The sequence below is a fragment of the Spea bombifrons genome, chromosome 1 (assembly GCF_027358695.1).
Source record: "Spea bombifrons isolate aSpeBom1 chromosome 1, aSpeBom1.2.pri, whole genome shotgun sequence".
NCBI lineage: Eukaryota > Metazoa > Chordata > Amphibia > Anura > Pelobatidae > Spea > Spea bombifrons.
This window is the reverse complement of record NC_071087.1, coordinates 131,569,834-131,641,922: the sequence shown is the minus strand read 5'-3', so window position 1 is coordinate 131,641,922 and position 72,089 is coordinate 131,569,834. Positions and strand designations below refer to the sequence as shown.

Genomic DNA, 72,089 nt, shown 5'->3' with positions numbered 1-72,089 from the left:
GTCTGTGGTTTATTCCTGCGCCTGTCTGTAACCCCAGACCATAATGCATCGTGGGGTACAGACAGAGCCCCTCGTATCCCCTGCACCTGGGCTCCTTATCAACCTGTGTTCTCAGCTCGTGACAGAATGTCAAGGCCAATACAAGGAGTTCGCGGGGATACCTGCAGTACTGGAATTGTTGGCAGAATGTGTACTCCACCTATGCAAGTCAGTAAGGACTGTGGTAGAAGCTGAGTGCGTGGACACAAAAACCAAGACCCAGACACCAAGAAAGAAGGCTGCTAAGAGCTTTAAGCGAGAGCCGCTCACCAAAAAAGAAAAACAGAGAAGACAAGAGGACGACTTATGTTTTTACTGCGGAGAGACTGGCCACAGGATAACGTATTGTCCGCACAAACCAGTCAAACCGTCCTCAACCCACCTGGAGAAACCCCATGCCCCGGAACCTGCATATGATGCCAGCAACGTCGCAAAGCAGGAGCATACCCTGTCGCATCCACAGACAGGTGATGCAGGGGTTAACCAGTCCTCGGCACCTGTGACTCCTACGCCCTCCATTGGGATGTCAGATGACCTCCAGACCTTGTCAGACGCCCCCGAGTGGTCTGATATGGACAGTGCGTCATCTGAGACAGATGTAACAGACACATCCATGGATATCAACCCCCCAGCTGTTTGCGCGGTAAGGAACACCACTCCTACCACTCACAGGAGTAGGAATAGGACACTCCAAACCGCACGACACTCCCTATGGGTTCCTAGCGACGTCCTTGCGTCAGATGGAAATATTGTACATGGTAAAGGGCTTCAACAGTATGAACGACTCATCCGTGACCAAAGGTCCAGTAAGCGTTCCTCCATCCCTCCTGCAACCCAGCCCTGTCTTGGCACTATTCAACACAGATCGGAAGAGATCCGTGCACAGGGCGAGTACCTAACCCCTGACGAATTCAGGAGTATATGCAGGACAACAGAACCACTGCCATCAGATCTCGTAGTGACTTCCAATGGAAACGTGATATGTCGTGCAGGTCTGGAAGGGTTTGAGAAAGCACTAGGTGCGAGAAAGAAGTCTCACCGCAGATGGTGAGACCACCGCGCCACAGGTCCGTAAGCATCCGGAGGCTGCTCCTTGCGGTGGGGGTATGTCACGTTTCACCATGCGCTAGCTGGACTTATCCAAAACCTTGCCATTCATTTTCATGTTTCCAGCCACTAGTGGCCGCCCTTGCCACTCAGGCCAATTACCAGGTCCAGCTGCAGTTGCTTACCTAATCAAGTCAGCCTTTATAGCCTGCCCAGCCCTGCAGTCTGGGCCTTGACATTGTATTGTTTGAGGACTACCTGTTTGGTTCCTGATTTGTTCCAGTACCTTGCCGTGTTCCAGTACCTTGCCGTGTTCCAGTACCTTGCCGTGTTCCAGTACCTTGCCGTGTTCCAGTACCTTGCCGTGTTCCAGTACCTTGCCGTGTTCCAGTACCTTGCCTTGCTCCAGTACCTTGCCTTGCTCCAGTACCTTGCCTTGCTCCAGTACCTTGCCTTGCTCCAGTACCTTGCCTTGCTCCAGTACCTTGCCTTGCTCCAGTACCTTGCCTTGCTCCAGTACCTTGCCTTGTTCCAGTACCTGCCTTGTTCCAGTACCTGCCTTGTTCCTGAGTTGCGGCCTGCGCCCCACTAAGTGGACTCCCAAGAAGAGTACCCTGCAAGTGGGCAACCTGCCGTGTGCCCTGCAAGTGGGCAATCTGCCGTGTTCCTGAGTTGCGGCCAGCGCCCCACTAAGAGGACTCCCAAGTCGAGTACCCTGCAAGTGGGCAACCTGCCGTGTGCCCTGCAAGTGGGCAACCTGCCGTGTGCCCTGGAAGAGGGCTTCTAGCCGTGCCGTGTGCCCTGGAAGAGGGCTTCTAGTCGTGTGCCCCGCAAGAGGGCTTCTAGCCGTGCCGTGTGCCCTGGAAGAGGGCTTCTAGTCGTGTGCCCCGCAAGAGGGCTTCTAGTCGTGCCGTGTGCCCCGCAAGTGGGCTTATCTGCCGTGTGCCCCGCAAGTGGGCTTATCTGCCGTGTGCCCCGCAAGAGGGCTTATCTGCCGTGTGCCCCGCAAGAGGGCTTATCTGCCGTGTGCCCCGCAAGAGGGCTTATCTGCCGTGTGCCCCGCAAGAGGGCTTATCTGCCGTGTGCCCCGCAAGAGGGCTTATCTGCCGTGTGCCCCGCAAGAGGGCTTATCTGCCGTGTGCCCCGCAAGAGGGCTTATCTGCCGTGTGCCCCGCAAGAGGGCTTATCTGCCGTGTGCCCCGCAAGAGGGCTTATCTGCCGTGTGCCCCGCAAGAGGGCTTATCTGCCGTGTGCCCCGCAAGAGGGCTTCCTGCCAAGTAACTTCCATTGCATATCTATTGTTGTACCATCGCATTCAATACAACTCTTAATCCAGATCTGTTGTCTGTGGTTTATTCCTGCGCCTGTCTGTAACCCCAGACCATAATGCATCGTGGGGTACAGACAGAGCCCCTCGTATCCCCTGCACCTGGGCTCCTTATCAACCTGTGTTCTCAGCTCGTGACAGAATAATTAAAATACCTCCAAAATGTCCCTTGTTTGGAGAATGTGAGGTCACCTTACTTCACCTAATGTCCCTCTTTTTATGAGCAAAAGAATGTTTGCGGAATGTGAGTGACTCACAGGGCCAAGTTAAAGCATGGGCTGATGAAGCTGAAGCTTCTTGGGCAGACTGGATGGGCCTACTGGTTCTTATCTGCCGTCACTTTCTATGTTTCTGTGTTTCATGCCTCTGTCACACACCAGCCAGACATTTCTTTTTCCAGAAACAAAATGCTGGCAAAACTTGGTATTTGTGTGCAGTTGTAAGACAGGTGGTCTGGACTCACAAGGTGCTATTGGAGGGGAGATGGTTTGGTAAACCCCTAATCCAGCACCCGTTTACCATCGTGTTCTACAGTCACAATAAGGTGGAAACAAGCAAACAAAGTTACACTGTAAATCAAATACACTATTTCATGTATACACATAACCCTACCCCTGCAACACATAAAACCACACCACCTAAAACCAGAGGGTCCCTTGTTGACCTAGGGAGGGACGACAAACGATAAAAGGTATTTTGCCCAAGCAGAGTGACATATCTCCACTTTTGGGCCACAAGGAAAGGGTCCATAGTCATAAGTACAGCTCTCTTGTATGTAGATTAGACTTGGGATAAAAAGGTTTCCTATTTTTTAAAAAAAGGATATAAGACTCAGGGCAAAAGTTAATTTTATTAAATAGACAACACTCTTTATACAGATCGGCTTTACATACACAGTGAACCAATAAACACCACACTACAAGACAAAATTTACCAATAATGACAGTTAATAAAATCATTTACAAAGTACAAGTTACAGGTTCAACTAATCAGCGGGTTGTAGAATTACACTTGAACATCTCCTAGACGTTGTATTGAGTCCAGACAATGTGAAAATCCCACTCCTTGGTGTTGTTGTTTGTGTAGAAGAGAGGAAGTTGTGGGGGTAGATGCTGTTTCATAGGCTTTAATTTCTAAATATTCCAGATGTTTGAAACATTCCCAACAACTGTAAATGGAATGTTTAATTCAGACTTGGCCTTTAAGAAAGCATCCCAGCCCTGAAGCATTTTACTCTAAGTCATGTTGCGGCTACGTGTTACACTTCGCACCAAGTCTAAAATACTGGAGCCTAATACAGCGGTGTCTTTATAAATAAATCCCCCCACTTGTCATTCCAGTCTACAAAGTGTTTGGAATGTAACATTTTATTCAGCAACAATTAACGCTGAACATGAAAGGGTTAACAGTCACCTAGTATCTATAGGCAATAGCAGAGTAACAATATTTCTTTTTAGAGGTTTGCTTTTCATGCATATATGTCTGGTGGGAAGAGACATGTTCTCCGACCAAATTCTTCTGCTGTTGTAGATCTTAAATCTAAAATCTTAAATCTGGCAAATTTGATTTCTGTCCAAATTTACCCCACAAAGAATTTTAACAATCGGTCTTTTTGTAGGGTCTGTCTCTGTTTGCTCAGGTCTTAACACACCGTTTAGCAAAATATTCTGGAATATACTTTTTTTTTCTTCTCTTACCACTGGTGCACCAACTTTGGTAACCTAAGGTTATCTCTGAGATGCACAATAAACAATTCAGCGGTGGGGTTGGGGAATTGTCAGATTTCAATGTTTTTACCCATGCGATAACCCTTTTCCAATGCACACTGTACTTCAACAATGCACCAAGTACCTGTGAACGTGGGGATAGATAGGGTAGACAAATGCTTCTGTTCATGGTAATTATCACTTAGTATAATGGATTTTATGTCCGCTGGTAAAAAGTTAGATCTGTACATGGCCACGCACACAGAGTTTAGTGGAGTCCGTTGAAATGGTGCAATATAATGAATGACTACCTCTAGACCTGATTCCGCCTCAGCTATTTTCTCTTTGTGTTATTCCCTTCACATTTTCTCTGAACCACACAGTCACATTTTTTAGGATTATAACATCCTGGGTGCAGTTTTTCAGCTCAGCTTGAAAATTAATTTCTGGTTTTCCTGATAACACTTTTTTTTTAAAAAAAATCCTGTTTTTCATTTGGATTGGGCCCAACATCATTTTGATTCTGTGTGGTTAAAAAGTGAGGAAAATAACTTTTACGTTCTGAAACCCCATGGCTGTAAAAACAGTAATTTACCACTCTGAGCTAGCAGCTTAAGTTTAATTTTCTCTTTAACCATATCAAGAACCACAGGGATTCAAACCTGCTACCTTGTGGGATCTAGGTGAATCACCGATCCACTACTCTACCAGGGGATTCTTGGATCACTGTCTCCTTCTGCCTCTCCTTGGACCATGCTGTTCCCTAATGCTCTTGAAACACTTGCCCGTCGTTTGGTCAATTAAGGCTCAATTTAACCAGGCATCAGCCAAGTCTCATTGCTAGAGCATTGTGTTCCTGGCCCTGTATACTGACCTACCGCATTTCTGCATCTGATCTGTTTTCCATGTATGACTCTTGGCTACTTTAATGTTCCCGATTTATGTACCAGACCCCGGCGTGTGCCCTGCCTGAAGGCTTCCTAGCCATGTGCCCATCCAGTGGGCTTCCTAGCCGTGTGCTCTGCCAATGGGCTTCCTAGCTGTCTGCCCTGCCATTGGGCTTCCTAGCCATCTGCCCTGCCAGTGGGCTTCTAGTTTCCTGCCTGTTTTTATCCTGCTCTCTCTGAACACCTAAAGATGGCACCCAAGAGAAAATCTAAAGCTGAAGTAGAGCACAGCCCTGAACAGGACACATCAGCCTGCCTACAGCCATGTTCTGAACCTGCCCCAGCATTGAGACTCCTACCTGATCCGGCACCGAGTGCCCTGACAAACCATCTGGTTCACCACAAAGTAGGCATTATATTGCCTAGCAGTATGGGCTATGAATGTGTTGCCGCTAAATGGCTTGTCTATGAAAGCTGTCACAAATAGACGTGTTTTCCTTTGATGCTCCCAGCATTTATCACCTTCTAGCTCTTTAGCGTAGATATAGTTTGGAATATTTACGGGAGTGTATTTTCTCATATAACAAACATGATCGTCAAAGAGTCAACCACCGCATAACAAGTCTGACATGCGATGCCATTGCCTTTCACCTCTACATATGACACATTTTTTGTGATGAAATGGTGTATGACAGTAATCACAAATGTTATGTTCCCCAATGAACAGTTTTTTATTTTTAATGCCATGATAATACTCATCATGATGATACATAAACAAACCTGTTTTTTACATTGCTTACCGGAGTGGAAGAGCATCCATGCACCACAGTTGTGGAAGAGAACCTAAATGGTGGCATCTAAATGCTTTTCAAATGCCGGAATGTTGCTAAAACTCACTCAACTGTCATCAGGGATACCCATAACATTATGAATTTCAACAAGAAGGTATTTTTACTGTTTAGAGACCAGCAGAGAAAACACAAGTTATTATCGACATTGATTCAGTAGAGTCTAAAAGAAAAAACAACCAATCCCTACCAACGTAATTTAAAAACATTCAGAGTTTAGCGTACATTTAGACCTTCTAAGAAAGTGTAAAGGTCTGCTGAGCCCACCTCATCCACTTCAACTTAACAAAATCATTAGACATTATTCTATTTAAAAGGGTCTGAACAGCATCATGTACAGCATGACTTTCCGCTTCAAATGAAGGAATTCTATCTAGATTTACAAATCTAAAACGCTCATCATATTCAAAAGGGAAAAAAACGTGTATTTCCCTGGAATGTTGTTGAATATGTTCCAAAAATACACGGTTGGCTAGCACATTATTGGGGCAGTTCATGTACTTTATTATGTTCAGGATGCACATCTTGTGATTGTTGTACCTGAGATGCAACCATTTCATCATTTGTGTGTGTGGTGTCATGGGTGATACAAAACTAACACAGGGGAAACTAAACCAAGGTGCTTACCATATAGCAGGTAGGAAAGAAACAGAAGAGCGGTGTGAGGCAGGTTTAGTACATGGAACAGAGAAACAAAGTAAGGTATAGGCATACAGGGAACTGGATGTATACTTCTGTGGCGGATCGCAAAACATGGGGCCTGACATAACCTGTCTCGAAGGCGCTGCCTCCAGACGCGACCAACAGGAGGCCCCCAAAAAAAAGACCAAATGTTGCAGAGGAAGAAAAACAAAATACGTGAAGAAGTAGCAGAGGATACTCGACAAAAGAAGAATAACCATGGTGAGTAACCTGGGGCAAGGACCAAGCAGCAAGTGGTACCAGATCCACCCTGCAGGCAAGCCTATTGACTGGAAACTTAATAGAGACAGACTGGCAAGCAAGCAGATGGGACAACCCAAGGCCACAATGGTCAATGTTACAGAAGGCAGTAGTCACACTTGACATATCTGGCTCCATCATAGCGGTCCAGATCCAATAGATTCAGCTAACAAGGCAAATAAGAAAACATCCCCAAAACAGGCTCAGGGTTGCTGAACAAAAAAAAACACTCAACAGATTCCCAAGCCTTATCTACAGCTGTAATGACCCACAGAGGGATCTTGTGTTGTAAGATGTAGTCAAATAAGCAGATGTACCTGGATGTACCTAGTAGTGGGCATCCAGTACAGACAGATATTTGTAATCCATACCTGCAGGATCTGTGTGCAGGCCTGGTCTGATGGCGAAGGTGCCTGGGCAACTCCAGATGGCAAGCAGGCATATGGCCATAAGATATAACTTTGCCACCACTTTATGAAACTTCACGAGGCAAATGCTAACACTAACTCTAACTAAAAAAGTAAAGTCAAAAACAAAACTAAAACAAAGGAAACCAAGCCACAGTGCTTACCATATAGTGAGTAGGAAAGAAACATATGCATGGGTTGGGTCAGGTTAAATACAAGGAACAGACAAATGTAAAATAAGGCACACCTGTACAGGAACTGTGACAGCATGCAATACATGGAGCCTGACACAATGATTTTATACAATTCTTTATGAATTCTTTGCCTTTTTCTGCTTGTACACAACTGGACTTGAATGATTACTTGGCATTGGTAAAAAAAAATGTAACTCAAACATTACTTTTTCTCAGGTCTTCCTTATACTTGAACCATAACAATCATTGGTTCTTAGGGAGTAGAAGGCGATGGGTGTCATAACCATACACTTTTTTGTTACGCAAACCTGAGTCCTGGAAAGATAACATTCAATATTTATCAAGACTTTCAGTTGTTGGGTACCATAAACATACACTGATTCTCAGGAGGGCCAGGTTCAAACATCCAGAGTTTAAATATGTCCAGTTACTAAGTCTGTATAAAGAGAAGATCCAATCTCCCCTCTCTGTCTAATAGCTTTGTAAAGGGTGTTACACCAAATCTGCTTCTACGATAGATGGACACTAAATGGCAGTAATTATTAAACTGTAGGTTTCCAATCGAAATAGGGAAAATGGACATAGCTGTGTTGGACCAATAGTTTATATTGGAAGTTGATACCTTGGACTAATATAGGAGAAGATGAAAAGGCACATAAGCTTTAAGGACCCCATGGGTCCTCTGATTTCGTATAATGAAAGCTTGTATATGGTTACATCTTTTTCTCTGTTGGCCTATTAAAATGTATTAACTTCAACTTATGAGTACAACAAACAGAAACTTGAAGCATGCTTCAGCTATATACATATAGGGTTGATGTCTAATAAATCGCATAAAATGTAACATTTGGGAAACGTGACAGATTGAACAGGAACAACTACCCCTTTTGGCTTCTGTATTTGCCCAGCCTTCTCAATTAATTACACTTTGGCCAAGGAGCTCTGAAATGTCAATATATATGTTGAAATTGTAATACATAAATTCATCGACTAGATTGTAAACTCCCAAGAGCAGGGCCCCCTTCTCCTTTTGTACCAGTTTGTTATTGTGTGTGATTTTAAATAGTTTTACTGACTCTGATGCACCAGCACTATGGAATCTGCTGGTGCTTATAAATAAATAAATGTAATTTAGCTGTACTACTACAATATTTTTCGGTTAATTTTATCAAACAATAAAATATCTTTCTTAGGATTAAAAATGAATATTAATGGAAAGTAGGCAACCTACATTACATTATAAGTATTTTAGAATGAATCATTAAGTATTTAAACTATGAGTTATAATGCCCTCTAGTGGACAACGTATGCAATGCAGCTCATTCCGAATCGTACTGCAGCTAACTGGGAGAGGACAACGAGACTTTATGTAAGAGACCCCGACTGCACTAGGATGTCTTAACGCCTTCTGACAAAATAATGATCTATTGCATTTTTCTCTCCATCACGTAGAATGTTTCTGCTCTCAAAGTATAGGTTAAAATATTAATATATATATATATATATATATATATATATATATATATATATATATGCTACCTACCTGTTGCCTGTTGTTAAGAACAGAGGTAGTGTACACACACTAAGGGTTTAGTTTCAGTTATATGTCTATAACCGATTCAGCGCAAAATAATAAAGTATTTACAGAGAAATTACTTAAAACTATATCAATCATCAAATTACATCACTGTGTATACTTCCATCACATCCAGGTATCTGAGTACCATTCCAGGTTCAGGTAGGTATATATAGGGGTGGAATAATATCTGTATTAATGAATTATTAACCCTGAAGACCATGACCTTAAAACAAGTCATCTGAAGATGCTTTGGGTCCAGAAAGGCTGCAGAATTCCTTATCGGTCTCCTGTCAAACTGCTGCAGTCCATTTGTCTTTGGTGGGCTGGAGAGAATTCATTAATATAAAATGCAAACTTTTTAATTGAGTGTCAAACGAAATCAGATGAAAATTAGACTCTGATGTGAAGCCTGGATTCTTCTCCTGCAGCTTTTCATCTCTCCCCGGAAAATGATAAATTTGGATACTTAATTTATTGATCCCAAATCCTCTTTCTTGCTAGTTTTATTTTATAGGTCATTAATCAATGGAAGAAAAACATCCCCAGGTCTCCCCTCTTTATTTTTTCTTTAACTCCAATACACTTCCACTCCTTGTTTCTGCAAAACTAAATTTCCGAGCTGTTTCCCTAATCGATTAGTTAGAGGATGAACATTTGTTAAAGAGTTTGATCTCCTGTTAAGTGGCCCATGTGTTGGATCTGGTTCAGTTTTCCTGATCTGAAAGGCTGCAGCAACAAGATATTACAGGGAGGGATCGAGGAGACAAAAAGTCAGCTGGCTACCACTCCTATCATCATTAGCAAGCCATGTTAAGGCTGAGCACAGTCGGAGTTGCTGCACCTGTCTAAAGAAGAGATCGTCAATTTGTTTAGCAAGCTGCTCAAAAATTCATAAAAGCAAACCACTTGATAAAATCTAATTAAAATCTCTCTGTAAAGGATGTCTGAGAGGGATTGCACCCCTTAGGAGATCCAGCCCCATGGATCTGGAGTGGGGGGCAACGGTGTTTATCTTTTTTAAGTAATCACAGCAACATTTTTTACTTTATCCATGGATTTATTAGTGAAAGAAACTGTAAAACACTAGCCAATGAGCGGATGAGCATAATGGGAGTTAGACTGTAGGTTGTTGATCTGTGTAAGAGAACTATATTTGATGCAATTTTTATAAGGAAAGAAGCAAAGAACCAAATGTCTCCCAGAATGCAAAGCACAATATATGGTGTACAAGACAGAAAACATATTTCAATTAGAAAGGCATGAACAATGTGCACACATACCGTCACTGTTACAATAACACAAGTGTAAGCATTGTTATTGTTCTCAGTGTTACTATTGGGAGGCAACCCCTGCCACATCCAAGCCCACCCCCTTGCAAACACAAGCCACATATTTACTGTATTACACAACCCACCCACCTGTCATACTACACAACTCACCCATTTGCTATATTACACACCCCATCCCCTTCCTATACTTCACACCCATCACACATAGCAGTCTCTTTCTGCTATATTATACCACTGGTACCCTTACTCATCTCTTTGCTGACTTACACCATTAATGCCACAGATGCCACAATCCACTAGTCCCATATTTTATTATATATTATTATACGATACTATATTATATTATTATATGATACTATATTATATTATATATTATTATACTATATTATACCATACTATATTATATATTATTATGTTATATTATATCCTCCAAGACAGCACCACCTGCTACATACACCCAGTGTACACTATGCTGCTATTACGTCATATCTTATCGTACCACATCCCATTAGGACACTACAGGTGTGTGTAAAAAGTGATTCTACATTGGAATTAGTGATCTTAACCCAACTGCACCAATACATTGTCTTTGTTAATGGGACAATTGCATGGGTTGCTATGACAACAACACAATCCTTTTCTACCACCAACTTTTTTATACTTTACCTCTCGGATTCATTTATACCAACAGATGGCTTATCCTTTAATAGAAAAAGCACATACTGCACCCAGTAAGTTAGAATTTACCAACACTCTACCCTCTGGGCTATACTTTACGACTGTGATATGGTTTAACTCCATGTGTCCCAAGACACTGCTCATCTGCTGTCTGTCCCCTTCTACCAAATCACCATACCATTCTTTTAAGTACAAATGTATTGGTTTGCTTTAATATACCAGTACAAATGTATTTTATTACCAGTACAAACAATGTAACCATGCAAAAAATCTGCAGTAAACTTACACATAGTATTAACACATTAAACGCTTTAAATGGATATCAAGCTTTTGTGGAAGAGTTAACTCATTACACTCAAAGGGTTAATCTAAATTGTCTTAAGGAGAAAATACATACAGTATTTAAACAATTTCTTGATAAAGCAAAGACTCATTTGTGCTCCATTCTATATGTAATTCATTTATTTTTTTTATATCCTGGCACATAATTACGTTTAAAATAAAAAAGGCAAAAATGTAATTTAATTATCAAATACATATAATTTATATTATTTGATTTCTTTGCACTGTTACCATTTAACTTTTATTAATTATATTTTTTAAATGTCAAAGTTTTTATTTTTGTTATTTAAAAATTCGATGGATTTATGTAAAAAGCGAATTTTAGGGAAAGCAGATTGATGGAGAAGAGATTTAAGAAGCTGTGAGGGCTGACATTATCAGGTTGATCTAAGTTATTAGTGGTCTTTTACTTGCAGAAAATCCGTCTTTTCCAGGCTCTGTTTTCCTTGGTCATCGGTGTTATCAATCCGTGCTGAGGATGACTGATGACCTTGTCAAAATAAAGCAGTCGAAACGTTTCTACAAGTCGCTTTGTTCGTATTCTTGTAAAACTTTCCGGCCGCATTCACCAACAGACCCCAAACACAGTCCCAGTTCCAAGTAATTTCTCAGGGACTGTTAAAAATGTATGCGGGGAGTGTAAGGGAAGCGATACTAACTGGGATCCCAAACTGGGAGGCTGTAGATTGCGTAAGGAGCGCTAAATGCGATCATTCGTTAACGCAGCGATACTGATCGACATGAATTTAACATTTTGTTAACGATAAATTATGACATTTTAGGCGTTTTTGTGTCTCTACACAAGGAAAGATTTAAGGACCATTCGTTAATATAACCTAATCACTTTAAAGGTGAATATTTAGAAGAACAATTAAATCTTAGTTATTAGACAGGGGATGACTAACAACCCAATTGTAACATATGTCACACGGATTCACAAGATGATTCTGCAGATGCCTCTAACATGTGTTATCGATCATGGTTAACTGATAGGGGATAGAGGCTATAATTCCGAATTTAAATTTCGCAAATATATATATATATAATTCTTATTATTATGTTTTATTTTTAATACCTTATTAACTGTACTATATACATTTGCAATGGTATAGATTTTTGTTAGATTACCTCCAGTAGAATAAATAACGGTTCTGTTTCCCTAAACCTGAAAGTAAAATAATGTTAAAAAAATGTCCTTTGTATAACAACACTGATATATATACATTGATTTTTTTTAATCTTTTCCAATCAACAAAGGAAATATACGGTAATTTAAAATTCGTGTTCCCTTATTGTCTTTAAAAATATTTGCTTCAGTATTGTTTTAAAATTATTAGCTATTATTCTGGGCACAGGGATAATCTCTGGCTGTGTTCACATACAGATGTAAGCATTTGTGATTACCCCAATATCTATCTATCTATCCATCTAGAAACATTAGTTCTGATATTATTGCTGGCTCTCAGCGCTGGCTGGGCTGCAGAGCTTGCAGTCTGCATACATTTCCTGGAGCAGACAGACTGGTCGTGTTTTAAAGGGTTAAGTTCCCCTCGCCCCCCGTGCCTCCCCTCACTGTGGGGCTGTAGACACAGACACTTGTGTTTGGTGCTGTACAGCCCACGTGTGCAGCAGGAGTGTGCCAGAGAGCAGCAGAGCACACAGCACTGCACAGTGTGATCAGAGCCTGCCCAGCGATCGCACAGCCCGCAGACTCCCACCACCCCTAGCTCGCTCTGGATACCCCCGGCACAGATCTGGACCTTTTCAGCCTCCTCGGAGATATTTCTTGGAAGGATCACCACCAGGTAAGTACATAGGGCGGAAATATAAGTTGTTTGGGTTGTGAAGGAGCACATGAGCTGCATCTCTACTGCTGACTTCTATATGCCTGCATTACAACAGATTGTCACATACACAGCTATACTAACAGCATGCACAGTATCTGGGGTTTTTTCTTCCTTAAACCCGTGTACTGCAATCACAAAGTACTAAACACTTTAATTATAACTAATTATAACCAACTTCACACACATCACGACGTGTTTTGGGTTACACATTGATGTTTCAGCCTGGCTGGACTGATGAGTTGATACACAGTAACGTAAACAATACATTGATGTAACTTGTGTATTTGGAGCAATACTTTGGGTCTTTGTCTCCTGGTTGTGTATACATACAATGTAATGCTATCACATTACCCTTCATGTATATGATGGCAGTTCCCAGATCTTGAACACATTCTATGGGGTCGAATGGGATGTCACATTTATTAACACTTTATACTCTGTGGAGATCATGGGCTGCATGTTGATGGTTTTCTGGACTCAGGCTTTGTTGTGTGTTTAGGTCCTGGCCATGCTGAAGCCTGGAGAAGCTGGAGGATCTGCCTTCCTCAAGGTGGACCCAGTATACCTACAGCACTGGCAGCAACTGTTCCCCCAGGGCCATGTGAAGAGTACAGTCCTCAGCCATGTACCCCATCCTGAGAGGCCTGATCTCGCCACAGACAGCCTCCGACTGCGGCCAGCCTCCCTCTCCTCCACCTCATCCTCCAGCTCCTCCACCCCGTCTTCTGCACCCCCTGCCCATGCCTCTCTGGCCGGGATCACCGCAATACCCCCTATTATTGGAGCCCTTCCTGTCACTGAGATCGCAGCACCCCAAAGAAAGGAGTTAGGGGGCCACAAGTTCACCGAGGGGTCACCCAGCCACTTCCAGTGCAGCCCTGAGGAGTTGGACTACTATCTGTATGGACAGCAAAGGATGGAGATCATCCCTCTCAGCAACCCCACCAGTGACCCCAATAACCGTATGTACGCCAGAAATACACACTAACACTCTAAGCCAGAGGGTTCAACACAAACACAAGCAATAATGCTCACATTACTGGGCACCTGTATGGTACAAGCCTACAGGTGGAGGAATGAGAGTGACATTTCTGAACCTTTATAATGGGGAAGGTAGAATGAGCTATTTAATGCCTTGTTAAACTTTTGTTTTTTTTAATATATATATATATATATATATACATACATATATATATGCGCTGCCATGGACAACATTCAACATTGATACTAGAAACGTAATATTTTATTACTTATTCTTACTATTTGTTATTTGTTGTTACTGTTTTATCTGTTATTACTTAGTTTTGAACCGATGCGAAACATTTTGGTTGAATGTCATATGTTGAATGTCATAGTGAAAGTGGTTTGCGAACAGTCTTTCAAGGATTATTATTTATTGATTTATATTGCGCCCTTACAGTTAGCAGCGCTGTACAATGACAGAATAGACCGTTATATAGAAGTCCTTGTATCAGATAGAAACATTGGATATGAAGATAACAGATATAGAAGTTTGAATTGTGTCTTCGGGGAAAATAAGAAGTGACACGTTTATGGCAGGTCCATCATAATATGAACTACCAGTCTCAGTATGCTCAGACAACACAATGGATGCTGACCTAGTTCTAATTAGCCGAGCTGTCACAAAATATACATTAGGCAGAATAAAACCAGCAAAGCATTAATATTTAGTATGCTTGTTTTTATATGCATTATTATGGCCTTTTTTATTGACCCAGATTTGCTTTTTACATGTTAATTATTCGGTCATTTTTTGCAAGAATTTGGCTAGTTGTCTTCAGAGGGTCTTTTCGTTTTTATTAATAATTTGAACTTAAGTATTTTAAAAAATATCCATATAATAATAATAACGTGGCAATATGCTCAAATAGTTAATAAAGGCATGTATGCATTTTATGATTACTATATATCTAGATTTATATAATTTTGCAGGATATTTTCAGTCCTTTTGAATCTTCGGAAAAAATCACTTATTTCGCTTACGAAGAAATAAAAAAATCTGCAAAGACTATACAACAGAATATATTTTTATAAAAGTTTATTTGTATTCATATTTTCAATCCAATCGGCAATTTATATTTTGAGGGGTATCTGATTATGATCAATATCAATTTTAACTAAAGTTAGTAAACAAACAATATCTATATGAGCGAACGTAACATACTTTGCTCTATAAAAGTTTGGAAAAAAGACTGAATTACTATTTTCTTAGATAAATCTTATTTTATTTAGAAACTTTTCATGTCATAGTGGAGTCGATGTAAAGATATCGGACAAATCGATTCTTAACGTTGTATTTTGTATAATGTTAACAGTAACCCAATAACACCAGCTAATCACCAATTAATCTCCTTTAATCAGATAAAACCAATGGATTAAGAATACATTTATTATGTTACTCTATAGCAATCTGGTATTACTGTATAGTATCTTGACTCAAAACAAAACAAAAAAGCATAGCTGCTAAATACGGTTAATATACTAATAAATAGCATTTCCAAAAAATGAAGACAAGAAATAAAAACTATAATATCTAGGATATATATTTTTTAAAAAATCCTTAAAAAAACTTAAAATGCCCGATTTACTGAAAACTTTCACTAAAAGTGGAACTTAACTGGAAATGCAGTCAGTATTAGTGAAGGCTGGATTTAAGTGTAAAGTATCATATTATCATCTAACTATATATATATATATATATATATAGATATATATATATCTATATATATATATATATATATATATACTCTAACTACTTGGAAATATACATGTAGTATTTAGGACAGCAAAATAACTACATTATAAAACATATATATACATCTGATGGGCTGTCAAAGATAGTAAACTGGTAGCAGATCATGTTGACATATCATGGGTCACATATCATTTTCATCACAGTAAATTGAGGCAAAAGAGATCATCTCATATATATATATATATATATATATATATATAATTATTATATATATTATACATTATATATTTATATAATTATATATATTATATTATACATTATATATATATATATAGATATGTCTATATCTATCTATATATATATATATATCTCTCTATATATAGATATATATATCTATATATAGAGATATATATTTATATATATACATTACATTCCGTTTATAAAGCGCCAGCAGATTCCGTAGCGCTGTTGCTATCATTCTATCGCTTGAACTCACTGGAAGTAATCTAGCAAGTTTTTGATGACAGCTCTTTTGAACAGGGCCCTTCTTACGTTTTGTTCGTTGAAGTCCAAATTGTTATCTGAAGCACTATTTGTTATGTCCCATTCACCCTTTGTACAGCGCTGCGGAATATGATAGCGCTGTATAAATCAAGCAATAATAATAATAATGACCGTCGATGGGTCAGCGAATCGGTATTAAATTGAATCAGTGATGTTAGCTAGTGCAAAGCTATATGGGCTCACATATTCAAAAATAACAATAATAATAATAATAATTTAATGCTTAATAATGTATTATTATTGTTATTATTATTATTATTATTATTTACGAATCATAAGGAAACAAGACTATATATTGCTCAGAAAAAGCGCCATGATAGAGTCGGGCAAGTCATATTTTGGGGTAGGAATATGGTTATAAGTGGGTGTTTTTCATGGTTTCTGCAGGGGCGAAAGGGTTAATTCTTACACAGGCATTAGATCTTTAACTATGGAGCCGCTGGATATAAGTGAGGCTTAGGGGCAGATCCGATACTTCTGATCAATCAGTGGCTGGTAACACTACGGTGCTGCAGGATGATCTCAGACTCCTTCTCTCCCCAGCGCTGTCCATACCTCAAATATACTGCTCTGTACATGCTATAATAGGGAGAGCACATCCATAAGATGTTGACTACAACTCCCATCAGCCCTGCATTCAAGCTCCTATCTCACTCATTAGGCTCAATGTGCAGGATAACATTTGTTCTGGGTCAGTATGAGTATTCTTCACCATAATGTTTTGGTGCTGCCAAAAATCGTGGAATACACAGAGGTATGATGATGGGGGCTACTTCGCACCCTCCCTCCAACCCTACACAGTATATTCAGTCATATATTAGATTGAGGTTAGAAAAGGTGGTGGCTGTTTATTTAAGGTGATAAAATGGTCCATCAGCAGTAATCTCCATCGATATGTGCCACTAGGAGATGAAGGATGAGGGGACAAGCCACAATTAATTGCCCTATAGTTTTGTTAGAGAGAGTGGAGCCAGCACAGAGGCAGCATCGATCCCAGCTCCCAGGTCCTATTCATCATCTGTACATTGTATATGGGGGTCTCTGAGGGGCAGGGAGCATGGATTATACACACAATATTCTCGTTTTAACCTTCTCACACTGACATCAAACATTTTATTCATTAATACAATCAATCCTAGCAAAAGTCCCATCCACACATGCATTTTATTTCATTTTCCTTAAAAATTCTTTTATTTTTGTGATAAAACATCAATAAATTCCTGTATAAAGAAATTATGTTATCGGGTTTACAGGAGATTTATAATGAGAAAGAACCGACATTAATACATTCAGTATACCATTGTGACCATTTAATAACTTCTTTATATATTTAATATTCATATTCTATATTATAGTATGATACTTTTCTATACACAGTAATAGAATGACTATATGATCATTATGATGTACCATTGTATGTGGATTTAAACAGTGACATCTTGTAACATAGAAAAAGGACTTAAAATTAAGAAAATGAATGTACATAGCAGGTAGGTACAGGATAATAAAGTATAAAACCATAATTTGGCATATAGTGAAATAATAGAATATTAAATGTCAATTATATAACATTATATAGATATACAATACAGGCAGTTAAAAATGCAGATGAATATATTGTTATGTGGTGAACATAAATAACATTATAACATTGTATTTATATATATATATGTATATTGCAACATTTTAAATAATATTATTCTGTGCTGATATAAATAGTAATTTAAATTGAATCAGCATTGAATGATAAACCAAAATAAAGAACATTATAAGGAATTACTTATTTGTAAAATAATGTCGCAACTTGTCACTAAAGCATACTTTCTATGAATGCTATGCAGTTCTATGTAAAGTGGAGTGGCTGCAGTCTGGGGTGGTGATGGAGGGCTATCTCCTGTCCATTCTAACAGGTCGAATTGTAATAAATGGAGCTTAACGATATGTTAACTGGTTTCTGAAGATGCTTCCAAATGAGAAACACACACATATATAATTCCTTATAAGTTACACACAGTGTTTTTACAGAGTGACAAAATCTTTAATGTAAAAAAAAATAAAAAAAAATCCTTTTTAACCTTTAAAAATCCTTTAGGCGCCAGGTGCATCTGGATAATATGTTAGCAACAAAACTATGGTGAATGAAAGAGATTTTTGTAAAAAATGACATCACAATCGCAACTAAAAAATGCTATTATTAGTTGCTATGGCAATAAGACCACTTTTAACACTTTTGCATCAGAATCACATTTTATACATAATCCTAATTGATTCCTGACCAGTAGCAGCCCCTTAATGACTTAAGGCCTCAGTACATTGGCCGCACTGTACCGATGGCGGCTCAGACTCTGATTAGCCCATCTCCTAATTAGTGATGCATTTACATTACATCTCATGTTCTCCCTCCGCATCCCACAGTAGTTTTGGTTGCCTTTTCATCCCATTTCATTTGCATTTACTTGTATAAAGAGGATATATAAAAAGATCACATAAAAATACATGCAGTTCTACAGAATACTGAACTATACGTTTCAATGTCATATTATCAATACTTCACCAGATAATTTATGTTACAAATTGGTAAATGCTTTAATTCATATTCCACCCCTACTCCTATGTAGACAATGTTATTTTTATATTTCCCTATAAAATAGGATGATGTGGACGGACAGGCTTACTTCCTTCATCGTTAGCTGATACTCATGAAAATGTGTAAAAATAAAGAATGACAAAAATATTATATTCTGTCCTCTAATACAATGCAACAAGCCTTATTACTGCTTAACGACTAGGGAATGGGTGTTATTCATTCATTCACTCGTCAGGCATCTGAATTAGGGTATGTCTGCCCTGTATTAACACATTAAAGTAACTCTGGGTATTCCAGTAGCAGAGATGGTTTACACAATGGCGTGCTGCATGCAGTGCCTGAAAGCAAATATTCAGCGGGGTAAATGATTCCGGGCATATTGGTAAATTATAAACTTTTTGTTCCAAAAATACATATAATTCCTGCATCTATGTACGGTCTAACTGTAAAGTGATAAATGGTTTGCAGTATAAACATTATCTGGAAATACTATAGGATCTCAATATATATAGCTTGGAGGAAAGAGGAGACAGGCGATGCGATGGAAACATTTAAATACTTAAAGGAAATTAACAAAGTGCAAGAGGAGAGTTTATTCCAAAGAAGGTGAAGTGTTAGAACAATATGTCATAATCTAAAATTAGAGGGTCAGAGGTTTTTATGTAATGTTAGGATGTTTTAATTTACTGAGAGGGTGGTAGATAAATGGAACAGTTTCCCAGCAGACATGGTAAAGGCTAAAACTGTATGTAAATACCAAGACCAATGACTGAGTAAGGCCTGAGTCGTTACATGGGCAGGGGCAGGGAGCAGAATGGTTCTTATCTGCCGTCACGTTCTGTGCTTTTATGTAACACAAATACCCCTAGTATATGATAAAAGAGAAACCATGCTGTTTATTAGCCTGTTTTAAAATCTGATATAGTTGGTATCAGATCAATGAATTCTCTTTAGAACAATATTAGGTTTCAGGGTGGTCTAAAATAAAGGCCCGGCCAGGAATGTTCCAAATTATAGCCACGGCTCTGAATAGTATAAAGATGTGTTTCTCAAATACAATACATATGGATGACATACATCCTGTGCCACAATACTTCTGCCTGAACACACGTGCGATTTAGTGGACGGGTCTACAGCCGTTATTGATCTACACAAAAACTTTAAAACTCTCTTAAGTGGTTAATCGGAGAAGATGGTGATCATTTTCATTGTGGGTAGAGCTAATCTTTGGATGTGCTCTGATTAGTGTTGGTTCTCAGAAGGGCAACTCCAAGAAGACAAGGGGAGTGATTTTAGGAACAACCTGTCCAGGGTTACAGTGTTGAAGAATGTCAAAAATTTTCCCTGCGACCCAAATAGTGGTCCATTTGTGCTTCTAAGCATGCGCCAGCCCGTTACTACTCATGAGACATCCGTGAGCATGCAGAGGAGCTTAGCATGTGCAATGTTGACTGGAGGCCCAAAAATCATGTGAGCTCGTGCTTTTCTTTTAGAAAATCCATCTTGGTCCTGAGGGAACAAATGGTGAGGTAAAAGTCAGGTACAAGTGTGGACAGGACACCAATAGGCCACATCAACTTATCATTCAAAGCATGAGCAGCGCTTTATGGAAGTGTCCAGTTTGCATTGTGAAAAATGTGACCATTATGGTTTTCTGAGGGTTGCAGTAGGAGCGAGGGTCGCCTGCCAATAAGGCACCCATTCCGGGAAGGCCTGTTGAGAAATTTACTTTCATGCAAATTAAGGAAAATTCATATTACAGAGATATATTTTCTATCATCGTATATTGTCATATTGGGAGAGAAGTCTACATTGGGAGTAATATTGGGAGTCGCACCATTATCAGTTTATCACAGGCTATAGAATCCAGCTCTGTGATGAAGTACGGGGATTCTTTTGACTGATAATGTAGGGCAGCATTTTTGTAATATGTCTGATAAATAGCCCCCTATGGATCAGGATCATATGAAACCGAATCAATTGGAATGAGCGGCCTTTACATTGTAGAATTGTATTTGACGGTCATTAACCCTCTCCATGCCTGCAGTACGTGGTTCAGGTTAATGTACATGTTCGGAGAGGCAAATCCTGACTCACATTACACTGTCAGCAAATTAACCCCATTACTGATAGAATGGTCTTGTATGTATTAACATATTAATTGCCAGAATAATATGATTTGTGAGATTGCAAAATATTCTGGTATTTTATAGCTTTGCCACCATTTTCCCCTTAAAAATTAATAAATTCATTGTATATTAATACAGTTACCAACATTGTAACCAATCACTTCTAAATTTCTACTGCTGACAACTTTTGGCATTTTATACCGATCTATAGGATATTTTATATCATAATGAGCTTTATATTTACTTTTATCTTGCTGGATCCAAAAAACCAACATATTCTATAAAAATATATCCAGCTCTACAAATAGAAAACCACTTGATTTTTTTAATGCTCTGTTCTATATGTGTTTTAGGCCATGCTTTCCTCTTTCTGCTGCCAACATTATAAGGTGATCAGCCGGTGATCACTCAGTTCAAGATGTATCAGTATAGTTATCTAGTATAGAAAACTCTAGTTAGTCCATTTAAAGATAAGCTAAGCATCGGTATTGATTCAATTATAGATCCGTATATTCTTATAAGAAGGCAGAGAAAGACGTTACCTGTGATTTAGACAGTAAGCAAATTATGTGGAATTAACAGAACAAAATCTTATTTAATTCATAAAATAATGCATAAATAACAAAAATATCAGAGCATATTGCCAACTAATATAATACCCAAGTTCTTACAGGAACTCAGTGTATTACATGGTTTGTTATTACATTTTTCTGAATAATCGTAAAATTACATTTAGGCCTGTATGTATTAATTAAAATTATTGGCGTTTTATTGGCTGTTATTTGATTGGTTTATAAAATTGGAAATTGTATCCTAATATTCTTCATTTACAGAAGGGGTGTCAAGTTCCATTCCATGAGGGTTATAGACATGCCAGAATTTTAATATAACCTATGCCACGTTGCCTAGTGATGCACATCAGTAATTGATTAATTATAGGCTTTGAGGACCAAGTTTGACATCCGTAATTAGTAACAACCACTCAATTATATTTTGTATGTAACATAAAAATAGTAAAATATTATTTTTGTCTTTTATTTAGCATTTGTACATTTTTTTTTAGAAACCATGAGGCCAGTGCATCGATTTATCTTGCGAAATACTGTTATTAGTTCCTTTATAAAATATCAACAAATCCTACAGCGGTGTTCATTGACGAGACACACCATACGAGTATATGGTGAGATTCAAAGCATGTAAGGGGAGAGCAGAACTGTTTGGTACAAGTTTACAATCTATAATAAAAAAAAGTGCTAATTAACTCAGACTTAGAATTCCTCTAAACATAAATTAACAAAAAGGAAAGAAAATCTATTCCTAGACTTGTAGACTTTTTAAATGATTTTGAAATTCCATAATAAAAAGCCGTGAGAACAGGTTTTACATTTACAAATAAGGTTATATGCAGATATATTGATATACAATGTTTCTTAAGGACAGAAACAGATTTTTATTTTATTTTATATATGTATGTATATATACATTTTTTATATACATATAGATATATATAACTTTTTTATGTTTGATTGTAACTAGCAAGTGTAACAAAATGTATATAAACACTTTTTGAATTAATTGCAGTAATATTCTCAGATCAGTTATTTTTATTTTCTTTAGAACGCTCACATCTAAATCTATTTTTAATTTTTAAAGGCGTTTAATAATCAACAGCTTTTATATTATCTATCTATCTATAAAATTATTTTAGCTACATATTTATCATATTTTCATGAACAGATATCTATTTATTTTATCTTTCTTGTAGGAAAATATGCCTAATCTCATCATATGTCATGCAAAGCTGTCTGTGCTCTGGCTAATAGGAGACTGGCAGATAATAATTCAGGAGCTATATGGTTAGAGAACTGGAATTTCAAAAGCATTAGTATCTTATATTAAATCCACACTTAAGTGGGATGTAAATAGCTATGGACATAAACTTGTTCACTCAGACATAGCTTTTTAAAGTATTGGCCACAGTTCCCATGCCCACGAAGGAATTGCATCACTCTATGCCTTTCGCTGCTCAAAATAGTTGAATATATACAACGGGTTAGACGCTCTGACCTTAACACAGTCTTAAAGAAAAACTACAACAATCATGTGCACTTTAGAACATGAGCCTAGACTGTCCCTTTAACATATACATGTTCATTACATACATTTTTTAAGCAAATAACAGAGTAAAATAAAAATAACCACAAAATGGGCAATACACATTTTTCGAGTCTGCAAAACGGTACAATCTCAATATTTTTTTTTTTTGTAACAAAAACTCTTATATTACGCCTCTTACATATTTACTTATTTCCAGTCTGCACTAATTAATTCTGTAGTCTGTGATTTGCGAATGTACATATATATACGTGACACATGTACGTTTTAAAGATGGCCACTGTCGTCTTTTATGCTTATTATTTACAAAACAGGAACAAAAGCAAATCTTGATTGCCTTGTTAGTCCAATAACTTTATTGTTTTATATCGCATGTTTTTTGCTTGCATGAGTTTCAAATTCACAGCACACAGAGAGTTCTGTGATGGCGGGTGTATGGGGACCTTTTCAGAATGAAAACACTGCTCCTTATATTTGGTGGATAGGACACCTCTGAAACGTTATCATGTGGTGATGGGTGATAGGCAAGGTTTCTAGACCTGCTGAGTTGGCGGGTTTCATTCATTAAACCAGTTATACTTTTTGGATTAATTTAAATGTAATAGTATATTAGGTGAAGGGGAGTCCATCAAGGCTCAGCCCATAGAGTAATAATACAAAGTTCCTCGTAGTGATCTGAGTCACCTCTGCACATCTAGAAACACGATCAGTCGCAGCGCTTCATACTTGGCCTTTTACACAGGCTGCCAGCGCCTTCCCAATTATAACAGTTTTTTTATGTGGACACCTGTCACTAACAAGTACATTGAGAAGAGCAATGGATTTCACCAAGGCCTCTCAACAGGCCTCAAGGGACGGACACTGACATTTGATCACTATTGACCTGAGCAGGATTGGACAGAAGTGCTTTCATTTGCCATACATGTTGTCAGTAAAAGCGATTATTTTAAGTCATTATAGCAACCTTTCTGCATGTGTTGTTTTTGAATCATTGTATGAACAAAGTAGATTCCATAATTACAACGGTATGGAATATTGTTATGCACAAATTACCCAAATGCATATTCATAGATATACCTTGTGTTTCCTTGTTATGATGAGCCAGTTGGCTTTGTGTTGTAATATTTAGGTCCTGAAATCCTCCCTTTTCTTTTATACCGTATAGCAATTACTTATACAAGAAATATGTCTTTCCATATTTTCAACAAAATTTTTTTTTGTTGCGCTTCCAGGATTTATTTTCTTTTCTCCTTCAGTGTCAGATTTAAATATTGGTAAAATGAGCCAAAATGCTGCAGTTTTACTCAGTGACAGGAGGCAGGATGGGGGGCCAGCCCTAAAAGTGGGCATAGTTATGGCACCGTCACCCAGCTGCCTTACAGGAAGAGCCACCATGCAGCACTTGCATGATGGCCACATGGGAGCTGCATTGGAGGTCTGTGCTGCAACAGTCAGGAGAGATCAGGAGCCCTGACCCGTCTATAATCCCCGCTTTACTCTCCAGTTCACATCATGAATTGGGGATTATTATTTCCATCTTTCTCTCATTGCTATTTGGACATCCAAGCAATAAATTTGCATTATCAGCAATCCTAAAATGATGTACCTGATAGAAGGAGGTGGTAAGGTAAATTCATTAGCAAACTGTGGAAAGAATCTATAAGATCACTGTTTATTTAAATGTTTTATTTTATTGAACTTCCAAACTTCTAATTCAGTTGAAAGAACAATTTGCCACATGTACAAGATAAATAGCACCTCCAGTCCAAGCCAAAACTCCATGTCTTGTAAACTCATTCTATTCAAGTGTAGGCCAATTGGCCTCATAGTTATGATATGTTTTCCCATAAATAGCATTGATTTTCATTATGTCTGTTTTCCAAAGGTGCCTACTGCACTAGTTTACCATCAGCTGTATTTGTTTTACATCCATCGCTATATCAATTTCCTTCTAAATTCTGTAAAAAAAAAAAATCATTTGAGAGATCCTTGGGCCCCATAGTGACAAAATGTAGAATATTTCAATACAAACATTCAGTCTGAAAATATTTGTAGGATGGATGACTTTTATATTATATGCGTAGACAACATGTCTCCGAGAGAACCATTAATAACCAGGAATTTATACAGTAAAAACCTAATTAAATTCAGTAGAACCTCATTCTTTATGGAAATATACTCCTTCATATAATGCAGTGAAACACAAAATAATAATTCTTAGTCTCCGAGTTCCTTTGTTACATACTCTCATATGACTTTACAGTGTGTTCTGCAATTAGCTGAATGCATTGAACAGAAATGGAATGTTTAAAGGTTACTTATAATGGGTCAAATACTAGCTTGTGTTATTACTGTATCAATGAATCATTGGAACTGCTGGCCTTTATACAGTTCTCTAAAAGTTATTTATTCCATGGACACCAGTCTGCTTCCTATGGAAAGTGCGTATCAGGTACATCGACACCATAAACAGATTTATAGACATACATTCAAATGGATCCTGGTGGCATTAAGTTACTGGAGGGCCATAAGCAGCACTTCTTAGCATGGCCCTCTCGGATCTAATTATTGCAGTTATCCTTCATTTCTTTAGGGAAAAAGCTCCCAAAATGCAATCCTTGAAGCTACGGATGAAGTAGGGATGTGATCTGATTTCACTCAGCATGTAATACAGAATAAAATGGTGGGATTATTTAAATAATATAATATATATTCATATGTTGTGCAAAAAGTCAGCATATTGTTTTAGATATTTATGAAGTTTCATAATACCTTATAAATATGCATTTATAGATTTGTATTTTCTTATTTCTGCATTGCAGGGTGTGACATGTGTGCTGATAACCGTAATGGAGAATGTCCCATGCATGGACCACTCCACTCCTTGCGCCGCCTAGTTGGCACCAGTAGCACTGCATCAGTGGCTCCTCCACCAGAGATACCAGAATGGTTGCGTGACCTTCCACGAGAGGTGTGTCTATGCACCAGCACTGTTCCAGGTCTAGCTTACGGCATCTGCGCAGCTCAAAGAATCCAACAAGGCACATGGATTGGGCCGTTCCAAGGGGCCCTTGTGTCACCTGATCAAGTGCAGGCAGGAGCCATCCGAAACACACAACACCTCTGGGAAGTAAGTTCATGATTTAACTGACTTGATTAAATAGTTTATTAACTTTATTAAATAGTTTATTCAACAAAATGCACGTGCAACTGAATTGGTTAATTTAATACACACTTCCACTGACAATTTATATAGAAAATAGTAGACATGTGCACAAGGACCAAAAATGATTGTAACATTTTTTTCATTTTGTTTTGGGTCATTCACAGTAATACATCGTAACAGTAACATTGTAATTTAGGTGGAAAAAAAGGGCATCAAATTCAACCCTCCTGCTTTTGATCCAAAAAGGGGGGGATCCTTCTTATCTCCAAAAGACAATCAGATTTTACCTTGGATCAGGAAGCTCTAAAATATTAATGTTTATTCTATAATGTTTGGCTTTTTTTGAAGGAATCCATTGCATATGATAGCACCACCTCTCTTGGCAGTGAAATCTATATCTTTATTGCCCTTACTGGAAAGAATCCGTTTCTTTGTTGTGTATGGAATTTGGGCTCTCCCAGTCTCAGGGGATGACCTATTGTTATTTGTACATTTCTATTAATGAACAGTTCACTGTATATTTATATAATGTTATAATAGCCCCTTTAAGATGTTGTTTTTGTAGCATATATACATGCAACTTTTTTTAGTCCCTCTTCATAACTCTGATTCCCTTATTCATTTTGTAGCCCTCCTTTGCACCTTTTCTAGTTCCATAATATCCTTTTAAAGGTCTGGTGCCCAGAATTGCACCGCATACTCAAGGTGAGGTCTTACCATTGACTTGGAAAGAGGAAAGATGATTCTCCTCTTGTGAATCAATAACCCATTTTATACATGCCAATGGCCTATTGGCCTTTGCAGCTGCTGACTGGCATTGCACACTGTTGCTAAGTCTGTTGTCTACAATTATTCCTAAATCCTTCGTCTTAGTAGTCTTTCCAAGGGAGATACCATGTAAAGTTTATGTTGCATTGGTATTATTTTTCCCATGATGTATACTTTTACATTTGTAACATTCGATTTTTTTCGAGATCCATCCTCGTTTTACAAATGCAAGAATTTGCCAACATTCATTCAAATTACAATTGGTATACATGAGTCTAGTAGATACCGGGCTAGAGTCAATGCTAGAGAGAAATCTATAACATGTAATTGAAAAGCAATCATTGCATAGATTGCAATAAGAAATAGAGATACTAATCAGAGATATATAGACCTAGATACATCATTTGTTATTTTGTTTGTCTTGACATTTTTTGGACGTTCAAAAATGTATATTTTTACTGTTACTAAAATTAAGTGGAAAAGTGGTTGGTTTGGAGTATTGAATAGCAGTTAAAATTCCGAGAAACTAGTTTAATAGGAAGAGATTTCTTGAGCCAGGAACTCAATTCAGAAGAAATCTGTTTCTGTTTCCAATTTCAATATTTAAACCCAGTATCTACACCTACCCAAGCATTGTTCCAATTCACCACATTTATAAAAATCTACACCTGTCAGTTCCTTTGCACTACAGAACCAGTAAAACTCCTCCGATCTTTGAAGTGCATGGAATAAACACATTTTGTCATTAATATACTCAGACAATGGTGGCCATATACAAACAAAAAAGTAGTGGTTTATTGATACACAATTAACGTAGCTCTATATTTCACACAATGCAAAGAAGGTGCTTGTCTGGATTGTCCTAATGAGAGTACTTTCTCCTGCTCTCCGCACATCTTTATACAAACATTTCCCAGTTCTTGTCTATAGTTCGCCATATACACTTTTTTATTTTTTGTGGAAGAAAGAAAAATGAAAGGAAAATCAAATCATCAACAAATGAAAAAGCTGATGAAAATATTAAAATATACATACATATATATATATATCTATATATATATATATATATATATATACACACACACATATATATATATATATATATATATATATATATATATATATATATATATATATATATATATATATATAGCAAGAGCATAATGTGATATGAGAAATGACATTTTTGTTAATGCTCCATTTCTCAAAGATTTAAAGTGTCACATGCTGTATAGGAGCACAAATGCAACCTTGATTTGTTTCAAGGAAAAACAGTGTGAGACTTAAGCAAACATTCACTCTGGATACACAACATTATTGCCAACAATACTTTTATGCCTTATGAAAATTCCTGGTCATTTTCATTTTGAAGTAATGGGAACAATCCTTCTCTAATGTTTGTGCAATGTACGGCAGAAACTTTCTCAGCAATTAGGTATTATGGATGAGTGTGAGATAATTTTCCCCTTATGCGTTTGCTAATAAAGAATTGAAAAGGCACATTTGATTCCAGCGTGTAGGAAAACATTATCTCAGTTATTAATGTGCCTTTATTCCCGGGAGATAAATTAATCTAGTTGCACATGGTTTCCCCGTTCTGCTTAACATCACAGTTTTATAGGACTAGACTTCAGGAATGCATGCTCTCTAAGCCGACATTTCTATGGGGGAAAAATCCGGAAGTTGAACAAGAAAAATAACTTAGACTAATTGAATAGTTTTGCAAAACTGTAAATGCATTTAACCATATTTTGATACATCCATACTGACATGTATCAAGAGCTGAATTTCTTATATTAGTAAGGCATGCATCTAGAGAACCATTATTTGAGGACATGAGCCGTGGGAGAGGAGCTTAACGGGGGCCCTATGCACTCCCACATATGCCTTGCACACATTTTACACAGAATTGTCAAATGGTTCACATATTTATTTATTTTTCAGTGAAATAGTTCTCCATGTCACCTAAAAACTGTCCACGCCATGTATTTTTTCTGATTTTTTTAAAATAAATATGCATGGCTCCTTTAGTCCAGTTTATTTTATATTTTATTACAACCTAATCTATCTGCTTGCCATTAAAATAATCAATTTATTTATTTAACACGTTCTCTGATTGTATCATACAGGTTTGTTCCATTTTTTGTTTTGGATTTGAGCTCTCGAAAACCATGTAAAAATAATATTCTGAGCCTTGAATGATTTGCATCATGGATGCCCTTATCACAGTCAAGTAACCAGTGTCATGAAATCAGTGCTATGTAAAAAAAGGATTTATTATATATTGGTAATTTATATATCCATTGTGAAGTTGTGAACACATGGTCATTGTTTTTATTAGAATTTCAGATACATTATAATAACTAATAATAATAATAATAAATAAGCTTGAAGAATTTGTGTACATTGATAACATGCTTAATCAGACAGAGTTCTGAGATGTGAATTTGTTGGTACTCATAGGTGAATTTTTAGGATACTATTGGTTGATTATTTTAAAAAAAATATGCAGAACAGGGTCCATCAATGATGGAGAAGAATGTGGAGACTCAGCCAAAGCTGTTTCCAAGTTCACCTCACTTGACCTATCTCATATCAATCCAGTTGGTACATCCCTAAGCAAATCACTCTTTTACTAAATAAGTGGCATGACCACACACACACGTTATTATTATACAAATGCGGGAAGAAAACATAAAATGTACGTTTTACACTTATCTCATGCAACCAAATTCTCAAACTATGCACCTCTAATATATTTTTTCTTTAGTAAGCAATAATCTGTTTCCTACCAAATACCACCTAAGGGTTTTGTGGCCTTACGGAAGTACCCTCCTCAGAAATATTGGCCTAAGTGGTATTACCCAGAATTCCATTTTGTAATTCAATCATGATAAAATGTCGCACACTGACAAATGTGTAAGGAAAAACAGCTTGTCATTCCTCGGCTAATATAAATTGGATCTAGACATACCCATTTCATCAAAACAACTTGTCCAGTATATATATATATATATATATATATATATATATATATATATAATTCTGCTTTACGTAAATTACATAGCTGGCTTTACATCCCTGTGTAGGTGTTACATGTCTTTTATTCAATATATTATATTATGCTCATAGCTATTTTGAGATCACGTTTAAAACACTAAAGGTTAGTGATATTTAAGTTAATCAAAATAGTGTATAATAAAATAATTATCTAGTGTGTGCTTTAATGTTTGCAAGAAAGAAAGATATATACATACTTTGGGTTTTATGATTATTGGTAACAAACCTAGAAACAAGATATATTGATTTTAAAGAATGTCAATAAGAAATGCAAGGCGCATGTGTTTCTTTCTTTCTTTCTTTGCAGATGAAACACGAACCAAGCAACTGTTTATTACAGACAATTGAAAGGCATGACTATTTAAGATCAATTATATTATTTTAATCATTACATTAAAGAGATGGATTGTTATTGCTTCCAATTACCTTCTGCCTGTTCTCTCTTACAGGCATTGCAATGAGCTGCTTTCTCTACAATGCAGATTTCTTGCAGCAATAGTCATAATTTCCCCTTACCTATAGCAGCTTATCAGTGCGTTACTTTACAATTAATCAAAGTATATGAAGCCATGCCAGACCCTTTCAATCTAAAGTTAATGTCAATTCAGTATGAAATCTTTTTTATCAGTTCCATACATGGATACATCTTCAATAGAATTAATACGTAATATTGCACTTTAGTCCATAGGTAAAGCCAATGAACATTTACATCATTAATCAATTAATATTAGGAGACTTCGATTTTGGATAACAAATTGGAATTATGTTTTTGAATAGCCTTTGAGTGCAGGCTATATAAAGGTAGCCCTTGTAGTCTTACGAGCCCATGCAAGGAACCAAGTCCTCTCTGGATCATCTTTAATACAAATTAGTCACTCGAGGAATATTCCATCTTTGGGACCTAGAAAGATCCCAGAAACATTTTCACTTTATTATTACAAACATTATTCTTTTGGGCAAAAATATGGTTAAACTGCATGTTAGCAAGCTTACAATTGTGATATTGAATGTATTGCTGTATTATCTATAAAGCCTTCTTGCCCTTCTCTTATTTTATCTGCCATGTATTTGCTACCTTTATTATTACACGTGTGGCAGGGGCTGACCCTCTGTCATGTCTATGTAGGCCTCCATCCCCAACCTAATAGCTCTAGGCCTGATTTACTAGCTATAATAAGGGCGGAGGGTCAAACAGTTGTCAGGCAGCCTTCACATTGCCTGCTTGAAGGCTGTTAACACAAATCTTTTCAATGGAAATTTACAGCCGCCACCACTGACAGGGGCCAATCAGCGCACCATAAATGTCAGGTTACAGAGATTGAGCAGTAAGCAAAGCACTGACAGTTTACCGGTTCCTCAAATCAATTGCTTAAATTCACATATGACTATCATTTTTTTTCAGTTAATGAAGCCATCTCACCGAACATGAAGGAGAATTGTTTGTAACAGATGTAATGTCTGGAAAGTTAAATGTATTTAAGCGTAATAATACAGTGGCAGTAGAGGACAAAGCAATAGGCCTGACTCCTTTAGCATTCTAGAATTCAACTACCACTAAGACATTTGAAGATGAAGAGGTCTACTCTTTTCACCTTTATATATAAATATAATATATATAATATTGCCAGGACAGTCCTGCCAACAAGACTTATATCTCAACTATTGCCTTTCCCTGCAAACATTGAATGCATTGGAACTGTTGAACACTAAGCATGCACAATGTCCAAATTGCCACTGGCCATGCTAGTAAAAGCGAGGATTGGTATTGTAATGCAGCCAGACTAATGTGGTAAGACCAACACATGAGCTCATGCATAATGATGTTCCAGTGTAGTCTAGTTTCACAACCTGTAGGTAAATGCTCTTTCCAATGCATAACCCAGGGCAGTGCCACCAGCCACACTCTTTGCACCGCCGTCCTTAATGCTGAGTGTGGGCTCTATATCCCAGCGCTCTGCCTTTTTACTGATGTGTGGCACCAGGCAGAAATGACTATAGAGGCTGTGCCGACTTGGCACTGTCCTCCATAGTGTTAATTAGCTGGGGAGACCAGTGATCTCTCTTTTAACTGCCCCCTACATCAGTGGCACCACACCAGACCTCTGTCTTGCATGTGACGGGATGGAGCTTTACAATGTATAGCAATTAGCAAAGTGTAAGTAGAGAAAGGCTTGCATCTCTTATCTATCAGTTATATGCTATCACTGTGTGTTGAGTGGAAACTTGTACAGGATGAACACATGTGGGGTTGGATAAGACTATAGGAACCACTTGATTGAAATATACCCTTCTATTTACAGTCATTACTAAAAATACAAATGGCCTTAATCATCTTCATTATTGCAGTACAAGCATAGGGAAAGTCACTGTACTCAGCAGAAAGTTGTGTATGTGTCAGAGACGTGATACAGAAATTCTGTCAACTTGTCATCATTTCCCCAAAGACTGTACAGATATTAACTGTTCAAGCCCCAGACTGAGGTGATAGAATCTGACATCCCTTTATATAGGTATAACAAAACACTTTTTTGGGAGACACATGGATAAGACCAAAAACACTAAAACTAATTGCTATCTATGTTCTGCACAGATATCAGTAACTATCATGTATTTGAAGGAGTTAAAGAGCCATTTCCTATATTTATTTGCGACTGGGAAAGGCAGCTAACAATAATGCAAAAAATGTTGTAATAATGTTGTATCCCTTCAAGATTTATTTTTATGTTTTTGGTAATTTGGCCATGGGGTCATAAGGTATTTAAAATAACGTGTCATCAGACACAAGAAGCCAAACAGGCAACAGCATTCAAAACAAACATCACAGGGTTAACAGTCTCAGCCAATTTCAGTTTCTCCTTTCTGTTGGTGTATATGTTCCATCTTCTGCCCTTTCCTCCTCCACATTCCTTAAAGTGACATTAGGAGGTATAGTCAGACAGCCACCAATAGTTAAAGTGTTAGAAGCATCACTCATGTAATTACCGGTATACTGTTATTTATTTTCTGGACTGAATAACTAAACTTCTGCAGAGGTTGTAGCTGGTATCTGGACGACTCTGCAAATAATTTTTACAGTATAATATTTATCTGAACGGTAACCTTACTGTAGGCTCACATATCTATAAATACTTTATAAAAAGGAACAATAACATGTTTGGGCTGCATGGGCTCCATAATTCCCTAATGTATACCTTTCATTCATATTTTTCAAATTTGTTTCTAATTCATTCTGTGCCCTATTGCTGCTGCTACTACTGTGATCAATATTATCCAAATGAAACAGCTTGAACAATTGGCAATAACATATCGACTGCATCTGCTTAGATATTATGTTATTTACTAATTAATACCTACATTTTAATAAATTGTAAAAGTGCATATTTTTTTCAATTTGGTGACCCTCTATCCTAAACGCTTTCCACTCTTATATGTGATCATATTCTTTGTATGCACAAAATGACTCTATATTCTATGCAGTTTCAATGCTTACACCAACATGCGTGTTTATCACCCATGAGTCATAAAGACAGTAAGTGCAATCCATTAATTTGATTTAACACCAGAATTAAAATGTGCAAATCTATTAAAATAATGTGACCAAATGTATATAAATGTAATCAATTGGTTGATTATCACAATAATTCTTTACATTGATTATCCCTCTATGGAATAGAGAGGATTTACAATTAAAATCGGCAGCTTGCACATTCTGTAATGTGTATAACACTGTTTAGTAAACTGGCAGAACACAAGCAGATCACTCATCTCATCGTTGGCTTTTGAGGTTTTGAGGAAGCAGAGACCTCCCTTCCATATTCTTGGGGCCCATTGGGTTTTCAGAGCCCCAAGAGGTTGCTTCATTTGTTTAGATGGTAGCGTTTCCTCTGAGATAATCCACTGAATTACTAAACATTCTGGATTACAACATGTTAATGTCAACTGGTTTTTTTAGTTAAAATTATGAAAAGGCAGCTACTCTATCCCCCGACCCCCCCCCCCGCACACACACACAATTATGGGTATAAGAGAAGACTGGGAAAAGGTCATGATTACTTCTACATATGGATTTAAAATAGTGTTTTCTTATCTTGTATTTTTTCAAAAATTCTAGAAAAGTCCAGAATAAACAGATAGTAGTAGTTTTCTAGCCAAAACTGTGTTAGTGGTGAATCTTTATAGCAATGACTTTAAGCAGGAAATTAGAGTTAGTTGGATGCAGTCCCCACGCAGGGATACATATATTATTTATAGACCATCTGGGCAAACTAAAGTAATTTCCTTGCTATTAGTAGATGGATAAACCAAAACATACCTAAAACATACCTTTTTAAGCTTTGTCTAGCGCTGTAGAATATTTTGGTGCTTTATATGTGAAACAATAAAAAAGTAATTAGAAATTATTGTTGTCCACATAAAGACATGTAACCCACCTGGGAAGTAATAGGATCCAATGTATTACTGCATGAATTCATTAACTACAAAAAGTATGTGCTAATATTGGGATAACCAACTTAAGTACCACATTAAAAAAATAAATTCTAAAGTATTGTTTTACATAATATAATATTATGAGACTGCTACTAGACGGACAATTTGACTCATAATCATACTTTGATGTGCTAAATGGTAGAATAGCTCAGTCTTAATCACCAGGGACCGATTCATAAAAGTCTACAGAGGAAAAAAACTGGACCTAATTAACATTTCCATTAACTGTCTGCTGAGGTGTTGTGGTGTTGAAGCAAGTCACTGAAAAATCACATGACTTTCTTCTATGGCAGCCTCCAGATCTACAGATAAAGGAAGATTATTAAATTAGATTTAAGTACACTTTGAGCAATCTATGTGAGAGTTTTATTTCCCCTATACCCATTAAGACATTTACATATATGTCTGATAGGGTAACATAATTAAGATACAGAACCATATAATAGCCTGTACTGCCACCTTCATCAGTAATAACAAAGTAAAATGTCAATGGGTTGTAAAAAAAAAACAACTAATTTAAACAGGGATATTGGTCAAGTTATGGCACAATTTACAAGAACAGGAATATTGATCTCGTAAAAACCTTAACACTTAACTTTGACCTCACCCACTTAAGATATTGAGCTTCCAAGACCAGCAGCTTTGCTTACTTTAAACTGTATGTTCCCCAACTATGTTGGGCAATAGCATCTTTTAGTACTTAATACATACATAATAATATAGCAGCTACTGTATAATAAGCATGGAAATGTCCATCCACCTACATCTGTCTAATTACAACAGAGAGATAAAAAGATAGATAATATAGCGAACTATAGATGTTGCCAGGACCCACTGCACCCCCTACAACTCCTGTCCCTCGTGGTCCAGTTAGGAGCATTGAAATTTGTGACATTATCACTAGTGTTTGTTCTCACCAGGCACATGATAAGAACTGGCTTATGATGTTTAAGTTGGGTGCTCCCAATTTTTCTGCATAAAGGTACACATAATGCTCCTTAATGGAGTCTTTGTCTGTCCCCAGGCAGTCCTCCATTCCCATGCACACACAGCACACTATAGACAGACAGATACACACAAGACAGGTCAGCCTGCTGTAATATGCGGGACAAATAGGTTGAGGCCAAGTAGCGGCCGACTCTACCCAACTATGTTTTGCCTATATCACCTACAATCTGTCTAAACCTTATTCATTTCAGTGAAGTGGTACGGACAGACTGGAGATGAAAGTGGTCCCTGGCACTTTAAAGCCAGTAGGCAATAAATGACATACATGCGGCTTCCTGCTGGGGATACAATACGCTTCCTGTTCTCCCTTGGAGTTTTGCCCCTACACCCCCACACAAAGAAATTGTTCATTTACACCTGATATACAAGTCCAGTACAGAAATTAAACGCTACACAAGTAAACGCTAAAAAGTTGAAAGTATCCTGTCAAATATGAATTTGTCTTCATAAAATGTTCAGTCAAGAATGGCAAAAGTCTTAATCTGTAGATAACTCCTTCCACATTGTGATGAAATTCTTAATACATTCAATGACAGCAGAAAACAGGAGGGCTTCATTTCCCCTAAGACTCTGATGTCAGCCAAAAAAGATCAGCTCAGACGCTAATCTTCTTGCTATAAACTTTGTGTATTAAAATGTAATTCTGCTAAATTTGTGTGAAAATTAGTTTGAGCAAACCCTTTCATCCATACTATATAAATAGCGTAAAACATTGCCTTGTGGAAACTCGCGTGGCCATTAAGTTTATGTAATGTGGCATGCTGGTGATGTCATGTTTCTGTCATGCTGTTTACATCACATAATAGCGTCACGTAGACGTAGGAGAGTCACGGAACGAAAATTTGACTTTTATGTAATAACCTCACATATTATGTAATAACCATACACTTTAAAGGAAATATACTGCCACCTAATGCCAAACATATGCTTTGATTTCTGTTCATTATCACCAATCCTCAAGTATGCCTACAGAAGAGCTAACTGCATGTATTTTATCAGGTAACAATTAGAATACTGCAATCATTAGCGATTATTGATTTTCTAATGAATGGGTTCAGATTATTAATTGTAGATATTGGTGCTCATATTTACCAAAGCAAAACTGGAGCAATAAATGAAGCTTTCTTGCAACATGTACACATTTGCATTTGAAATGGTTGAGTTTGGCTTTGATAAGCACATTTAAGAACAAAAGTATGAAGAGTATGTGACTTATTTTCACTTTAACACTTTACAATTAACAGTATTCTGCAACAGTATACAATAGCACAATGTTACCTAACATAAAAGGTGAAAAAGGGATATCTGGACAAGCTAAATCAATATAATATATAATATCTAGTCATTTTTTGTGGGCAAAAGGACCACTGAAGGGGAAGTAAGGATATGCATATTAAAGTATTTACAAAGTACCTTAATATGCATTAATATGCATTCTTGTGAGGCTCCATGGGGCACTAAAATGTCAATTTAAGATATCCACATAATCTGTTTGTATCTTAAGGGGTGGTTTAGTTGGCACCAAACTGCAAAAGACAAGCTCCAAACTCAATGTTAATTCATTTTTATCGAAACCTCAGCTTGCGTCAGGTGCTCCGGTTTGATGTGATTATAGGAACTGGAGTTGGAAAATATCTTTGAATGAAACACATGTCATCTGCGGGAACCAATTGCTTTATTTAGCAGAAACATATCGGCCACAGTCACATATTTTTCAATTAATGATATTTTTCATACAATGAGAAGCTCACTAATGTGGCACTTAGTAAGTTAATGTCCATCTCAAGAAGTATTTGAAATAGACGGGAGTCCGATATCAACTTGTTTGTGACAATTCCAGTAAACTCATGACAGGAGGTAAATTGACTTGATCTTCTGAGTAAACTGCTGGTAGCCTTCAGTATGTTGTTGACCCAGGGTTAAGAATCTTGTCCAAGAGACTCAAGAGCCGCTAACTTGTGCTTATGTACCACTTTCAGCTGTCATACAAGTTGAGAGAAACAGTGCCACTTAGAATGACTGAACTCAAGTTGCTTAGGAAGAACTGGATAAGTGCATTAGCTTTCATCACAAGTTATTAAACAAGCTCAGATAATCTAATGAGTGCAACACAATAGTGTATTATACTTAAAGCTACTGTTCTACGCACCCTGTTAAAGAAAACATCTTTATAACTAAAATCAGTTAGTTTCCAATATTGCACAATGTACATTTCCAGAAATAACTCTTTATAGCCATTCTTTATGGCATACTCTTGATAATGTAGTTTTTATGAATTAGAATTTATTACCCACTTTTTGATCTTTAGAATATTTGTAGTATGTCTTGGGACTAGTAAATGGTTTTTTTTCTATCCTTGGTTTTCTTCTTTTATTTATTCTTCGGCATTACTCGGAACTAAATCAGCACATTAAAAATGAGTATCTATCCTCCTTAAGTATTAAAGTCTATTGATCTTTGCAGGGATTTACTTTGGATTCCATTTTCAAAACATGGCAAGCAAGCGTATGTAAAGCAGCTTGGACACGTTTATTTTATAAAGCTGTAAAAAGGACTTTTTTTCTTACTGATATCCATGTGTCTTTCTGCCTCCTGAATTTTTTATATTTATATAAATACTAAAAACCATAATCAATAGTGATATTCATTTTTTTCACACCTATACACAAAATTAGCATAAAGTTACAAAATCTGTGTTCAATTCAAATGTCTTTGAACCCATTTTTTTCCATAACTTTTTTGGTAATGTTTTAACCACAATTAGTAACTTTTTTAATCCTAATTTTTACACATACAGACAACCTTTTACCACCATATCATTTTAAATTGTTTTCTCTTGATAATGTATTTGTGATTATAAATTAAAAGAAATTCCATCATTATAAACGATCTACGGGCTGATGTCCGATCTGCAAAGAAATGAAAAATACCATATGGGCTGACAGCATGATTCTAATGAAAACCGATGGGGCACATGAAAAGAAATGAACATTTGTCCAAAATATCCTGACTAAACTTCGGTAGAGGCAAATGAATGGTGGGAAAATAGATTATATTGAATAACTTATTAATGGAGAATCAAGTTAAAAAAAAGAAACTGCTAGAGATATATATCAGAGCTTTTCAAAGACATAGAAAACAATTCATATTCAGTGTGTTATTATAATGGTTCATTTATATATATCATCAGCATGACTTATAACATGACGTATAATAAATACGAAGCAATCAGACAGAAGGTGTGGAGAGTCATTGTCATTAGACCTTACAAACTAAAAGCTTAATATGCATAGATTTTAAGCATACAGAAAGTATAAAATTGTAGTCAAAGAGAATAAAGCAATACAACCCCCTCTACCCAAAGTAATTGAGGATGCATAATAGTCATTCGCTTTGTTCATACGGTATAATATATGAAAATATAAAAGCATACGTGCAAAAGCTATAGATTAATAAAATGTATTAAAATGATTAATACAGCTGGATGCTCAGTTTGGAGTCTGGGCCTCAGGAAGTCATTCCTCATAAATATTAAAAGTACAAAACTGAGATAATGTGCCAAACAATTGAATATTCCAGAACCCCAGTTAAAACGGCTAAATTTGAACCCTGCTGTTTTTCATTTCGCTGTAAAACTAAACACTATAAAATCGCCGTAGAACATTTGGCTGCCTCCCATTTACACTCCCGGTTGCCGTGAGACGATCTGTAATAATTTTAATTTTTAACAATATATGGGTTGGAGAACTTGGTATACTAAGGGCTAAAAAAAAAATACACACACAGGCTTTATTTTTACAAATAACGTACTCTGCCAAGTTATACTCCAGTGGTATGGTAACTATTTAAAAATATTTCGTTTTTTAATATCTGATATGTAAAATAAATGCGTTTTACAAACATTGATTCCGTCTAAGATGTCAGTAGGGCTCGATTAACTAAAAATATTTTTACTGGGTGATCGTGAGGTTAACGGGTGAGGACAGAGTCTGCGGGGCCTGTATATGTATGTTCTGCTTGATCACTGGGGTCAGGCCGTATATTATGAGAAGAAGTAAAGGTTAATTCCTTCTGTCACAGCATTAAATTATACTGCCTCCCTCCTTAAAATTATTGAATGATTGCCAGTGATCTGCTAACTTTGCCGTTTAATGCCAACTACACTGAATATACAAAGCCACCTAATAAAAGAACCCTGTTTCCTCAAGTTACCAAAAGTATGAAATCGGATTCATTTCTGGATTAATTTATCTCCCTAAATCAGATAGGAGTTCATTTGGGTCGTATTGTTTAGTACCACATTGATGTAGCACAGTATATCATTTATATTGTTATACTACGCCGCCTAAATTATGTTTCTTGGATGGATCCCATATTCCCTGCTGTTATGACATACTGCATGGGAAATATTATTAAAATGATACAATTCTGCCGTTGCCACACGGAAATTCTTTGTATGAAGTTACCACTTTCAGTTCTAAATAGGTTACTCATGTTAAAAAAATGGTGATTTTTTTTCATTTTGGAAGGTGCTGTTGAAGTATGCTAAGCAAATAGATATTAACTGATCTGTCAGTGTCAAAGGCAACCACCCATCAGTGCCCACCTTTTTGTCACATGGAAATAAAGTATTCATTGCAAAAAAAAATATGAATGGAGTAATATATAAACTGATTTAAATAACTATTTCTGGGAAGGGTTTGGCCAGCCAACACTACAAGGAATGGTGCTTCTGATGCCACTTTTAGTTGTAAAAACCAGTAGCATATTCTGGCCTTAGCTGACAATGTGTAGGGCATTAGGTCCATGGGCCATTTAGAAAGGAAATGACCGATCTCCCCAACTCCCATTAACACTATGGACTGAGTCGGCACACCCTCCACAGCTGGAGACATATCTGGGGGAGACTGTTAGGTTAGGCCTATGGCAGCAGCGAAGCTCAATATGTCACTGGGTGGACAGCGTTATATTTGGAAGAACCAGACTTAAGGATGTTTAGCTGAGAGAAACACATTTGATGTCTTCTTTAGGGAGATTACTTATAAGAGTAGTAAGACTATTGGACGTAGACTTGATTTGTTGTCAGTACAGCATAGTGAACTGAGCATTAACATTGTCTTAAAAGGAATTAACACAGTAATAGCTCAATATTGGTCATATCTCTAAAACTGATTGTTTACTTCCTTAGAACAAGCAGATTGCTATACTACTTTTTTTTTTTTTAAATGTGAAGAAAATAGTAAGAAATTAGATCCTCCTCAAGTACATTTGACCTATATAGCCCCCATTTTTGGTCATGGGGCTTTATTATCCAAGGGTAAATCATAAATAATAATATGTATGTTTGAACACAGTAGTTCAGTTGTATTTTACAGTGTGATATGTATTTATGCACATTTATGTTGATTATTGTAATCTTGAAATAAAGATAACTATGGCCAAATAGGTCATTCTTATTACACCTGCCCCTACATACACCTTTAACCATGACAAAAAAAAATAGCAAATAAGGATATTGGAATAATCTATTGAGCTCTAGTTGTCTAAAAATGGCATTTGGATACAATGAGGCAGGAGTATTCAGCAAGAAACATACAAGTAGAACTTTCTTGGAAGCAATGGATTGTAAACTTGCAAGAACATGGCCCTCTTCTTCTGTACCAGCATGTGTTAACGTGTTTTGGTTATTTTTTTTAATTTTAAATTAATTAAATAAGTCTTCCTTAAATATTTTCACGGTTTCCTATTGTGACAGCAATACAGAATCTGCTGGTGTTATATAAATAAATATGTAATGTTTGGTTAATGGGTCTCTCAGAGACAAAACAGATTCCAGCAAAATGCTTAAAATAAATAAATTTGACGTGTAACCGCTAATTTGCCATAAACTTCAAATACATGGCTCTGCTGCACATTTAAAGTTTCAGAACACAAAAGAATTTTCGTGACGGATTCCCCTTCATGCCAATTTGGCCCGTGAATCATATCTTGTTATCTCTACTGAAATTAAGTTTCAGCAATACTATCCAGAGCCATCCTTAGCTGTCAGGGCAGTCCATTCTGTGATTAACTGGACCTTGATATCTTGTAGATCAGATTAAAATACAACCTGTCAAATGTTTGTTTATACGCTGACAGAATGATATACATTAGGCAGGTCAATGGATCACTGTACTGTTATGGTGTTCCTGTCATTTTCGCTTGAAGAACATTAATATTCATCTTTTAAGAGGCATAATGGGATATAGAACGCTACACCCATACTTAACATGGCTTGTTCTTCCTGGTAAGACGGGCCACATTTTAATATATTAATCTAAAACGTTTTTTTTTCCTTTGTGTTTAACTCAGTTCATGTCACAAGGAAGCAATTTAACTCTCTGGGTAGTTAAAACATTATCCACCCATCTATCTTGAGAAAGTTAACTCCTCCATAGACAATAAACAAACATTTAGCCATAAATCTTGAGGAATGCTATTAGCACAATTGCTGAAATCTGCCTTTCATGAACACATAGCAGAACTTTGTAGAAGACATTTAGTGCTTCCGAAACGTCATGGATCTGGTGGAGGAATATGATTATTTTGGGGGTTAATTTTGTAATCCCATCTGTTGAACTGTGCAAAAGTATCGGCACATCTTCAATGCCAACCAATTTAAAACAAGAATTTTCAATTATTAATTTAATAATAATAATAATAATTAATTTTCTGTTTAAAAGACAAGTTATTTAAATATAAATAATATTTAACTCCACTTGTTTAATCATAATTGTAAAATGAACATAGATTTATCTTTGCAGTCTAACACAAAAAATAGATAACTAAAAGATACTACAAGTAGCACTATGGACTGAGTGCTATAGTAATAAGTAAATCCTTTTTGTAATTAGTTGTACAAATTAACAACCGTAATTTCATTCTCTATACAATGTTAAAAAAAACATTATACTGTATACATATGGTTTTAGAGAAAAATAGAAAGACCCTCATTCATTTGCTCATTTTATAAACATATATACAAATTAAAATGCAAAAAGACTATATAATTTAATTTTCTTTTTTCATATAATTTCCATTTAACAGCCGTACAATATCCATCATGACTTTATTAATTTAAGAACCTATGTAAATAGTACTGATATGAATAACTGAAAACATTATTTCTTTTTCTCATGTGAAGCTTTTATCCATTTTAAGATCATAGAAAGTTCAGCATGACATGGTGAAATATAATTATTTATTTAGAAATGTGATCTGAACATTGTGGTTATGCTTCTACAATACACTTGATGCCGGTACTAGATTTAAAACATATGTAGCAATATAAAAAATGTGCTTAAAGCGTCACTTTGATCTTAGTAATTTTTATACTGAAATTTTTTTTTTATTATTTTTAATTTTTTTTTCTGCATAAAACAAGAATTTACCAAAGAAAAGCAGAGTGTTTAAACAGCTGTGTTGGTGCAAGCAAAAAGTTATTTTTGGGGGTATAACGTGCAGTGGATTTGCATGAAAACACACAATACCTGATTTCAGTGTGTTATAGTATAAATGAAAGATGTGTGTTTCATGTACAGACCTATTTTACTATAGGCTCCAGGGTATTTCTTCTTACCAGTGACAGACTGGGAATTAAAATCGGCACTGGCATTTTGAGGCCGCTCGCAGCCGCTCCCTTATGAAAAATTACTGCATTTTTTTCTGAAGTAATACTGCAGTTTTACTGCAGTATTACTGCACATTTACTGCAATTTTTTTAATATTGCAAACCTACAGTTGTACTTCAAAGTACTGTAGCTTTATTGCATTTGTACTTCCGTACAAAAATAACTGCAGTACAACTGCAGTACAGTGAAGTACAAATTCAGTAAAACTGCAGTAAATGTGCAGTAATACTGCAGTAAAAGTGCAGTATTGAAGTTTTTTTCATGTCCAAAAAACTGCAGTATTACTTAAGAAAAACTGCAGTATTTTTTTTGTAAGGGCTTGCTTGGGGGATCTTTATAAATCACACCCCCTATGTTTCAGATCTAATGTTTGCAGAAATTTAGTGATGCTGACTCAAAAAAGATATTTGAGAATATATGGCTGAATATGGTTTGCCACCAGATTTTGTCCATTGTCACAATCCTGCTGAGAAAATATATTAAAGAGCACAACTCATTTAATCCTGTGCTTAAAAACACAGCTATCATTGGTCCTCTCAACAGAAGGCTTTATAAACGATTGAACATTTTTTTCAGGTCTTTACAATTTACGTGAGAACAAAAAAAAAAATACTGTAAGAATGAGAATATTTTTTTCCCGGATTTTGGATTGAGCTTTGAAATCTTCTCCATTTTTTTTTTTACTGGTGACATTACTAGCATGATTGCTGTGTAAAGAGTGTACATGTCACAGCCTGATGTTATTTATTTCCTCGGATTAAAGGATTTCTTTACACTTTAAAACCCTTTATCGTGAAGACGTCTGCCTTCTGTCTGGGTAGCTTTCTATATGTTCACCATTCACAAACGTCGGCAAACCTCTGATGAGGAGCAAACCTCTGATGAGGAGCATACATGTAAACTCTGAGGTCTGGCCCCAAGTCTGAAGAATTCACTGAGTAACAAAGTCACTTTGAAGCTGACTTACATGCTACCCTGATGTACTAATATTTGAACCTCCCAAACGGCACCTTCATCACTTGTATCACAGCCAATTGATGAGAGCAAGTGACAGTTTTCATAAGGATCTCTTGGCTCCCACCACTAGCAAGACACTAAAATCTTGAAAAATCTTAAAATTTCACTTCATTCTCAGGGTCAGCCAATTTGAAAACCCTCCAAAGTAAGTTTATGAGTTTTAATCCAGCAACAGCCAACTTTCTCTTTAAAATAAGCTCCCCGATTATACCCTTTTCACCATCTTCAAATATAGTTTTACATTATTTTATTGACAAGGAGCCTCCATACTGTCTAAGTTAATCTGGGTTGTATGCTAGAAACCAAAATATTACTTGTGTATGATCAGGTCTGGAAATTTCTCACTGTAATAACATTCTTTGTCTTTTGACCCTAATGACTTATTCCAAGTTTCGATATAGAATTCTCCCAGCTCCCACCATTCCATTGGGTGGTATTACAACTTTAATTTAGTACTTCAGAAGCAAACAATTTCAACATACCAGTTCATTTTTAACTACCATAGCTGATTTTACTCTCTGATCATGAGGAATGTTTTGACTGATACTCTTAAATATTGAAATTGTATGTCATCTGAAACTCTGTGTGCAAGAGGTCACTTTGCCAAAGCCTGAGTGTCTGAGAACGGTGCTTTCTTATACGGGTGATGGAAAAGAATGCAGTACACTTATGAAAACATAATAATTTAGAAAGTGGCATTCCATCAGAGATATAAAGCTGTAAGCTATAAGGAAAAGAAGTAAAACCACAGGAGACCATTACTTCAATAAAATAAACATTTTCTGCAACTTTTCTTGGTCTATGAAAGAACATTTGTTTTACAGTCATTCCTTGCTTTCTGATTATAGATTCATCTGAATGCACGCAAGAAATACTTACTCTGCCACTACCCATCAACGTTTCAAAACACACTTTGTCTGTTAACTGAACATATATTAGGGGGCAAATATTCACCTGAAGCTCCAGTTTGAGTCTCTGAATTGGTGTTGGCTAAAATGAATCCAATAGTCATTTGGTATAGCAAACTTTCCACAATTCACCAGCCAGCAATGTCAGGCAGATGCATTTTTCAATGAAGAATACTAATACTATAAGTAATTTCTAATACTAATAATATATGAATTGAAATAGACACTGTGAAGTAGAACTGACCAGTGACAGACCAAAGAAGTGGAGTTAACGATGGAATAGTCCCTTGTTGTAAAGGGTTAGAGAGATATTCTGTCCTCTGCATACTTTTCAGCCTCAGGTTGGTTCCTTTTTAGACTGTACAAGGCTATGCCACTCCACTTCTGGTCCACAAGCAATAATAGTTTGAAACCATAGATATTCAAACACTGCGCTCTTAGCCAATGGAGATGACTTGACCTACAATTCTGTCTTAACATTGGAGAGGGGGCTTGATCCATCAACCTCTGTGTTGCAAATCACCTACAAGGTGATGAAACAGAACTCTTATGTGTAAATGTCCTCTACTTCTCTTTGAGTAACATAAAGCAAAAAGAGAAGCATACATTAGTTAACCGCTTTAACCATTTCATCCTTCGACGATCAGTAGATGTTAGATTATTATTTATTATTTTATAAAGCGCCATCATAATTCGTAGCTTTGTACAATGGGTTATATAAAACAACCTACTATAACTTTCTAGAAAATAATAGTTCTAGAAACATCAAAATATATGTGTAACTGATAAAGGAGACATTTTAGTAAGATGGTATCTACTGTATAATAAGTATTCATAACAGAAATGTGGAGATTGAGTTATGAAAATAAAACTTTTAAATATTAGGTTTTATCTCCCATTACAGAACAGAATAGAAATCAGTTGAAAAAAAATGAATCATTAGATTCTGTAAAACCGGAAAAGCGCTTGGAAAAATTATGAAACAATGGCTATCTTTTACTGGCAGCATAAGCGGCTCATGACAGGAGTTTTTATTGCTCAAAAGCTCGCACTTAATAAATAAAAGCTGACAGAGATTTTTGTGATTATTTAAACTAACTGTTTATTCAGGCTCTCATGAGAAGCTTAACTAACTTTAAACAGAACTGGTCATGTAAAACAAACACTATTATTGTAAATAAGCTACATAGTTAAACTCATTTTAGCCAAACATATGGCCCCATGTATTTTTTTTTTCTTTTATGAATTAAATATTTATATTAAAAATCATATTACATATAGAGGATGTATTGTGGTCAATATTTATAAAGACACACGTAACCCTATGGAAGAAAATTAGAACACTATTCATGTATTTTTGAGAACCAATCAAATGTCTACAAGAATTTGCCAATATCCAGTATCAATATTTACTTAAATATTTGATTGCCTAATGGTTAAAAATATCATTTTTAAAAAATGAATGATGCTTCTGTCAACCATATAAAATGGAAGATGATGTTAAGGAAATATTGCTAATATTATAAAAATAGCTGTGTGATTAATTAGCAGGCATGTTTGTGTGTTACATTGCTGCTGTGTAGTCATAGCTATATTCTTAGTATTATGTGTATGTTGCTGCTGGGTGGAAGATAGCACAGATAGGTACACATCACAGTCTGGAGGATGACTCTACTCTAGTATCCTGAAAAATGGTAGCTATGTCACATTCAACAGCTGGATGAAGAAATATTTCACTTTAATTTGGAAGAATACATTTTTTTCCACAGCAGGGCATTCCCAAAAGAGCAGAACATCAAAGAGGGTTGGTCTCACTAGTCAAACATCATCTGGTTCTAGAAAGGAGCTGAATGAATGAACTGTAAGGACTTTTTTTCCCACTGGAGAGTTTTTTTTTTCAAGGAAAAAAGTAAATTGTTCTGTGTCTTGTTCTGATCACAGTCCTAATCCAGATAATAGAAAGCTAATGCCCTAATGTCTACATCTGTCAAACGGAGATCCCTGATTGACTGATGGTCCTACTTTGTACTGTGGACCTCCAACAAGTCAAAAGATAAGTGAGATACTGTAAGTGAGAGGAAAGTAGGATAATGTTTGGTGCAGTACACAGAAAACAATATTAGATGCTTTATTCCCATGACACTTACAAATATATCAAGCTAAAAAAAGACTTTTTTGTAACTAGAATATGAGCTGGTGATGAGTTTAAGCGAGATGAAATTTTACTTCTAATTATTAGAGAAGAAGAACTAAGTTGGTGCTGCACAATTCTTTATTTTAATTAGCACGGTTTAAGGAATAAAGACTAAAGGCACCTATGCAGGAATAATGGGCAGACAAGATGGGCTGAATGGTTCTTGTCTGGTGTCAAATTCTATGTTTCTGTGTATGCCTTTTCAAAGGAGACACTTGATGGAGCTGGCCTTTCTTATCATATAGTAAAGTTTAACCTCAACTCAATGTTTTGTGAATAATCTTTAATGTAATTGTTCCTCTTTCATCTTCCAAGGCATTGGACAAATATGTTCTAACTATAGGGCAAACATGAAATCCATTGTCAGTTGTTAAATGCTGGGAGTTCCTACTGTACTATGGGATTTATATGTCATAACATATTCTAGTGACTAACATATGCAATAACACTTATTAAGTTTAAGCAAAATTACAGAAAAGGGAGTCTTACAAATAATGTGTTTAACATTCATAAAGAAAATGTTTTGAATCTGCCCATAACTAAATGAATTTGATACAAGAATTTATTTTACAAGAAGCAGAACGCAGGATGATAATCCAGGAGAATGCCAAACTAAGACACTGGGTTTAAATATTTAACATTAAGATAGTCTTTTTATCATGTTACTGTGGTTTAGGAATTTAAACAATTGGCTTGCAAACTAATTTAGGAAATACTACGTAAGTCATAATGACACAGATTTAAGTATAATGATTTATGTATTTACATAAGTATTTAACGAGGAGTATATACATTATAAATATAACGTAATAATGTAATTTGAGTGGATTTAAATAACAAGCTGATACAAAGGTTCTGATAGAACCAGGAGATTGCAATATTCACAAACAATTTTTAAATGCAAAAATATACATATTTAAATGGTTTAAAAAAGGAGGTTTTTTAGATTTTAGTGCCAGTTTTTTTTTTATCATTCTAAGAGTTGAGTGAGGAGAAGAGAGAGAACCTCAGGATAGAAAATGTTTTAAACATGCGGCTTCTACTGTCTTTTTCCACTGATCTTTGCTAAAAAAGAAATACAACCTTACTTTTAAAGAAAATACTTGCAAGAAGGTGTGACTGTCTATTAAATGCTTACATTTTTCAGAAGCAAAAAAATAATTGTAAAAAAATAATTTCATTGTCTGATTGAAAAAAATATTCTTGGAAACACAGTGAGTATAAAAGGAAACTAAGTTTTTGTTAGTTTGTGAGTTTGTAATTATGAATTAAACCAGAAAAAAAAGGTTCCTAGGAGATTAAAGCTCATATAGTATACCTAATTTGTGAAGTAATTTTCATTAAATTAATATAAAAATGTTCTTTTTTTCTATTATTACACAGTAAAAAATAAATTATACATTCATAATTGCTGTGAAATGGATTTCAATGGCTATCCATATTTCTAATATTTAATTTAGATTATTTGTGCACATACATTTTTATAAATGAACCAATTTCCCCATTCACCTTATTTATAGTATTTTATTAACTTAAAAATAAGACAGTAAAACATTTTGAGTATAATTTTTACTTAAGATGAAAGTGTTTCCATAGAAGATAAGCAGCAAAATAACTACATATATATATATATTTTTTTTACTGTTTTAACAAAGCATGTCTAATTCAGAAGCTGAAGGTATTTTTAGTGTGACCCAAGATTACCCATATCAGGGATTAGCATATCTCTAAACTGGAACATCAAAAGAACAATATGTTTATTTACCAAGTGGTGTTTAACTGCTACACAAGAGATTTTCTCTGGTAAAACTCCTAAACTGCTTGTCAAATCAAAGACGTCAAGATAGCAAAACACTGTTATCTCACAACCTAATATTTGGTATTACAGCATAAGAATAGTTCTGGCATGGAATTTTACCAAAATCTTATTTTTTCCTCCATCCAGAGCACAAAATAATAGACACATGTTCCTTTTGGTAGACCTGATATGTTTGACGTTATAGTAGCATTTGTGTACTTCGACTGATGAATGGGTTTGTAATGTTTTTTATTTAGCTAAACACTTAAAGCAAAACATATGTAGCCGAATGCAGTAACGTGTACATATAATAATAAATCACAGAGACATCAACCATGTTCTATGTAGGAGGTAGGGTCTTAACCATAAAATGGAAACAAAAAGTGCCAAGCATATCCTTATTGTTTCTGATAAACAAATAACAGTCTTTCTTCACATGATTTAAGTCAAAATAATGTCTTAAATCTAATTTGAATCGGCATACACAAATTCTATGTTTTTACTTACACATCACATATGAAAAACAATGACAAAGACTCCAGCTATATTATGTCATATACAAGTAGCATTTTTGTGGCATTAATGCAAATATCTATATTTGGTTAAGTTGAAAAACAGAATATGTTTTGAGCATGGAACTCATCTTTTTTCCTTTTTTTTGTCATATTAAATTTCCATTTGCCCCTCCCCTTTATTTTAACTTTGGGGTACCAGCACCCAATATCACTGGGCAATTTCCACTGGCAATTTTTCGATCCTGCTGTGTGGGTGATTTTCCTCTCCTCACATTCCCTGGTTTCTTATTAAAATGAATGCTTCATGATGAACAGCTCAATTCTGTGGCTCGCTAATTCTAGCCCTTTGTGAATAGGAGGGCTCTTGCTGCATTCGTAGGGACACGCACCATCAGATAAAACAAACTGGCTATTTAAGGATACACTTCTGTATATTCCTCACTATAACCTGTACAATGTCTCACTGCGCTGATTTCAAACATTTCTTTTTGATGCAATAATCACCGCAACTTTCACATGCAACTTTCATTGATGTTTTACCCTAATTACAATGTGCCAATGTTCCTCCCAAAACATTAAGTTGCCTTCATACATGTTTTTGTTTAGTATTTAGGTTGAGCACATCAATGTAGCGTGATTAAATATATACAGCTGCTATATACCCACTTCCCTCCCATGGTCCTTAAAGGTCACATTCTAGCGAATCTCCCTAAAATACTGTATATAGTTTATGTCAAAATATAGTTTTCAGTGACGAACAACATTTTATAACATATAGGGTGGAATATTTCCACATGTCATTATAAGTTAATTATCTACCATGTAATATGTTTTGTCTGTTGAATGCATGTGCAATAGTGAGTCACTGACACAATATATATCAAATTAATATCACTATTTTATTAGCTGACCACATTGACTCGGTATGTTCTTTTTTTGGCAGCGTTGTGCCCTATAATCATCATTCCTATGTGCCATCTATTAAGTAACTGCCCATTAACTAAGAGTCTTTGGCAGTTGATAATTTTGGACAGTAAGCTGAAATGATTCCTTGGGAAGCATCACAAGATATAACGCTATATTATTATGTTTACAATAAGATCGGGCTGATTAGCAACACAATTCGAACACATTACAATGTATTTCACGGTCATGTCTACTAGACCTCAAGATTCAGCCGTAAAACAATGACACATCTTGGAGTGATGAACTCTTGCAAAAAATATAGCGAGGCATTTCACAGTGAAAACGATTGTTAATTGAGTATTTTTTTTTTTAAAACTAATTGACCTTCCAACCTGTTCTGCAGATATATGACCAAGATGGGACATTGCAGCATTTTATAGATGGAGGAGAACCCAGTAAGTCAAGCTGGATGAGGTACGTCCGATGTGCCAGACACTGCGGAGAACAGAATCTGACTGTTGTTCAGTACAGGTAATTTATTTATTTCTGATCACATCATTTTCTAATCACAGAGAGGGATAAAAGGTAGACAGCCCAAGCGAAATCACAGATTAATGACCCATATATGTAATTTAACATAAATGCGTGTTTCACACTGTACGCCAAGTAGAGTTCTTTTCTTCAAATGTAGGAAAGAGGGTGCCATACCAGCCATTTTATGTTGTGTGATATCACAGGAGTATGATGCCAGTATGCAGCCATTAAATAAGTAACCAAGCAATATTTCAAAGAAAAACACTGTTCTGATTGCAGAAAGACAGGTATGGTGAGGCAAAAATCTGAACAAAAAATTAGCATGACAGGACCATTGATACTTTATTTGGAAACAAGCTACCGCGAGTTACACGACACAAAAGTTCCCAGACAAATCATGATTCCGCAAAACAAAAAGCTTGCTGTATTAGGAAGAAAAACAATAAAAAAAATCTCTTCATCGTCTGATACAATGTTAATAACTAGTACAGTGTGGAGTGTTTCAGATCACAGAGCAGTGAACCAAGAACTTTAAATAAACTCAGTTCAATCACCAATGAGTTACTTCATGGAGTAACGAGAAGCAAATACTGAGGCTCGAGCTGATTTTTTTTTTCCGTATCGACCACGGATGTCCCTTTCACAAAAAGTCAGCTGGTTTGAATTCTCTGTGTTATGATTTCTAATATCTAAATGGAATTTTCTTCAAAGAGCTGTGTGATTGATTGACCCTCAGTTGAACGTTTTGTTTTTATTTTGAGGCTGACAATAATGTCCGTTGGCATGTGTTCCACTTCAACAGCGTTGGGACGCCATGAAACTATCTTTATGAGTCATCCAACCACAATACTAAATACATGTCAGCAAAGGAAATATTATCCGAAACGAGAAAAATCCCTTTGATGTACTTCAGCATGCAGAGCGTTGTGCGAGTTTTGGAAGCATTATCCGCTTGGAAGAAATGGTGTATGCTTACACTATTTTTTCGGCCTACTCCAACCCTCAGAGACCACCCATTGCTTAAAAACAGTTCTGCTCTTTCAGCAAACTGTGTCATTTGGTTTTTAGTACATTTGTTGCCATTCGGCCTTGTTTATATTAGAGAGAATCTAGCGAAAGATTAAATGTTTGCAATGGCAAAATACAAAGTACAACCAATTTTTCTCAATTTTTACAAGTTATTATTATTTATTTTTTTCATTTTATCTTTTCGGCTGGTCTTACATTTTTAAGGCATTGAGATGAGAGAATTGTCGTGATCATGTGAAGGAAAGATACTGGGGTAAAAAAAAAAAAATCTAAAAATCCCTTTTTTGTCAGAAATACATAAAAACCTATAGAAAAGAAACATTTTTTTGCTTAGCAAGCAGTGCCCTCATGAGAAAATATAGCGGTAAATGGAGACAATAGCAAGATAAATGAAAGTTTTGCAGCTGCTTGTAAAATATCGAGAATCTGCACTTTTCTATTGATCTTTATAATTCTGTTGCCACAAGCCACTTTGTGGTGACAAAATATGTTGACAAGTGCATATCTCACGGCAGTGAAAAATATGGTGAACGATTCCCTCTATGTCTGCAGTGCTACATTATAGACAAATGGCTCTGTTATGTTCAATTCTTTATGGAAAGATGAAAGTTAAGGGCTAACATCTATTTACACTTTTATCTGAAACTTCAGGCCAATACTTACAGAAGCGATTCTTCACCCAGAAAATTAGTCGAGGGACCACATATTTTTTGTACGTCTGCAATTTTTTCCAATTTTCACTGGCCTGTGTAAATAATGATGTTTTCATGCTTCCTGGACTTGATCATTGCAAAAAGTTATCTTACAGCCTGGTCAAGATTTCTTCAGTACACACAATTTCAAAGGTTACAAACAAAAATTCCACGTAATCCAAATATTTTTTTTTGACGCTATTTTATTTTGAACTCAAGAAATGATAAATTGTAATGGTTTTAACCCCTTAAGGACAATGGGTGGCCCCTAAACCCATTGAAAACAATGCATTTTGTCATTAATGGGTTAAATATGTATGGTTCCAAATAATGGAGCAGGGATCAATCTTTTTAGGATAGTACTCATACATTGCTAATGCAAGAATAAGACAAGAATAAGATGCTGATAGGAACGTGGCAGCAAAGCCACAGCTTGTGAAAGCAGTAAATTCATTAATTCAGTATACAGGTAATATGGCAGCAACAGGTTCGATCATTTTCTGGCCACATGCATCATGCTGTGCAAATCATTTTTCAGGGTATTCACCATTATAGTTCTGCTAATAGAAAACATTTAAAAAAAAAAAAAAAAAAATGAACGTAAACACATTTTTCAATGAATATTTCCAGATATGGATATATGAATTTACCATACATAGAATCACAGAACTAGGGTGTCCATTGCAATATAATTAATATATATCACACTGTATGACCCTACATGTTATATTTAAAGTCTTAAATTAGATGTATTCATTTATTTTACATAATGGACCTTCTGGGGTGATTGCTAATACAGTGACTATTACATATTGCTGAGGAACTTACTTGAAATCTTATTTTATTGTTAACAGGTCAAGTATCTTCTATAGAGCTTGTGTTGATATCCCCAGAGGCACGGAACTGCTGGTGTGGTACAATGACAGCTACACATCTTTCTTTGGGATTCCATTACAATGCATTGCCCAGGATGAAAACTGTAAGAATTCTAGCTTTTACATATTTAATGATGCTTCAACAAGTGTTCAAATCTGTGAATCCAAAAGGATTGTTACTTTTGTATTTTACACATTTTAAGCATATGCATTATTTTAACAATGGTCCTATAATATACAGGTATTGTGTATATTGAAACATGAGACAAATGAAGTTTGCACACATCTATGTATAATAATTAATAGCTATATGCAATTATTAAAACTTACTGTGGTTATTATATTTTTATCAAGAGCTACTTTAACTCATGAAACCTGAGATCTATGGCAAAATATGGCTCTTCCTCCCCCACCCTTATCATATTAGCCAGAACAAGGCCTGGACTGGCCATCAGGCAAATGTCTGGTGGACGGGTGACCAATGGCGCCTCCCATTTGCCTTTATTGCAGATCAGCAAAGTACTGGAGGGAAGTTTATTTCAAAGGTGAAGAAATGTTAGAACAAGAGGTGATAATCTAAAACTAGAGGATCAGAGGTTTTGATGTAATGTAAGGACATTTTACTTTACTGAGAGGGTGGTAAGTGGCCTTCTATCAGAAGTGGTAGAGACTAATACAGCAAGGGAATTTAAACATGCCTGGGATAGACATAACACTATCCTGAATCTAAGAAAAGATCAAGGGCTGACGAAGACACACTAATTACATCAGGAATAATGGGCAGACCACATGGACTGAATTATTCTTATCTGCCTTCAAATTCCTTCCTTCTTTTCTGTTCCTAGTGCGTGGCCACCAGCTTGATTCACGTAGTCACTTGCAAAAGTGTAAGAGCGTAGTGTCAGTCCAATCCTGGGCTGAATAAACCAGATACCACGAAAAAGAGTAATAGTTCGTTTGGTAAAAGGGGGAAAATAATTATTTAAATCTTGAGAACAGGAAGTTGAGATGTTTGGCTCTGTAATATGGTCCAGTACAGTATGCAATATAAATAAATAGTATTTCACAACTTACTACAGGAAAACATCTAGAACAGATGCCTAGACCACAATAAGATTGTCTCGCCCAAAGTACAACCACTAAGTATAACACAGATATAGAAAAAGCTCAGTACACCAATAGTAATACATGAATATTTTATATGGTGCATGGCATCTAACATACAAAAGTGATGATATTAGTTCAACATAAAAGCTGGAACATATAGTATAGAAGGCAGACACCTGCGAGCTCACTTCAACGTTTCAGAAAAAGACGCCATTTTCAAGGGAAAAACATTGAGACGTGTAATAGTAGAGAAGACTAACTGCTGCTCATCCACTAAATAACGTAATGCTCAACTGACACCCCACGGTTCTCAGAGACGTCAGCTAACACAGCAGGCATGGAAAGCAAGTACACCAATAGTTGATTAAAAACATAGAAATTCTTTTTTTTTTTCTACAAAAACTATTTATGGCCCAGTACTGGCACACCAACACACCACAGAATGATGTATTGTGACTTCACTGACCAAAATGTTTTTTTTTTGGAGTAATTTCTCATAGATTCACACAAGCCAGCACAGATTTAGAGCCTAGAATAATAACTGGTAATTACTAAGAGCATACAAGTGCTTCAAAACAAAATATAAGGACGTACTTGTTAAATTTAGTCTAAATGACATTAATTTTTACAAATACTGGATAAGTGTATTCATTTAGATAAAGAGGTACAGTGTGGCGGACGTCAGTAAAAATACCAACTGCAGCATCTGGCCATGTGCGTTCCTATAAATAATGTTCATTTCCAAGAAGCTGTCACAATTAAGGTTTGGCATAGTAAACAAAAGGAATAAAATACATTTTATTTTAGTAATAAGTTCAGCTATATAACACATGAAGACGCTTTAAGGGCAACCTCTGTATACATTTCACTTGAAATATAAATATTTTATTGATCTCGATGTGTTGTCTTGCAATGTTCTTTTCAATGTGTTGTGCTTTCAATTAATTGTAAAGCATATTATTTTCCCAGGTTTTATTGGTTTTCTTCTGTTAGGTCTATATTATATTGATTAGCTTATTTTTCAAGTGTTGGGATGCATTGAGGTATGAGAAAAGATTGTCATGGAGATAAGCAATGGTGCAGCTATCACATCACAATACATAAAAGATGTGATTGTCTGTTTAACATTAATTTAGCTAGTACTGTGCAAAAGTTTTAGGCAGGTGTGATAAATGCTGTAAAGTGAGTGCTTCAAAAACAGACATGTTAATTTATTTTTATCATTTAAGAAAATGTAAAGTGTGACTCATTTTGCATTTTCTTAAATGATAAAAAAAAATAAAAACGTAAAAGAAAAATGTAAATCAATTCAATATCTGGTGTGACCACCCTTTGCCTTCAAAACAGCATAAATTCCCAACTCCATTTGCAGAAATGCAGTCTCAAACTTGCACGGAACCTCCACCATATTTCACCCTTGCCTGCTACAGCCAAATATTTCAAATTTTGACTCATGAGTCTAGAGCACCTTCTGCCTTTTTTTCTGCACTCCTGTTGCGTTGTTTTCGTGAATAGTTGAGCCGCTTGGCTTTGTTTCCATGTCAGATGTATGGCTTATTGGCTGCAAGTCTTCCATGAAGACGACTTCTGGCCATATTTCTACGACAGTAGATCGCTGTACCATGGTCCCACTGTTTTCTGCCAATGCTGAGGTGATGGCACTGCTGGACACCTTCCAACTGCAAAGGGATGTAAGCATGAGGTTTCCTTGGCCGACCACTGCGTCTATGGTCCTCATTGTCTATTTCTTTATGCCTTGAAATTCCTCCCTGGGAGAGACCTTGTCGATGCAGTATATCTATCTTGTGTCTTGTTGCTGCGCTTAGTCTTGCCATGGTGTATGTATAGGTAAACTAGGTCACCACTCGAGATCTATGATTTCCCTTCAACCTGACTACTTTAAAAAAGTGAAAAGGGGGTCTGTGCCGACACAGAGCTTCACAAATGATTCCCTCTCACTGTGCAATGTTGATGTTGTGAAGCTCCCTCGTGTTTTTTTTTCTTCTTGTTTTGGCTAAATTTAGCAGTATCATTAGCAAGGGGATCATCTACCCTACTAGCCCTGCTGAATCTTTGCACAGTACCCACTTTTGCTTGGCATCCATAGAGCAAACCCTGAGCGAAAATGAAACAGTTTCCCTCCCACGGCAGCAATCAGTCCTCACATGTGTGGACCTTTGACAAAGGTGGACTCGTGGTTCATGGTGGGAATGACCTGTCAAGTGAAATTGTAATTTTGTGTCATATATTGTTTTTGCCTTCTGGATAATGCATTTAGCAGTGCATTTTTGTTTTGCAGTGAACGTTCCGACGCCAGTAATTGAAGCTATGTCCAGACAAGACACATTACAGTCATTCAACAAAAATGGCAAGTTGTCCTCTTCGTCATTACAAAGGTCCATAGTTTTCCCACAGACTCCATGCAACAGAAATTATTCTCTTCTGGATAAGTCTGGGCCGCTGGACACCGGGTTTAATCAAATGAATGTAAAAAACCAAAGAGTGCTTGCCAGTCCGACCTCAACGAGCCAGCTTAACTCAGAATTCAGTGACTGGCATCTTTGGAAATGTGGACAATGCTTTAAAACTTTCACACAACGGATCCTCCTACAGATGCATGTGTGCACCCAAAATCCAGACAGGTAAAACAAAAAGTCGTGAACAGAAACAAAAATGTTAATGATTTTCTTATTTTTAAAGCCCCAATGAGTAGCTACTTAATCTGGCAGATACGCGTCAAATTGTAATCATCTATTTAGACAGTTAATGGAAATTTGAAATACTAATTGACTTACGTTAGTCAAATATATGAAGACAGACACCTATCCTTCCTCATCCTCTATTAACTGGAAATGAACATTAGTATAATCCATTCTATAACATAAATGATCACTGTGTAAAAATCTACAAATGTAATAATAGATAAAAATTTTAAATAAAAACTGTTAAATGCCAAAGCAGAGATTGTCCACCGGCCCATCAAGCATTTGCCTGGTGTGCACGATAGTACCACCTATTCCAATCTTGTAATGTTGTTTAAGAGGTCCACATCTCTCGTTACTGTTTGGAGGTGTGTATATCTTTTATTGGCCAGGGGTGATTTGAATTCTTAGTTTGTTCTTACAATTTTCAACATAGCTGCTGACACCAACTGTAATGTGTACCCTTTGCCTAGCAAAAAGTCCTAAACTACCCAGCAGCTAAACAGGCAACCCCCCAGCTTTTACCTGTTTCAGCTACAACTCCCACGATCCTCTTCTAACATTTGCAGAGCTACCATTTGGCCACCTCTGTTAAAGAATTGTGTCTGCTGACAAAATTGTGCATTCCGTTACAACTATAAGAAAATTATACTCATGCTTACTTATATAGGTGTAAAAAAATATATAAAAAGCCCTGTTACAAAGGAAAGAGTTCTATTTCAGAATTAATTCCATTAGAAAGTTTTATCAAGTGTATTGTCTCTTTACACCAGCCACATAAAAATATAGTAAAAATACAAGTGATTCTAAATGCAGAGTATAGTTATTTGAGTATTGATTAATAATTAACCACGTAAGTACTAGATAAATGTACAGTACTCTGCTGATTAATATGTTCCCATTGGCACTTAAAGAGTGAATTACTGAATTTAAAGAAAAGAAATATAAGTTTCCATAAGTGGCTGTATGTCTTCAGGAGGGCTTGCTCCTCTGCGGTTGTCACAGTCATTGCAGGGTTCACCTACGGTGTGCAGTGTATATGAACTTAATTAAGTACTAACAGGCAATGAATTGGAATTTTCTGCTTAGTGCTATTTTTCTTCCGAGCATGCAAAGCCATAAATCCTACAGAGCTGTCAAAAAGATATACCTGCTCTAGCGGTGATGTGGAGGAAAACAGATGCCATTTATTCAATAAACTAATATCCATATAGAAGAAAAATGTTGACCAGATACCTTAGAGTCAAACTTGGTTTGAATGTTTGTCAATACGGAATTTTATGACTGTGAAGTGAAGATGAAATTTAGCTGAACGTGGGAATTAGTATTTCTGGTGCTTTGGCTACTGGCATAGTATATATATAATAGATCCATTATTTATGCATCAAAGGTAGCTTAAATGACAGCATCAGTGACTTGTATCAGAGGGAAAGAATTACCGGTATTTAAAATGAACATCTTACTTGTTTTGCGCTGTTTGCAATTAAAAAGTTAACGACTTTAGAAACACCAAAATGGCATAGTTATAAATGCTTTTTATAATAGAAGTGTTAGTGGCATTTTACCTCTGTATGTGCAGACATGCAAGGAGGACAAATGTAGGAATACAATAGCTCTGGTTTCAGGCTCATACAAAGTAGAGCTTGGATCCTTGCTTTGCTTCATCTATGGGCTTTTCATCCTAGTACGTAATATCCACACCACCAGCCATTGTCCATTAATCTTATTGGATGCTCTGGCTGCCAAATGATTTACTGTCCTACCATAAAATGTGACCAATAAGGTGGGACTGCACCAAGATTCCTGCTACAAAAACAAATCTTCTCTCAGTTCCAACAAGGAGAGTATGAACGTTTCCAGTCCTGGCTATCCCTCATAGTATATGCCCTGTTTGAAACATTTGGACTTTAGGTTTGTTCACTAAATGAAGAGTTGGCCGGAGAGTTGCAGTTTCACCTCCCTCATGTAACTAATCATTATGAAGTGCCAGCACTCTCATTTCTCTGGAAGGTCTGAGCTGACCCTGTATAATGCATAATTGACCATGCCATGACACTGTGGAGAAATCTCACTGATTTACCTGTACATCACACAGGGCCAGCCAAGCTCTTCATGCAGCAGAAGTTCACTCGTGTGGTGCCCTTCATAATGTATAGTGAAGTAAAGTGAATAAACCACTCTATATCACCCTGTCAGATGCCAGGTTCCATTCCTGCTTGCATACTTCTGTCTGCTCTAATACTCTAATACTACTAATGCAGGATCATGTAGTTTTGTGCTGCATGACCCTGCCATAGTGGTAAAGAATTCTGACCCTGATCTTGGGCCAAATCTCCCCTGACTTTTTAATTCTGCATCTAATGGCATACTAGACCCACTTTTGCACGCAGAATATGGAGCAATGTCAAAACATTGAATGTTGAATGTGGTTTTCTTAAGAATTGCCGTACATGCATTTAAGGTCAATGGGTACGCGGTGTTAATTATTGTGCTTTGGATAATATAATGTAACTTGGGAGGTTGGTCACTTGGGCTGTAATAATAGATAAACTGCACACATTAGCATGTTACAAATATTGAGAGTGCCCAACCTTGCAAAGTCTTGAAACTGTGTAGACCTACACTAGACCTCAAATAGGATATTTTCAAGTGAAGCTTTCATTAGCAACTTAAACTGTAGTCTCTACGAGTTGCAAAGCTGGAGACTGAGTGCCACCTGGTACTAGGTTGTACAGGAAAATTAGTGTTTACTTAGGTGTTACAGCCAGCCAGCCATCTGTAACTTCAATAGTAAATGAGTTAGCTCTTAAAGAGTTAATGTCACCAGTTTTAAAGCATGCTGATTAACTTTCACTGTCCCTTGCATCTTGTGGCATACCAGCAGTATGAAAGTCATATCTGACTAAAGCACTGGGTCCCATCTCGATCACTGAAGAACATCTGTGCAGTTATGGGCTATGCTACCAAAGTGATGGGGATATTAAAATACCATACAACCTACCTACTGTTTTCTAAACGTTGTCACCCCAAATTGGAACATAAAAAGCTTTAGAAATGACTTCACGCTATGGCGAGATACTTTAACCTTTTAGTGCAATATAGAACAGACCACAGTCCAATTAGCGTCACGAAGTGTGGCACTGGGTGCTTTTATAGTTAGTTGGCCTCGATGTAACTGTAAAGTTAGACCCATAGTGTAATCTTGCTGAATGTACATCACACCTCGTGTTTCTTTAAATGACTAATGTTTCTGTACCTCCGAAAACAGTTCCATAACACCAAAAAAAGCTTATTGATTTGACAGTATTTCAGCGAGAGATTTATGCACGCATTAAAATTACCACTGTTAGGAGCTAATTGTATGTGCAGACTGCATTACTCAGATGTGATGGAACATGATTCCCCGCAGAGTAACATGATATAGGAGAAAATATTTTAGAAGCATTTTTTTTCTCTTCAATAAACATTTAGGGAAAAAGCAGTGGGACCTTAGAATTAAACTGCAGACTTTGCAAAAAAAAAAAAAAAAATCCTCCTAAGCAGATGTAAAATCCTATAAATAAAATTGACTTATGGTTGTGTATCTTCTGTGCTTACGGAGACTGCATTTTCATGGAGAATAACAATCAATAGGGAAGTTTAATCCGCCATCCTACATATCAATTTATATGTAGAACACTTTAGAGATGTTGTTTTTGCTTTTTTTGTATTTTAACCCTATAGGGTATAGGTGTGTTCACATATATAGGTATCACATCTGAGATATGATAATCAGTCTTTTTTTTTAATGATATCTAGTTCTAAACGGCGGTACCCTGCTAGTCATACATCAAATACAGTGTACATATATTACATTTGGAACCTGGATTTCTTCTCTGAGCAAGAGGACAGCCACCTCATCCCAACAGATTAATATGTTACTATTAATAAGCTTGCGTATTCCTAATTATATAAAATCAACATCTCCAATGAGAAAATTGAGTTATGTGCATAGGAAGGAGCAATAAAAAAATGTAGAGATGCTCAAATTGATCAAAAGAATAGATTTGGGAGTTTTTATGATGGTACTGCTGCTTTAATTGCAAATAAACTGGAAGATCTTAGCAATATGCAAACCTTCTCAGCAAACTGATGGAACTACAACTCCCATTATGCCCTGTTGACCAGAGTTGGTGTTTTTTTTAGTTAACTTAAATAATGTATGGCATGTTAATGGGGTTAAGTTATTCCGGCCGAGAACTTATTTCGAACACATTGTTACTGAATATACTCAAGCACTAGAAATGTGTGCTGATGCAAGTCTATTCTTTAATAGATCTATTATACTAGAGGTAGAAGTAATTGAACATTAGTACTAAAACGCAAGGGGAAGGATAATTAAATGTAATCATTAAATTACCCATGGGCTCGTCACTGTGGTAAATTCTTTGCCATCCTAGTCCCCAATGGCCATTACTATGGCCATGTTTTTGAATTTGTACCATCAATATGTCAATGGGATCCTATTGACCTGCCTGTGACTAAGACATAATGGTAGGTATGGACTGCCTTGATAAGCTGACCTAGAAACGGCCTTTAAGGAGTGGAGCTGGAAAGTTCTGCCTTAGCAGTTCCAGATGGAAGACCTATTCCTGGATCTTGAAAGAAATGCCCTTGCCAGGAACGTCTTCTATCTATGTCTGCAGCAACATATTGTTGGTTACCAAATGAAGTTATTAACTGTGGCCATACGTTATAAATCTACTCAATATTAGTAACATATTCCACTTATTAAAAGAGGAAAGCAGACTAAAGCTGAGTAGATACACATTAGAAATCTAATTATTTCTTTGTTTTTGGAAGGGAACGTTTCTCCAAAATATTATAATTGTTACAAAATCTTGGACACAAAGTTAAATTCCCTTCAAGCTAATCTGTACCATGCTGGTGCAACCTATGGGCCAAGCAGAAGGTCACTAAGTGCTAAATCATAAGAGGCTGGTAGATATGTGGAACAGCCAGCAGAAGTCAAGAGGCTAATATAATTAGGAAATGTAAACATGTATGAATATGGCTACCCTGAGTCTAAAACAAGATTAAGGACCGGTTAAGGTTTGGTTCTTTACATTAGGAAAAACTGGAAGACTACATAGGCCAGACGGTTTTTATCTGCCGTCAATTTACAACAAATGATAAAAAAATAAAATCTCACAAAATTAGCATCAAAATGTCAGATTTATTTAAGGCAGCATGGTTGCATTTATATATTTGGACTTATCTGCTGCCTATAGTGATGCCCATGTTTTAATTACACTATTATTCTGATAACTGTGCAGATGGGTAGATCATCCCAATAGGTCGTTTCATAAACCAGTCTTGGATCAGTCAAGTCTTGTTCTAGAATTTAATTTATTGATTAATTACTCAACAGTATTACTTGCATTTAATTTTAATAATTCACATGGGACACTAATCACAAGAGTATAGGATCAGTAGCTCTTCCGCTCTTTAATGCTGGTAAACTACTCTAGATCAGAGTATTTTTCACTGGTCATTAGATATCTCTCAATGACATCTTTGTAATTAGCCAAGGTCTAGACACTGACTGACCAACTTGTCTATATATCAGGATGAACTGAAAGTGTACTCAGTTGGAGTAACTTAAGGTTCCAACACTGGAATGAACATTAACGAAATAAAAAAAAAAAATGACAGCATTGGTCAGGAATGAATGCAATATAAATCTTAGAGAGAGAACCTTGGCCATTGTTGTAGTGTAGTGGGCTTACATCAGCACAGTCCTGGAAGAGGTATGAAGGGGATATGTATATTGGTAGTTAACAGGGTCACCTCTCTGATTAGAACTGGACAGCTAGGAATTCTATATGTTGCAACTTAGACAAGAATGTTAATTTTGGTATCATCGGGGCTCATTAGTATAGGGTGACAAATTGTATAGTGAACACCACTATGAAACCCCAAGTACAGATAAGAGGCACCCTGTATGTGGTTAGTATGCCACACTAATATAGTTTGGTTATATTATATTAGAACCATATGGTGGTTTAAATGCAAAGGGGTTTAGTACAAAAATAACAGTGTATACAATGATAATGCCCTACCTTATGGGGCTTAAAGCTTGCAGAAGAACCCATGATTGACAATTAATTGAACACTATACATATTTTATAGGGAGAAAGGGATTAAAATAAAAGAGTGTGAAGACTTTGTTCCAAGGGTGAGATATGGGGAGAGTTCATGTACAACAAGGTAGACAATTCACAGTAGAAAACTGCAAGATGTAGATGTTAGATAATATATGTTGATTGTCATGTTACATTTTGTTTTTCCATGTTAAGGTGCAACACACTTTGCAGGTTTGTTAAATGCTTTTCATCCTGATACACTTTGATATTAAAAGGGAATACGCTGTATTTCTCGTATAACTATTTCTACAATCTAAAGATTCCTTTTTACCAAAGACCTTTGATGTGTATGATGATAGCATGCAGCAATTCTTATTTTACGTGTGTCTGTTAAATTACTGTGACACTTTACCGCATAATCAAGTAGTTGGATAATTGTAACCATTTAATATATATATATAAAGGTATCAGTAGATCCTTTTTACAATCATGCTACCTTCTTTCGGCTTTGCTAAGACTAGACATCTGTAGGTCATAAATGTTAATAGCTCTTTTGCCCATTAGGAAAATTGATTGATGCTATGAAATATACAACACCCATTGAGTAGATAACTGTATATTAAATGGAAAGCATTAGGGATGTTTCCAATGCCAGGACATATACATCCGTTTATTTATAGCTCCAAACAATGTGTAAAGCACCTTAAAAAAACAAGATAATTAAATTGATATTACAGCAAATGGCAAGAATTGAAGACAGAAAAGGGATAATCATAAGCAACGCATTCTAACCTATTATTAGTCCTGTACAATGAATTAGTATCAACGGCACTTTTTGTTGTATGTATTTTTTTTTACACAATAGTCGTTTGGTTGTTTGGGTCTAGGCTTTATGTTATAGCCAATGTAACAACAGTGCCTTACCATTGTGCTTTATAATGAGAGAGAGATTATAATTTTTTAAACCAAACTAAGAATTATCCTTAAGTGTCTGCCTTCCTTTGTTTTTGGAAGGTGCTTCTACACCATAGATCATGGCTGGCAAGTGGCCCACACCCTCCCCCACTGCTGATACCCCAAATAATCTTTTCTTTCCATTATTAACATTTATATACCCTTTAGAATACTGCTTATTCATTATTAGTTACTTAACTATTTCAGTTGGTTCATACTGTAGATTTCAATACATGTCCATACTGTAAACAATTCTATGAGAAAATATTTATCACAACACGCCTTGCTTAGCAATAGCACACATAGAGACATTACATACTACAAATTATATACTTACATACCATACCTTTTACTAATATTATCTTCTTTTATTAATATTGTGCCAATAGTTTACACAGAACTTCTTCCAATACAATATATTCAAAGGGTATGCCAAAACTAGAACTGGCAGACTAAGGAGGTTCCCGTTCGCAAGTTTACGATGTAGAAGAATATATTCTAGTTTAAGACATTCCTGTAACAATGACTTATAAAACAGTCCTCATAGAAACAACTCAACTGTGTTTCTATCTATTTTAGGCCTTACCAGTGTGGACACTGTTCTCAGTCCTTCTCCCAGCCATCAGAATTAAGGAACCACGTTGTCACCCACTCCAGCGATAGACCCTTCAAATGTGGCTATTGTGGCAGGGCCTTTGCTGGTGCGACCACATTAAACAACCACATCCGGACGCACACAGGGGAAAAACCATTTAAGTAAGTAGCTAATGTTGATTCAAACATTTGTTAGCATCAATTTAATTTTACAGTTTAAATATTGTTCAATTTTAATGGGTTGATTTTAACAACTACTTCCCAGTCTGAATTTCACATGAACAACTTACTAGAAGGAGAACACATTATTAAATGCTAGGTTTAAATCATAATGCATAGTTTAGCTTCTAGTGTCTACTCATCACACATGCCTTCTTCAGATTCTTGGATTACTTTGCCTGGCTTCTATTGTGTTCTAAAAAACTCGACAGGTGGTCATATTTCTTAATAATCCATGAATGTCTGTTCATAAACCCTGACTTGAACATGTACCCATCCGAGCATCAATTAATCATGTTAAATGTCCACTCATTACATTTACTCACTCTACAGAAAATAAATAAATAGCAATGTTAGAATTGAATAGTTGTATGTGCCACCTCAACAAATAATAAACTAGTATGCAACAAACAGTCCAGAATGTATCAAGGTCAGGGATGTCCTATATGTGGCATCAATCCAAAATTTGATCTATGACTAATTTTAGTGCATTCAGACCCTGATTAATTAATGGTGAATTTCACTAGACAATTGGCCCAGAGGAATGTATCATAGTGAATAACTTTTTGTGTTATAAATAAGGTTTATTAACCCATTAAGGACAATGGGCGGTCCCTAAACCCATTGAGAACAATGCCGTACATGTACGGGCTTTGTCATTAAGGGGTTAAATCTTGCAGTATTGGGAACGGTCAGGTGTATGCGCATGTGGAGGATTCTTAGGTATGTCAAGTTTTTTGATGTGTTAGTGTTTCCATTTACCATTGTGGAGGCTTGGACAACACACGCCTATTTTTGGTTGGCAAACGAGTTACATGAGTTCTTGAAGTAGCCTTAAAATGTATGCAATATTTATTATTAAAAAAGTGAATTACGATTAAATATTATAGCATTGTTTTCAATACGCTCCCAATCAATAGATTGGGTGTTCTGTGGTATCCATTGGCTTTGAAGAAATGGCTGCCAATTGTCGCTTCAGCATATAACAATTACTAAGTTTAATATGTCACAGTACAAAATAAGATAAAATAAATGCAGGGTTCAGGGCTGGCCATCAAATGTCATTGTCTGGTTTGCTACTATGATATTCCACAAATCAAGGCGATATAAAATCATTAAAAGAGCAATGCTCCAGTTTATGCATATATTTATAATAAATGGGTACCGATCTTGCGCTCAAAGTTAAAGGAAAAACTACAGTCAAAATAGATGGATTTTGTTGTACAGTTATATCTGGGGTTGCCTCCTTCTCTGTTTTGTCCTGTATTTACAGATGAGGAACTGTGATAAATAGTGCCGTTTAGGGTGTTGCTGTAAGGATAAATTGAAAAAGCAAAAGCAAAATCAGGCAGATATGTAATTGATTTCCTCTGGCTGCTGTGTAAATAGATTTTAGTAATTAATTGAAGAGGTTTCGAGGTCAAAATGAAAAATAGATTTATTTTAATGTTTAGATATTAGTTATCTGTAACCTGGTTGGCTCAATTACTTACTTGTGTTTGGTTATATATATATATATATATATATATATATATATATATATTATTTTTTAAAAAAAATTATCTTTCTTTAAAACTGAACACAACACTAAAAGATAATAAACCCTCCTTACGTTATAGTACACTCAGTTTGTCCCAGTGTTATGCCTATTTTATGCCTGGTAAAGTTATAAAAATCTTTTTGTCAGCAGCAAATTAATTAAATGATTACTTGAAATAGCCTGTAAAATGTATGGTAAAATATATATAATATATTAATAAGTCCATATATTGAGTAGATATTAAATAAAAACATAGAAAATTATAGTTTTATTCTAAAAAAGATGTCAGATGTACAAGTTTAATAAAACAAATGTGGGTGCAGGGAAAGGACCTCAAAACTGTATTAAATAATATGTGCACATGCAAAGTACAGTTAAACCAGTCAGGGAATTAGGGGAATTTGTTATATTACGTCAGGTAATTGGCAATTAGAAGGGTGTGTCTCAGTATTTACAACATACTTGCATTGAGAAGCTTGGGGTAAAAAAACACATTCTGGACAAAATGTAGGTGGATCTTTGACAGATAGGTCCAAATAGGTCCCTGTGTGTTCAAAACTAAACTATGCCTGAGCAAAACTGAGTAAGTTAACACTTGTCTTTCGCTTTACACATATTATCCAACCAAATATTTAGTTAGGCTCATGAGACTTCTGAACCTGTTTTCATCCATCCATTTACCCTAAGACCTCCTATTCTTCACAAATTCTGGCATACTTTAAACCAGGGGAGGGCTTTCTGCCCTGGAGGCAAGCAAAGGCATGCAGCCTCTGTCCCTCCATGTGTACATACACACACACACCCTACCACTCACTGATTTTCTCACACATACTCAGGAACCTGGTTTGTGCCCTGCTCCCAACTAATGCAAACTACTGCAGGGTGAAGCTACACTGTGTTAAGTGAACTCATTGGCCTTCTTGGCACTGTTTGAAGAATTTGGACCAGTCCACCCTAATATCTTTAGGCGTAAGAAGCTCATCTGATGGTCAAATGTTCAAGAAGATTTATTTTAGGAAAATGTGTAACATATATGCTTGGATTACCGCCTAGAAAGTGTATTAGATCATTGGCTAGCAGTATGTTTTATCAGATACAGTAGTAGTATCAGCAAGTTGTAAGCAAAATAAGGTCAACAATGTCAAATATTAATAGGGTATATTTAAATGTCACATGATAAATACATCTAAGTATATAATTTGTCATTCTTCATATAACTTCCTTTGTAAACTGCAAGTTTTCTTTTGCGATGTCCTATCTAGTACTTAAACAGTACTAAAAAAAAAAAGTATTAAAGGTCTTAGTTCCAATTTTGTCATGCAATAAAAGGTAGTATATTTTGGCACACCAATCCACTAACTAATCAGTTTTCTAATAAACAATCAGCAAAGCACTAATGTGTCATCAGCACTTCAGATGCTTGGAGGGAATCATCTGCCCATAGATGTTAATGAATACACCAAAAAAATCATTAGGCAATCAATACTTCTGAGTTATTTTCATTGAGCTGATAGGTCGGATACATTAAAGCTGACATTTTACATTTGTCAAGATCACAGTGCAGTTTTTTAACAGAGGAACTGTGGGAAGAATATTCCCAGAAAGACAATCATCAAATCACAACTTATTTATAATGATATGATAAGTTGCTTTAGTAGCTGCAGCACATAAATATTTATACTGAAACCCGAAGTTATATAGTTCAGGATTATTTGAATGCGTTTTAGAGGAATATATTTTGAACAGCAATACACACACATATATTAATTCACAGTTCAAACAGAGAGCACCAAATGATGCCAGAAAATAGACAGCATGGGTTGGAACAGTACATTTCCATTGAATATATTCAAAACTCCCAGCCTGATATTGGATTGTAGAGAAACTGGATATTTTCTTATACTAACTCGTATGGTGAAATGTTCTTTTATTCTATAAATGACCATTTAAGGTCACGGGTGGCATTGGTAAAGCCTACCCAGTGGTTTTTGGAAAACTACCCTTAAAACCTTAACTTTGATCTCTCATTGCCTGATGAGAGGCAGATTAAATCACTTTAGCTGTCATTTTGTGTTGAAAAAAACACATCTATATTTTTGTCTACTATAGTTTTAGTCTAAATCACTTCAAGGAAAAGAGAATCTCCTAGGGTTTATGTTATCTCTATACTGCTTGGTTAGTTGGTCATACTGATCTCATTCCCATGGCTTATTCCTTTAAAATGAGCTAATTTAACATTTAGAGTGTTGATCATTTTTAAATTTAGGAGCGGTGTATCATTGTTTAGATAGCATGTTGCAGGGTCTAGTTGTGTTAAACTTGTGGAAATATACAAGTGCTGAGTGTGAAACTACAGGGCAAACCCGACAATGAACCGCATCTTAGCTTTTGAGAGTTCCACTCTCATTCATTTCAAGGGGCAATGAACTCGTACCAGCATTTGTGGGAAACTCAAGATTCCTGTGGGTTGCACGGCTGATGGAAACATTTCTATTTAACTTTTACCAGCAAGTCAGCCCTTCACATCTGTTAGTGAATACCTCAACATAAAATTCATAATTTTAGGATTATTTTCAAGGCAGGCTGGCTCTTACTGACTAGTACCCTATACTATAGCAACAGAAGATGTTTAATGGTAAAACAGTGGGGAGGTAATGTAGAGGGGCAACAAAAACCCATCCTAGTGTTGCAAAAAAAAATGATCAACATGAAATGCTAATATCTTGTTTCTTACACCTTAAATGTTCACGTAAGGTCACGTTTAAAAGAGAAGACTTTCCTCCTAACAGGAAGATTAGTTAGTTGTTTCCTAAATTTCTCTTCTAATGTATAATATGCCTTTTGATTGTTGAAAAAAAAAAACAAGTTGTTTGCACTCAGGGCAATTTGCATTAACAGTCAAGCCTTCAGCTGAGATACTGATTCAATTCTTAGTGAACCATTCACCTTTAGGGAACAAGAAGTTCATTAGAACCATAATCCTTATGCTGCCAGACTGTAAAGTGAAGCGATATATCACACAGGTAACGCAAGGACACACGCCGTGGAATATACTTGTAAAAGTTGATAAAGGGTGCCTAAGCATCCACCTAATGGTATATTTATTGGAGATTACAAAGAAATGTACTGCAGAACATTCACACATCATTTTCCCTGTATAACTAATGTCTTTTATTTCTATATATATATATATATTATCATCCCGTTCATCCATCTCAGACTTCAATGCATTCCAGGGCCTCGGGTATTGAATTCCAGATTTTAAATTAGCAGAAGGTGAAATTCTATTTGTCATCAATTTCTTTCTAGAGGTTACAGAGCAGAAAACCGCAGACAAGCAGGTTCTTTGATGGTTCGCTTGGAAAAAAAATCTCTTTTTATTCGTTATCTATTTGATGTGACAGCGATCAGAGCAGGGACAAGACATGACTCCCTGGAGAAATCACCTTTTTACTTTATATTGACAGATTTCTCAGATCTGAATCAGAAAGGCCACAGCCTATCACAGTCAACAATGTGCTACTAGTAGCCACCAATTAAACCTTTGGGGATGGGGAAATCTGAAGCCACTTTTGAGTGTCTCTTGTTATTAGGTAGGATGAGACAAAACCTTTCACCCTAACGGGAAGCTCACAAGTCTCGATATTTTTCTTCTTGCCTCCAATAGGTGTGAAAGGTGTGAGAGGAGCTTCACTCAAGCCACCCAGCTGAGTCGACATCAGAGAATGCCCAACGAGTGCAAGCCGATAACAGAGAATACAGAATCAATTGAAGTGGATTAACTGATTGACTGGTCGGAATTAAACTGCAAGGAAAGTCATGATTAAATGTCACGGACACTTAAGCAAAACCAAAGATTTCCTCTGAACAACTTTCAATCAGTCCCAGAAAACCGAAAGCAGTAATAAAATAACTAAGATGTTAAGGGATATTGATCTTGGCGTGGAAGCAAGACCATGAAAGACATTATTTATTTATGAGTGGGGGTGAAACATATTTCAAAAGACAAGGGGACTTAACCTTTTCTGTCCCAACATATATATATATATATCTATATAACTTTATTTGTAAGTACGTTTTTTTAAAAACAAACAATTAAATATTTGTTATTTAATACCAAAGCAAAGGTTCTGTCGAGTTCTCCTGCCTCTGCCAACATATATGACTCTAAATCCAAATGGACTTGCTTAGGCTTGCACTGTTTTGCAGCATGAGATCTACCTTCTGAACGGCGGGAGCAGCACAATACCCCTAACATGATGTTGGTACCCCTGACCTATTGGTCTTTGAAGAACCAGAGAAACTACTTATTCTAGTTTTGTTTTGTATTGACAAGGTGGCGGTACATCTTTATGTCAGGATGATGCCAGGACAAGAGCTATGTCTGAGCCATTTGCTATCGATCTCAGACCAAGGCGGACTTTTCCATTCCATCATCTACTGAAACTAGTTACGAACCATACTTTGTGCACTTTTCATGTAAACTATTTCATAGACATTGTTTATGACGGTATGAGGGATAGTTTGGGAAGTAAACATGTTGCAATATGCCAAATAAATAAATATATATGTATACAAAACACATTTTTGTTTATCAGAACATCCATTAAAGGATGCTAAAAATGTTCACGTTATAGTTAGACTGGTAAGTAAAGGTTACAGCACATATTTTTCTCTTGTGAGCTACAAAACTGGATCAACTTAATTTTAAAATAAAAAAATGCTTCTGTAATTGTATGGACAAACAGCCAATTGTTAAAAAAAGTATTATTTGTTTGGTAACAAATCAAGTGCTGTGTGCCTACATATTTTTACCAGACATCATTGAGTTAAACCTAGGGCCTGCGCCCATTTTTAAGGGTCATCTTTCCGACCCACAAGCAAAGTCCTTTATGGCTAGGTCTGCTTATGATAATTTTAGAGTGTACGTTAATATAACTGTAGATGGAGGAAGGTAAAATGTATATTAAATGGATA

At 36.2% G+C, this 72,089-nt stretch overlaps 1 protein-coding gene across 1 annotated transcript; it reads left to right on the top strand.

The window, feature by feature from the left end:
• Window positions 1-13,637: 13,637 nt before the first annotated feature.
• Window positions 13,638-71,692, top strand: PRDM6 (PR/SET domain 6). Its single transcript, XM_053473970.1, has 7 exons — window positions 13,638-14,094; window positions 26,066-26,373; window positions 51,145-51,272; window positions 53,851-53,975; window positions 57,278-57,620; window positions 65,339-65,515; window positions 70,780-71,692. The coding sequence occupies exons 1-7, from the start codon at window positions 13,641-13,643 to the stop codon at window positions 70,892-70,894; spliced, it is 1,650 nt and encodes a 549-aa protein (XP_053329945.1). The 5' UTR covers window positions 13,638-13,640; the 3' UTR covers window positions 70,895-71,692.
• The last annotated feature ends 397 nt before the right edge of the window (window positions 71,693-72,089 follow it).

Bases quoted from the DNA above. Each gene is read 5' to 3' on its own strand.
- PRDM6 (XM_053473970.1), top strand. From the start codon at position 13,641: ATGCTGAAGCCTGGAGAAGCTGGAGGATCTGCCTTCCTCAAGGTGGAC. The intron at 14,095-26,065 runs GTATGTACGCCA...TCTGCATTGCAG, and splicing joins CACCAGTGACCCCAATAACC to GGTGTGACATGTGTGCTGAT. The intron at 53,976-57,277 runs GTAAGAATTCTA...TTTGTTTTGCAG, and splicing joins CATTGCCCAGGATGAAAACT to TGAACGTTCCGACGCCAGTA.